At 47.0% G+C, this 58,301-nt stretch overlaps 1 protein-coding gene across 2 annotated transcripts; it reads left to right on the top strand.

Annotated features, from left to right (window-relative positions):
* The first annotated feature begins 4,177 nt into the window (after nucleotides 1-4,177).
* On the top strand, nucleotides 4,178-40,095 carry LOC122540526 (uncharacterized). 2 transcript variants are annotated; one of them, XM_043676391.2, is made up of 8 exons: nucleotides 4,179-4,708; nucleotides 7,276-7,319; nucleotides 11,569-11,704; nucleotides 14,578-14,834; nucleotides 22,707-22,869; nucleotides 32,216-32,299; nucleotides 34,281-34,388; nucleotides 39,280-40,095. In XM_043676391.2, the coding sequence occupies exons 1-8, from the start codon at nucleotides 4,502-4,504 to the stop codon at nucleotides 39,442-39,444; spliced, it is 1,164 nt and encodes a 387-aa protein (XP_043532326.2). In that variant the 5' UTR covers nucleotides 4,179-4,501; the 3' UTR covers nucleotides 39,445-40,095. The 2 variants fall into 2 exon arrangements, with proteins under 2 accessions (XP_043532327.2, XP_043532326.2); XM_043676392.2 differs by lacking the exon at nucleotides 34,281-34,388 and having other exon boundaries at nucleotides 4,178-4,708.
* The last annotated feature ends 18,206 nt before the right edge of the window (nucleotides 40,096-58,301 follow it).

Below are 58,301 nucleotides of genomic sequence, written 5' to 3' on the forward strand. Positions count from 1 at the left end.
TCTACTACCGTTGCAGGCAAAGCATTCCATACCCTTACTACTCTCTGAGTAAAGAAACTACCTCTGATGTCTGTCTTATACCCGTCTCCCCTCACTTTAAAGTTGTGTCCCCTTGTGTTTGCTATTCCCATACTTGGAAAAAGGCTCTCCCTGTCCACCCTATCTAACCCTCTGATTATCTTGTATGTCTCTTTAAGTCACCTCTCAACCTTCTTCTCTCTAACGAGAACAGCCTCAAGGCCCTCAGCCTTTCCTCGTAAGACCTTCCCTCCATACCAGGCAACATCCTAGTAAATCTCCTTTGCACCCTTCCAAAGCTTCCACATCCTTCTTATAATGCGGTGACCAGAACTGTACACAATACTCCAAGTGTGGCCGTACCAGAGCTTGGTACAGCTGCAGCATAACCTCCTGCTTCTGGAACGCAATCCCTCTATTAATAAAGGCCAAAACACTGTATGCCTTCTTAACAACCCTGTCAATCTGGGTGGCAACTATCATGGATCTGTGTACATGGACACCGAGACCTCTCTGCTCATCTGCACTCCCAAGAATCTTACCATTAGCCCAGTACTTTGCATTCCGATTACTCCATCCAAAGTGTCCTCACACTTGTCCACATTAAACTCCATTTGCCACCTCTCAGCCAGCCCTGCATCCTATCTATGTCTCTCTGAAACCTACTACGTCCTTCGTCACTATCCACAACTCCACCGACCTTAGTGTCATCCGCAAATTTACTAACCCACCCTTCTAAGCCCTCATCCAGGTCATTTATAAAAATGACGAACAGCAGTGGACCCAACACCGACCCTTGCGGTACGCCGCTAGTAACTGGACACCAAGATGAACATGTTCCATCAACTACAACCCTCTGTTTTCTTTCAGCAAGCCAATTACTGATCCAAACTGCTATGTCTCCCACAATCCCATTCCTCAGCATTTTGTATAATAGCCTACTGTGGGGAACCTTATCGAACGCCTTGCTGAAATCCATATACACCACATCAATCAGTTTACTCTCATCTACCTGTTTGGTCACTTTGTCAAAAAACTCAATGAGATTCATTAGGCACGACCTACCCTTCACAAAACCGTGCTGACTGTCCCTGATCAGATTATTCTTTTCTAGATGGTTATAAATCCTATCTCTTATACCCTTTTCCAACACTTTACCAACAATTGAAGTGAGACTCACTGGTCTGTAATTACCAGGGTTGTCTCTACTACACTTTTTGAACAAGGGAACCACATTTACTATCCTCCAGTCCTCAGGCACTATTCCTGTAGACAATTATGATTTGAAGATCAATGCCAAAGGCTTGGCAATCTCTTCCCTTGCTTCCCAGAGGATCCTAGGATAGATCCCATCCGACCCAGGGGACTTGTCTATTTTCACTTCACTTAATAAAATAACATCAGAGGGATTTTGTGCGTGAACATAAGAATAATATGACAACTGGTTGTTGCAAGTGTCTGAAATAAAAAAAATGTTTGGATCTGCCTGACTCAGTTTATAATGGGGTGGCGTCCATTACACAAAACCCACCCCATCGCTGGCACGAGCCTGCCGGTATGAGAGAGAAAGATAACGGAGACGGTAATCCTCTGTTATTATTGGGATAAATGTACTAATTATGATTGGAATGAAATTTGGGTGTGAGTATCCCATTGGTGCAAGTGAGGTGAAAGATTAAGCTGCATTCCCCTGTGCTAATACGTCAGGCACTCCACCCTGATTAACATCATACAAGGAGTGCTCCATGTTGACAGTCATTGAAAAACATTCCATTGCACAATACTAACATCACACATTTTCCAGAGAGGAAAGAAATAACCTTACCAAAAGAAGGTGTCCTTCCGATGGTTTTACTACACATCAAATATGCTGGTTAATCCAACAGTTCAGTCATTCAAGGGATTGCTTGTAACCTGTTTTTTAATCACTTCAGACTGACAAATGAACATAGAATCACTATGTTGTGGAAGCAGGTCATTGAGTCCACACAGACCCTCTGATGAGCCTCAGATCCAGAAACACACTCTTCCCTATTCCTGTAACCCCATGTTTCCCATGGCCAATCTACTGAGACTGCACATCCCTGGTCACCATGGCCAATCCACCTGACAACACCGTTATTTCATATAGTCACTTTGATGCATTGCTTTAAAAACTGCTAATGTCAAACACAATCATGGTCGCGGGTCTGTAAACATTCTGGACAAACACTTTGACATGATGTGATTTGTCACAACTAGGATGAAAAGCTTCGAGCAGGACTTCAGTTGGTTTAGACCTGGCCTTTGGTTTATCGCATAGAACTGAATTCACTTGAACAAAGTCCTTGTGAGGGGCTTGAGCACCACTTGTAGGTTGTAAGTTCTGCTGATGCACTTATTAATGCTGCCATTGATGTGGATACAAGTGACTGTTCATGGGTTTCATATGAAATAGTGCAATCCATAACCTCTCGCAGGATTAGAAAATGGTTCTCGCGTATTTCGAAATGTTGGTTTCAGTTTGGTTTGAGTGCGATCCTGGAAATTACAAATTTTACCAAATTTGAAAACTGGAGAATTGGATTTTGTCCATTAATGAAAGGGTCCCTGGTGCATCATGGTAATATTAACTGAAGACAGCTGAACACAATGTTGTCACTGCCCCTTTCTCTCTCTCTCTCTCTATCGATAGCTTTCTTTCTCACTTTATCTCTGTTGCTCTTTATTTCAATCTCTCTGGCAATTGTTTTGTCAACCAACCTTTTTAAATGCCGTGGTATTAGATGCAGTGTCCATTATCCTGAGGGACAGCTCCACAAGCTGGATGAGGACTCGACCATTTTTCAAGAGAGTTCAGAGGGACCTAATGTCATGGTGCAGGAGGGAAATAAATGGGCCCAATCACCTCAAGTAAGCAGCAGTTTGTGATTGGGAGAAAGTGAGGACTGCAGCTGCTGGAGATCAGAGTCGAAGAGTGTAGTGCTGGGAAAGCACAGCAGTCCAACAGCATCGGAGGAGCAGGAGAGTCAATGTGATGAAGGGTTTATGCTCGAAGCAGTTTGTGACTATCAAGCTCAGAATATTATCGACTCAACCTGTTCAAAGATGTTATTACTCACTTCTGGACTTGGACCTAAACGTCCTGGCTCAGAAGGTGGGACATTACCATTATAAGAGCCCTAATAGCAATAGAAACAAGGAATTGTTTGAGAAACTTGGCAGGTCTAGCAGCATCTATGGAGAGAAAGCAATGTTTCAAGTTCAGTGATCCAGCCGTTTTAACTTTTGCTCCGGATTTCCAGCATCCCAACTTCGTTATTTTATTTTAGCCCTAATAGCAAATTGATGTTGCCTTAAATTACAGCCCTTTAAAGATCTAGTGGGAGGAGGTGGGGCCACAGAGAGGTGAGCAGTTTGCAGCATGTGGTTCCTGTAAAAGAATGAGTTGAAAGGGAGCTCGGTAAAAGAGCTGATTTCAACATAGTGAGTGAGAGGCTGTGGCAGGAATGAGTCAAAGCTTAAAGGTGATGAAAGAAGGTGGATGTAGATCACTGTTCAGTCCAGCTCAATTACACTGGTCAAGAGGAGTGTAAACTAGGCTCAGTGGTTTGCACTGCTGCCTCATAGCGCCAGGGACCCGGGTTTGATTCCAGCCTTAGGCGTCTGTCCGTGTGGAGTTTGCATGTTCTCCCAGTGTCTGTATGGGTTGTCTCCAGGTGCTCTGGTTTCCTCCCACAGTCCAAAGATGTGCAGGTCAGGTGGATTGACCATGCTAAATTGTCCACAGTGTCCAGGGATGTGCAGGCTAGGTGGGTAAGCCATGGGAAATGTGGGGTTACAGGGATGGTTGGGTCTAGGTGGATGCTGTTTGGAGGGTTGTTTTGGACTAGATGGGCCGAATAGCTGCTTTCTGCTCTGTAGGGATTATATCACGCTATGAATGAGCAACAAAAACATTTAGGATTAATATTTTCAGTTTACAAATTTCAAGTTCAGCAGAGGTTTATAAATCCATTTCTGAAGTTAATTAAGATTCTAGATTGTAAATATGATTTAATTTGACCACTGGATCAGGTCACTTGTCTTCTGGGGTGGGAATGTTCTCAGACTCACTCCATTTCTGACATTCACATTTTTCAAAACCTGTCTCACAGGCTGAACCACTTCAGAGAGTGATTACTCTGGTGGTGTGCGGCAGCCTGGGAATGTACCCAGCATCACTGAAGGAAATCCCGGCAACAAGAAAGTAATTAGAGCCAGAACTGGACAGAAAGAATGAGCAGCCAGTGAGACAGAAAGGGACAGAGCATTGTAGCCTAAGAGTGAAACCGATAAGGAGAAACTGAGACAGAAAGAGAGACAGAGCGAGAGAGAGGGTGTGGGCATAAATAGACCTGGCAAAGATTTAAAAGTATAAACCGAAAAGGAACCTGTTCTGTTAAAGACACTTGGGCACAACGAGTTTGGGATTTTGAAGCATGGACCGCGTTCCCCAGCCTGAATGATTACTCTGTTCCCAGTCTCTGTTACCATGGATGTGCTGGAGTATCTGATCTCTAGGCAAGGCTTGTTTGGAATGGTAACCGACTTCTTTGTATCTACTATGACACTCACTCTGCTGTCTGTTATCAGCCTCCTGACCTACTTCGACATCCTTGAGAGTTTCCGTCCATTCCGTTGGCTCTGCAAGGTGACGATTCAGGATAAGGTGAGGAGAAATTGTGGCGTAAAACGAAATTGTTCTGAATGTTTTTTTAACTATGAATTATCACTGCTCTTCTTCCTCTCCTCCCACCAGTTCTCTGTGTCACTCGCCCCCTTACCCTGCTCCAAATGGTAGTGGCAAACTGACGTCCCTTTCATGAAAGTTCATTCTAGGGCAAAGTACATTGCTGGAAAGGTCAGGATGTATTGCCTGTCTTCAGTTACCCAACCAGGTGGATGAGCCAGGCTATTTCAGAGACTGGTTAAGAATCAATGGCTTTCGTGTGACACTGGAGACACCGAATTGGGGGTGTCCCACATCAATGTCTCACTCGTTGATCTCAAGCCATCTCAGATGGCCACGTTCTCAACAGACAGAGAGAAAATCAGCTCGTGTTCCTGCCCAGATCCATCTCGGGCAAGAATGGGTCTGCTGGAGCTTTTGATGTCCAGGTAATGCTTGCTCGCAACCGTTGCTGTCGAGTGCAAACGCAAGGAGCTGATGTTAAACTTACGCAAGACTTGTTAGACCTCAGCCGGAGGATTGCGTGGTGTTGTGGGTCTCCCGTTATTGGGAAGATGTGAACACTTTGGAGAGGATGCAGAAATGATTTACAAGAATGGTTCCGATGATGAGAAATATCAGTGATGAGGATGGAGTGAAGAAGTTGGGACAGTTCTCCTTGGCGCGACGAAGGCTCAGAGGAGACTTGATAGAAGTTTTCAAAATCATGAGCAGAGTAGGTAAGCAGAAACTATTCACAGGTAAAAGAAGCAAGAACAAAAGGGGACAGAGTTACAGTGATTTGGAAACCGAGCGTAGGAGATATGAGAAATAACTCTTTCTCATGGAGAGTACTGTAGTTAGGGTTCGGAATGGACTACCTGGAAATATGGAGGAGGCAGGTTCCATTGAGGAAATCAAGTGGGAACTTGATGATTATTTGGATAGAAGTGGTGAGCAGAGATATGAGGAAAGGCAGGAGACTGGCTGTAGGGGATAGAACCAGGGCAGGCACAATGGGCTGAATATCTTTTTTTATTTCAAAAATATACTTTATTCATAAAATAATTTTGATATCTATACAATTGGTCATGCCATACACATGTGTACATTGCATTCCTTTACATACAGTGATTGGAATTAATCATTCGTATGTAGACATCTGTACATTGACCATCCAGTTCTTCTGCTGAGGCGTCAGTGGAGCCCGATTACTGCGTGGGCCCCCTGTTCTTCTTAGGCAATCAGACGTTACACGATGGTCTTTCCCCACGTCCCTCAACACGTAGTCCTGGACCTTGGAATGTGCCAGTCTGCAGCACTCAGTCGGGGTCAACTCCTTCAGCTGGAAGATCAACAGGTTTCAGACCACCCAGAGAGCGTCCTTCACCGAGTTGATGATCCTCCAGGCACAGTTGATGTTCGTCTCGGTGTGCGTCCCGGGGAACAGGCCGTAGAGCACGGAGTCCCACGTCACAGCGCTGCTCAGGACAAACCTCGACAAACATCACTGCAATTCCTCTCCAGACTTCCTCTGCATAGGCACATTCCAGAAGGAGGTGTGTGACAGTCTCGTTCCCCCCGCACCACTTCGAGGGCAGCGTGCGGTGCGGCTGAGAGTCCGGGCGTGCATAAAGGATCTCACAGGCAGAGCCCTTCTCACCACCAGCCAAACCATGTCTTGGTGCTTGTTGGAAAGTTCTGGCGATGAAGCATTTTGCCAAATGGCTTTGACAGTCTGCTTAGGGAACCGCTCAATAGGATCCGCCCTCTCCTTTTCCCGAAGGGTCCCAAGGACACTACGTGCTGACCACTTCCTGATGGACTTGTGATCAAAGGTGTTTTTCTTCATAAACTTCTCCATGAAGGACAGGTGATATGGAACAGTCCAACTACTCGGAGCGTTCCGCGGCAGCGAGGCCAGGCCCATCCTTCGCAACACCGTGGACAGGTAGGACCTCAGTACATAGTGACACTTGGTGTTTGCGTACCGGGGATCCACGCACAGCTTGATGCAGCCACACACAAAGGTGGCCATCAGGGTGAGGGTGGCATTGGGTGTGTTTTTTCCCCCTTGCCCAGATCATTATACAGCGAGTCCCTTCAGACCCGGTCCATCTTTGATCTCCATATAAATTGGAAGATGGCCCGGGTGACTGCAGCGGTACAGGTTCTGGGAATAGGCCAGACCTGTGCCACGTATAATAGCAATGACAGTGCCTCACACCTGATGACCAGGTTTTTTCCCGCGATGGAGAATATCACCCTGCACCAACTTTGTGACTCTGTGAAAAATGCACATGAAGACTACAGATAAGGGCAAGTGGATTTGGTAGTGTGTGTCCCACTCACAGTCGAATTATTTGGCTATTCCTCATGTATGTGAGACCACTTGGATGAAGGTGTCTTGGGACAATGTTCCTTCAGGGTGAGTAAATGCTTTCAAGAGAGAGGCCGACAGAGAAAACTGTTCATGGGCAAGATGCTGGGGCCTGTGCTAGGGAAGGCTTTGATTGGGTCTTTGTAAAATATTTGCTTTAAATGAACTGTGTTTATTTTGTTAACAGCAATATACACAAGAGGGCGATAATGGGAGGACAGGAGTGCAGCTGTGAGTATTGAAGCTAAAATCATTGACAGAAACAGTTATTGAGATGAAAAATGCTGGAAATGTGGAATAAAAAACAAAGTGCATTGCAGTTCAGTCAGGAGTATTGGGAAGAGTTACCCTGCCAGGATGTGCCTTTCCTCTTGATGTTGACTGACCAGCATGACATTCCAAAGCTGAATCCTGGGATGTGGCTGTAATTACTTCTCCTTCCTCCTATCCCTTTCTTTCAGTCGCTGCCCGTTTTTATCCAGTTTCATTCCTGTCAATTGCTGTCAAACGTTTTCATTGCTCACACTAAAGGCGGTTGTGAGGAAGGGTCACTGGAACCAAATCACTAACACTGATTACTCTCCACAGACCTGCTGAGATTTTCCAGCAACTTATGTTTTTGACTTAGGTTTTCATTTAAGAAGAACGAAACTCATTGTTTAAACATAATCAGGTCTCACCAAAGACAGAACAATTTCAATGATGTGGAGAGACTGGGTTTGTCCTCTTCAGAACAGAAAAGACAGAGGGGAGACTTAACAGAGGCAGTTGGAATAAGGAGGACATTTTGTAGAATAAATTAAGAGGTTTGTTTTCTAACACAACAGAGTCAGTCAGCAAAGTCCACAGCTTTAAAATAAACAATTAAAGAAATCAGGGCAGCAACCAGTCCATTTTCTCATGTGATAATCTGGAATGCAGAGTAACTGGCAAGTTTTATAACACTTGAAACTCTTGAAAAAAGAAATACAATTAAGCACTAAGGACAAAGGACAGAATTAGAGTTCGGTTTTATTGTCACCTGTACATGTATTTGGGGATAAAAGAATACAGTGAAAACGTTACCGTGTCACATTCACATTACATTGCCATCTCAGGGACAAAGGTACCTAGGGACAAAATCACAGGTAAAAAGTAGAAAAATAACAAAATAAGATACGTTACAGCTTTTCTCAGTGTAAAGTTGTAAATAGAAAGAAAGTTTCAAGTTCCAAATACAGGCCTTTGTTAGCCATGGGTCTGCAGTCGTTCCACTCTGAGCTTTCCTCATGAGGGCTCGAACTCTCCCCCTGCATTGGGCTCGATCTCTCTCTCCTCACACTGGGCTCGATCTCTCTCCCCCCACACTGGGCTCGATCTCTCTCTCCCCCCACACTCGGTTCGATCTCTCTCTCCCCACGCACTGGGCTCTATCTCTCTCCCCCGTATTGAGCTCGATCTCTCTCTCCTCGCACTGGGCTCGATCTCTCTCTCTCCCTGCACTGAGCTCAATCTGTCTCCCTCCACATGGACTCAATCCCTCTCTCCCCTCACACTGGGCTCGATCTCTCCCCCTGCACTGGACTTGATCTGTCTCTCTCTCCCACTGCACTGGGCTCGATCTCCCTCTCTCCCCGCACTGGGCTCAATATCTCTCTCCCCCGCACTGAGCTCAGTCTCTCTCTCCCCCGCATGGGCTCGATCTCTCTCTCTCTCCCCCGGCACAGAGTTCGATCTCTCTCTGCCCCCACACTGGGCTCAATCTTTCTCTCCCCACGCACTGGACTCGATCTCTCTCTCTCCCTGCACTGGGCTCGATCTCTCTCTCTCCCCTCACACTGGGCTCAATCTCTCTCTCCCCCCACACTGGGCACGATCTCTCTCTCTCCCCACACTGGGCTCGATCTCTCTCTCTCTTCACACTCTGGGCTCGATCTCTCTCTCTCTCCGTACTGGGCTCGATCTCTCTCTCTCCCCACACTGGGCTCGATCTCTCTCTCTTTTCACACTCTGAGCTCGATCTTTCTCCCTCTGCACTGGGCTCGATCTCTCTATCCCCTGCACTGGGCTCGATCTCTCTCTCCCTCTGCACTGGACACTGGGCTCAATCTCTCTACTCCCCCCGCACTGGGCTTAATCTCTCCCCCTGCACTCGGCTCGATCTCTCTCCCCACACACTGGGCTCGATCTCTCTCTCCCCCTGCACTGAGCTCAATCTCTCTCTCCCCGCAATGGGCTCAGTCCCTCTCTCCCCACGCACTGGGCTTGATCACTCGCCCTGCATTGATCGAGTCCAGTGCGGGGAGAGAGAGAGAGATCGAGTCCAGTGTGGGGGGAGAGGGATCAAGCCCAGTGCGGGGAGAGAGAGAGATCGAGTCCAGTGTGCAGGGAGAGAGAGATCGAGCCCAGTGTTGGGGGAGAGAGAGATCGAGCCCAGTGTGGGGGGAGAGAGAGAGAGATTGAGCCCAGTGTGGGGGGAGAGAGAGAGATTGAGCCCAGTGTGGGGGGAGAGAGATCAAGCCCAGTGTGGGGGGAGAGAGAGATCGAGTCCAGTGTGCGGGGGAAGAGAGAGATCAAGTCCAGTGCGTGGGGAGAGAGAGAGAGATTGAGCCCAAAACCAAGCTGGTGAATTGTCGGTTGAGAAATCTGATCTAACATCAGCACAATGAAGAGAATGTCACACAGCGATGGGTCGATTGATCTAATTTGTTGTTGTTGGATATTAATGGAAATGGAGGGACAGGAAGGTTCAGAGGGTATGTAAACATGGAAGCTACTTGCCCAAAGACACTCTCTAAAGAATTCTCGGGGTCATCCTCAGCCAGTGTGGAGGTCAGTATCATAGAATCCCTACAGTGTGGGAACAGGCCATTTGGCCCAACAAGTCCACACTGACCCTTCAAATAGTAACTCACCCAGACCCATTCCCCTACCCCATTACTCTACATTTGCCCCTGACTAATGCATCTGACCTACACATCCCTGAACACTATGGGCAATTTAGCAAGTGAAACATTGTGTAAGATCTAACTGTTTGTCAGGATAGGTTAGGAAACCAGGAAAATGAATTAGATGTCCCACCTGTGATCACTGTTGCTGTGGATCTCATGCACCTGGAGATAACAGGGTCAAGAAGAAGAATGCTGAACTACGATGCCTCCCATGGTCAAATATGCTAATGCTATTTACTGTCAAGGGTCACACACCCAAATAATATTTGGAAAAGATATTAAAGGGTTTGTCTCAGTTCGATCTCTCAATCAACAAGCAGCACAAAAGTGACATTACAAAGCTAAGTGAAATGATTGAGCTGTAAGAATGCTGATATAAAAATCCACAGTGTGGGGGCATGGACTTGCTCTTGAGATGATGGTGCTTTTTCAACCTGCTGCAGTCAATGAGATGAAGGTATTCTGATTTAGGGAGGGAGGCCCAGTGATGGAGCATAGAACATAGGAAAGTACAGCACAGAACAGGCCCTTCGGCCTATGATGTTGTGCTGAGGGAAGTGGTGAAACAGTGATTCAGTTCTAAGTCAGGATGGTGTGTGCCTCAGAGGGATCTTGAAGGTGGTGATGCTTCTATGTGCCTGCTGTCGTTATCTTCCAGGTTTGGGATGTACCTCAGATTTTTCAGATCTGGAAGTCTACTATAGATAACAGAAAGGAAAGAGTATCTTTAGGGCGGCACGGTGGCTCAGTGGTTAGCACTGCTGCCTCACAGCGCCAGGAACCCATGGATCGATTCCAGCCTCAGGTGATAGTTTGTGTGGAGTTTGCACATTCTCCCTGTGTCTGTGTGGGTTTCATCCACGTGCTCTGGTTTCCTCCCACAGTCTAAAGATGTGCAAGTCAGGTGAATTGGCCATGCTAAGTTGCCCATAGTGTTAGGTGCATTAGTCAGAGGGAAATGGGCCTGGGTGGGTTATTCTTCAGGGGGTCGGTGTGGACTGGTTGGGCCGAAGGGTCTATTTCCACACTGTAGGGAATCTGATCTATTCAATTGTAGGTCGCCTGGATAAAATATGAATATTTTCACACTTGGCCTGACGTTGATTCGTGAGTTCTATGTAGGCACAGCTGACATTCAACATTACTGAGTATTAAGGCGAAACAGAAATAGGATTTGATCAGCATAAGTCTTGATTGCAATAGATGTAGTGTGTTGATAATAGTGACACAATGCATTATGACCACTTGAGGCTACCGTATACATATGTACCAGCAGAGGGAGTCTCCTAGGACCAAAATAATGATATAGGATTTATGTTTAACACTGTTTTAATGCTAAATATTTCTGCATGAATATAAAACTTGCTGACCCAAAGGCTTTGCAATATGGGGTGCAACCTGTATTCCTGTAACTCCAAAGAGCAGATCTAGTTTTCAGAGACAACTTAGTGAATGAAAATAAAAGGAGTGAATGGGGTATTTGACCATAAATCAAGAATGTATCACTTTGTAATAGGTTTCGTGATGTTAATTTTTCTCCTGTTTCCTAGTGACACTGATGCAAAAGGGCAGCCTCCTGTTCAAAGACTTTGGTCAGTAGCAGAGGGGGTGAAGCAGCTGGAGTTGGAGCTGTGCACGGATACCACTGATCAATGCTGCGCTCCCAAGTACAGAAGGACATTTGTGGTGAGCAGGAGGATTTGCTTCTGTTTATATCCCCCTGATATCCAAAACATTATTCCAGTGAAGGAGGGTGTTTCCTTTCTGAGGTTTTGAGTCTGCTCCTCCTCTGGTAATTGACTTTCCTGCACCTTGTGACTCATTGGGTAGTGCTCTTGCCTCTGAGTCAGATCATTCTCTGGTGAGAATCTTACATACAAAAACTAGGCGACCGTGCCAGTGTAGTAAGTGAGTGCCGCAGTACTGAAGGTGTGCACTGAATGAGAGATTCAGCTCACCTGCCATCTTCTCAATGTCCTCCCTGTGACTGCAGCCAGATGAGGCAGGTGAAGAATATGCCTTTGCCTATTCCATAGCTGTTTTTTCCTGGAACAGATCACTGTTGCCACATGCTATATATTTTGGGGTGTGGGGTTGTAACCCCAAATGGGCTCATGAACTCTGAGGAAACAATGGCTGCTCTGTAACTCAGACAGGGATACAACACCCAGACTCTCATTCTGACAATGATATAACACCCGTACTCTCATTATGACAATGATATAACACCCATGCTCAGTCAAACAATGACATAACATCCATACTCTTACTCAGACAACGATATAAAACCCATACTCTCACTCAGGGAGCAATACAACACCCATACTCTCACTCAGACAGTGATATAACACACACGCACTCACTCAGACAGTGATATAACACCCGTACACTCACTCAGACAGTGATATAACACCTGTACACTCACTCAGACATTGATATGACACACACACACTCACTCAGTGATATAACACCCATACCCTCGCTCAGACAGTGATAAAACACGCCGCTCGCACTCAGTGATATAACACGCCTACTCTCACTCAGACAGTGATATAATACCAATACGCTCACTCAGACAGTAATATAACACACACGCACTCACTCAGTGATATAACACCCATACTCTCACTCAGACAGTGATATAACACGCGTACTCTCACTCAGACAGTGATATAACACCTATACTCTCAGTCAGACAGTAATATAATACACACGCACTCACTCAGTGATATAACACCCATAATCTCACTCACTCAGTGATATAACACCCGTACTCTCACTCAGACAGTGATATAACACGCGTACTCTCACTCATACAGTGATATAACACCCGTACTCTCACTCAGACAGTAATATAACACACACGCACTCACTCAGTGATATAACACCCGTATTCTCACTCAGACAGTGATATAACACCCGTATTCTCACTCAGACATTGATATAACACACATGCACTCACTCAGTGATATAATATCCGTACTCTCAGTCAGACAGTGATATAACACACACGCTCTGACTCAGACAGTGATATAACACCTATACTCTCACTCAGACAGTGATATAACACACACACACTCACTCAGTGATATAATACACATACTCTCACTCACTCAGTGATATAACACCCGTACTCTCACTCAGACAGTGATATAACACCCATAATCTCACTCACTCAGTGATATAACACCCGTACTCTCACTCAGACAGTGATATAACACGCGTACTCTCACTCATACAGTGATATAACACCCGTACTCTCACTCAGACAGTAATATAACACACACGCACTCACTCAGTGATATAACACCCGTATTCTCACTCAGACAGTGATATAACACCCGTATTCTCACTCAGACATTGATATAACACACATGCACTCACTCAGTGATATAATATCCGTACTCTCAGTCAGACAGTGATATAACACACACGCTCTGACTCAGACAGTGATATAACACCTATACTCTCACTCAGACAGTGATATAACACACACACACTCACTCAGTGATATAATACACATACTCTCACTCACTCAGTGATATAACACCCGTACTCTCACTCAGACAGTGATATAACACCCGTACTCTCACTCAGACAGTGATATAACACGCTTACTCTCACTCAGATAGTGATATAACACCCGTACTCTCACTCTAAGTGATTTAACATCCACACTCTCACTCTAATGAGCCTACACAGCCAAATTAAAACAGAGGGCAGCAATTGAAAAATCAATATTTAAAGCTTGCAATTTCTGATCAGTGGAACTGAATAGGGATGAATAGATTTTTTTAATTGGGTAACTCAACATATGAAGTTAAGTGAGGTAAATGACATTCTGATACAGGGTAGAGAAATAGTCTGAGAATATGGGCTAGATATTTCAGGAGAGATGTTAGGAAGCACTTTTACACTGAAGGATGGAACTCTTTTATTTAATTCATCCACGGGATGAGGGCATCACTGACTCGGCCAGCATGTATTGAGTAGTCTGCCACACAGAGGCAGCCATATTGCTGTGGGTCTGGAGTCACATCGAGGATGGCAGCTTCCTTCCGCGAAAGGACATTAGTGAAGCAGATGGGGTTTCCCTGACAATCGTTGTATGGTCATCATTAGAATCTTAATTCCAGATTTTTATTGAATTCAAAGTCCACCATCTGCCATGGCAGGATTCGAACCTAGGCCCCCAGAACTTTCCCTGGATCTCTGATTTAACAGAGCAGTGACAATACCACTCTGCCATTGCCTTCCCTTCTTCTACAAATTGCAGTAGATGCTCGATGAATTGTTGATTTAAAATCAGCCTTGGATGTTTATGTTAAACAGAGGCATTAAGGGATGTGCCCCAATGGCAGGTATCTGGAGTTGGCCCACAGACCCACCGTGATCTCATTGAATGATGGAACAGTCTCGAGTGGCTGAATGGCCTCCACCTGTTCCTATGCTGCAGATCACCCATGATCCCAGTGATTTATTTTCTCTACCATGATGCCTGGTTAAGGAATGGTGGAGGATGGAGAAGTCAAACACATATCCATCATCTTTCATTTCAGAAGCAGCACCAGGAGATTTGCCGGCTCTCTCACCTGTTGCAGAGTCTTGGGGGTCAGTCTGCTGGAGCTGAGGGACAGTCGGAGACATTCCGAAACTATGAATTATCCAGGGGCACCTTTAGCCATCGCTTTTCACCAGAGGGCAGCACAGAGCAGAATAATGCGAAGGTGGACAACATGGTAACAGCCAGAGACAGAGGGAGGATTCAGGTCTTAAGCAGCAAACTCCAGTCACTGAAAATGTACACCAAGGAGAGGTGAGTCTCTTGATTACTGTCTGTGGGTCCCTGGCAATATGGCTGGAACAAACCGTTACCTATTAAACCCTCAGCCAGAATTTAATCGTCAACAAAACACGGAAAAACACATTGAGTGTCCATTCTTCTGATTGTTAATTGTTGGATCTTGCTGTGTACAGATTGGCTGTGCTCCCAACACAATGGTGACTAGACATTATTTTAACGGCTGTAAAGTACTTTGTGAAAGACGATATACAAATGCAAGTTTCCCTTTACTTTTCACTAAATGACCCACTTCACCCCATCATGAAATGGACCCCGTTGTAAATTGAAGGACATGGGTTTCATGGGTGAGGGTATGAGGTCTGTCCAGTGTCTTCCCTATCCCCTGTCTCTAGGTTTGGTGATTTGGAATTACTTTGTCACTAATTTCCCACAGGCTGTTTGCTTAATCCAGTAACCAGGCTCACTGGATAAATCCTGCAACATGCCCATCCCAAAGTAACTTCTCTTGTTCCTAGGCCTTTCAAATTTACCTGAAATATTCTTTGACAACAACTTTGTACTTTACTGTAGCAAGCAGCCCAAGGTGCTTTGACCAATTCCTGGGGTGAGGATCCCCAATTTGTTTCAGTCCTGCATGGGGCACCTCCCAAATCCATAATCCCTCTGATATAGGAGCGAGAAAATACTGCCCTTCTTTATTTGAACATCCGTGCCTTAGAATCGTAGAATCCCTGTGGTGTGGAAGCAGGCCATTCAGCCCATCATGTTCACACCAACCCTCTGAAGAACAGCCCACCCAGACACACACTCCCAACCCTAGCCCCGTAACCCAGCATTTCCCATATCTAACCCACCTAGCCTACACATCCCTGAACACTACAGGCAATTTAGCATGGTCAATTCACCTGACCTGCAGATCTTTGGACTGTGGGAGGAAACCGGAGCACCCGGAGGAAACCCACACAGACATCTGGGAGAATGTGCAAACTCCACACAGAGAGTCGCCTGAGGGGGGAATCGAACCCAGGTCCCTGACACTCCGAGGCAGCAGTGCTAACTGCTGAGCCACGTTGGGTTGGCTGCAGCAAAGTTAAGAATGGATCCAAAAAAACCAAAGAACTGGAAATCGGAACCGAAAACAGAAAATTGCTGGAAAAAACTCAGCAGGTGGGGCAGTATCTGTGGAGGGAAAGCAGAGTTAACGTTTTGCGTCCAGTGACTCTTCTTCAGAATTAATTTTTTTCTTTTTTTTATAGCTAGTGAAATGTTGGTACTGTATATATACTAAAGAAGTGTTGGAGGAGGGAAAAGAATTAAACAACATGTGGAGATGGAGATTGGAGATAGAGAGAAAGACAGTTGGTCAGACAAAGGACTGGGTAATGATTAATCTGGGAGAATGAGTAGCTGCTAATGGAGACCATTAGTGGCTGACAGCGTGTTGTGTGTGGTAGCAGCTCATGTGAAGACAAAGCCTGGTGTGTAGGATTGGGGGTAAGGACATGGGTGAAGGTGCTCAGATCCTGAAATTATTGAAGTTGATATTGAGTCTGTGAGGCTGCAAGGTCCCCAAGCAGTAAATGAGGTCCCGTTCTTCCTGCTTGTACTGAGCTGCGCTGGAACACTGCAGCAAGGCCGAGACAGGGATGTTGGCCAGGGGACAGGGTGGGGTGTTGAAGCGGCAGGCAGTTGGAAGCACAGGGTCATTTTTGGAAATGAATTAAGTGTTCTGCAAAGTGGTCGCCTCGTCTGTGTTTTGTCTCCCCAGTACAGAGGAATCCACACTGTGAACAGTGAATATCGTAGACTGAATTGAGTGAGGTGCAGGTAAAGTGCAGCGTCACCTGGAAGGTGTGTCTGGGGCCTTGGATAGTAAGGTGGAGGGTGATGGCATGGGGAGTGGGGAGATGTTGGGAGTGGAGGAGGAGTGGGCCAATGTGTCCTGGAGGGAATGATCGCTGCAGAAAACTGGCAAGGGAGTGCTGGCATCCAACTGGGTGGTGGTAGAAATGGTAGCTCATGATTCTTTCTATGTGGATGCTGGCTGGATTGTAGTTGAGCATGAGGGTGACCCTATCACTGTTGTGGATGAGAAGAGAGGGGTTCTGAAGAATGGTCACTGAATCTGAAACATTATATCTGTTTCTCATTCCACCCTGACCTTAAATTCACATGGACCATCTCTGACACCTCCCTCCTCTTCCTAGACCTCTCCATCTCCATTAATGATGACCGACTCAACACCGACATTTTTACAAACCCACCGACTCCCGCATCTACCTCGATTTCACCTCCTCCCACCCTACCCAATTCACTCTTTTGAAAACAAAATGCAAAAAACTGCTCCAGAGTTTATTTGCATCAATAAATAAACTTATTCCCAATTCCTCCGCCTCCGCCGTATCTGCTCCCAGGAGGACCAGTTTCACCACAGAACACACCAGATGGCCTCCTTCTTTAAAGGCCATAATTTCCTCTCCCACGTGGTTGAAGATGCCCTCCAACGCATCTCAACCCCACATCCTGCACCTCTGCCCTCAGACCCCACCCCTCCAACCGTAACAAGGACAGAACCCCCCTCATCCTCACCTTACACCCTACCTCCGCATAAACCGCATCATCTGCCGACATTTCAGCCATCCCCAAACAGACCCCACCACCAGGGATATATTTCCCTCCCCACCCCTTTCCGCTTTCCGCAAAGACTGTTCCCTCCATGACTACCTGGTCAGGTCCACGCCCCCCAACAACCCACCCTCCCCTCCTGGCATCCTCCCCTGACACCGCAGAAAGTGCTAAACATATGCCCACACCTCCTCCCTCACCTCCATCCGAGGCCCCAAAGGAGCCTTCCACATCCCTCTTACACCAATGTCATTTATTGTATCCATTGCTCCTGATGAAGTCTCCTCTACATTGGGAAGGCTGGACGCCTCCTCACAGATCACTTCAGAAACATCTCGGGGACACCTGCACCAATCAACCACACCGCCCCGTGGCCCAACATTTCAACTCCCCCTCCCACTCTGCTGAGGACATGCAGTTCCTGGGCCTCCTCCATCACCACTCCCTCACCACCTGACGTCTGGAGGAAGAACACCTCATTTTCCGCCTCGGAACACTTCAACCCCAGGGCATCAATGTGGACTTCACCAGTTTCCTCATTTCCACTCCCCCCACTTTACCCCAGCTCAGCACCATCCTCATGACCTGTCCCACCAGTCAATCTCCCTTCCCGCCTATCCGTTCCACTCTCCTCTTTGAACTATCACCTTTATCCCTTCCTCCATCCACCTTTTGCACTCTCATCTACCTTCTCCTGAGCCTCACCCCCCTCCCATTTATCTCACCACACCTGAGGCTTCCAGCCTCATTCCCGATGAAGGGCTCCTGCCCGAAACGTCGATTTTCCTGCTCCTCGGATGCTGCCTGACCTGCTGTGCATTTCCAGCACCACTCTGATCAGGACACTAGTTTCTGAGAGGCAGAGTATGGTGTCAGCAAGACTCAAGGGTTACCTGTAAGGCAGGAGAAAACATAGTCCCTGGAGCATAACGTTCTGTAGCAAGAAGATTTCTCATGAACTGGCACAGAACCTTCTAGAAACTCTTGTTGAATATGTGTACTGTCTGCTGTTGAATGCAACAATGATAGTGGTTCCCACAGCGTTTATTCCTGAAAGGGAAACTGGGATTTTTAGCAGCCAGTATGAACTGATGCAAATAATCTCTGGAGCAGTTTGTTTGCATTTTGGTTCCAAAAAGGTGAAAGGTAACTGACTGGTCCAGGTCTGTTCACCTGTAACTGAGTGCTGTAACCCCGTCTGCTCTGAACTACAGTCTTGTTGGCTCAATTCCCATGTAACCCCCCCGCCCCCCCCCCCAAGCCTGTTCCATAATTCAAAGTGTCTTATTCTGTGACTTAGCTCAATATACACACCCTTTCCCTATGTTGCTGAGAGTCCTTGACTGACAAAAATCTATCAATCTTAAATTTAAAATTAACAACTGGTTGAACATGTCATGACCACAGGGCGTGTCAACCTTTTAACTTCCAATGTGTCCTGTTCAAAAGACACTAACACAGCCGACATAACTGTGGATATAAATCCTGTGGCCATTTGGAGTTGAACTCTAGAAGGTCACACCTGCAGGTGTCAAAAGGAAGCTTTAAAGGGGGAGATACAACCTGAACTGTAATCCCCTCTGAGGATCTCAGCCTGTGAAATGATGATAGGAAAAATTGATAATCTGGCCAGGCAACATATTTGTGTTAAAAACAATGACTGCAGATGCTGGAAACCAGATTCTGGATCAGGGGTGCTGGAAGAGCACAGCAATTCAGGCAGCATCCAACGAGCAGTGAAATCGACGTTTCGGGCAAAAGCCCTTCATCAGGAATAAAGGCAGAGAACCTGAAGCGTGGAGAGATAAGCTAGAGGGGGGTAGGGGTGGGGAGAAAGTAGCATAGAGTACAATAGGTGAGTGGGGGAGGGGATGAAGGTGAGGGCGCATTATGAGGGTGAAAGGTTGGAGTGGGGGAGGGGGGTCGACAGGTTGAGGCGGTTAATGTCCCGCCGGCAGTTGGAAATGAAGAGGTCGAGGGCGGGTAATAGGCCAGCACGGGGTGTCCAGGTGGATGCAGTGTGTTGGAGGTGGGCGAAGGGGTCCTCGGAAGGTGGGCGGGAGTCTTCATTGTGAAAGTAAGCTCGGAGGCGGAGGCGGCGGAAAAAGTGTTCGACGTCATGGCGTGTATTAAATTAATTGATGCGTGGACGGAGGGGGATGAAGGTGAATCCTTTGCTGAGGACTGATCGTTCGTCCTCAGTGAGGGGGAGATCTGGGGGGATGGTGAAAACTCGGCAGGGCTGGGAGCTGGGATCTGGTGTGGGTCCAGAGCTGGGAGTGGGGTCGGAGCCAGTACCTGGAGTGGGTGTGGTGGTGGGGAGAATGGGGGTGGAGTCATGAGCAGGGGTAGTGTTCCCCTCGGGGTTCTGGGGGGTGGGGATAGTGACAGTGGGGTCTGTGGGGGGCGTGTCAGCAGAATGCAGGTGAGTGGCGCTGGTGGGGGCGGAAGTGATGGCAGACACGGCAGTAGGGGTGGCGGAAGTCACTGAGCGTGTGGCATCGGCGATGATGTGAGGGCCGGAAGTGGCTGTGGGAGTGGCCATGATGGGGGCGGAAGTGACATCATCAATCAGCGTGGGGGTGGTAGCTGCATCAGCCGCATGGCTAATGGCGTTTCTGAGGCCAAGGAACGACCGACTTGACACTGACCTTTTTTACAAACCCACCGACTCCCACAGCTACCTGGATTACACCTCTTCCAATCCTATCTCTTGCAAAAATGCCATCCCATATTCCCAATTCCTCCGCCTTCGCCATATCTGTTCCCAGGAGGACCTGTTCCACCACAGAACACACCAGATGGCCTCCTTCTTTAGAGACCGCAATTTCCCTTCCCACATGGTTAAAGATGCCCTCCAATGCATCTCATCCACATCCCGCATCTCCGCCCTCAGACCCCACCCCTCCAACCGTAACAAGGACAGAACGTCCCTGGTGCTCACCTTCCACCCTACAAACCTCCGCATAAACCAAATCATCCGCCGACATTTCCGCCACCTCCAAACAGACCCCACCACCAGGGACAAATTTCCCTCCCCACCCCTTTCCGCCTTCCGCAAAGACCGTTCCCTCCATGACTACCTGGTCAGGTCCACGCCCCCCTATGACCCACCCTCCCATCCTGGCACTTTCCCCTGCCACCGCAGGAACTGTAAAACCTGTGCCCACACCTCCTCCCTCACCCCCATCCAAGGCCCTAAAGGAGCCTTCCACATCCATCAAAGTTTTACCTGCGCATCCACCAATATCATTTATTGTATTCGTTGCTCCCGATGCAGTCTCCTCTACATTGGGGAGACTGGGCACCTCCTAGCAGAGCGCTTTAGGGAACATCTCCGAGACACCCGTACCAATCAACCAAACCGCCCCGTGGCTCAACATTTCAACTCCCCCTCCCACTCTGCCGAGGACATGGAGGTCCTGGGCCTCCTTCACCGCCGCTCCCTCACCACCAGACACCTGGAGGAAGAACGCCTCATCTTCCGCCTCGGAACACTTCAACCCCAGGGCATCAATGTGGACTTCAACAGCTTCCTCATTTCCCCTTCCCCCACCTCATCCTAGTTTCAAACTTCCAGCTCCACACTGTCCCCTTGACTTGTCCGGACTTGTCCGACCTGCCTAGCTTCTTTTCCACCTATCCACTCCACCCTCTCCTCCCTGACCTATCACCTTCATCTCCTCCCCCACTCCCCCATTGTACTCTATGCTACTCTCTCCCCACCCCCACCCTCCCCTAGCTTATCTCTCCACGCTTCAGGCTCTCTGCCTTTATTCCTGATGAAGGGCTTTTGCCTGAAACGTCGATTTTGCTGCTCATTGGATGCTGCCTGAATTGCTGTGCTCTTCCAGTACCACTGATCCAGAACATATTCGTGTTTCCCTCTTTCAAGAATACACAGGTAGAGGAGTTGATAGTGCGGATACACCCTGGTCTGTATGTGTTAGTGGCCTGATGTCTTAGTGACCTAGTGAGCTTTGAAAACAGCAATGAAAACAGCCCTGCATTGCAAGTATAGAAAGGGTAGATGTTCTCTCTCACACTGAATGCAGCTAGCCACTCACTATTAAAAGGAACCAGGGCGAAGGGATTTTAATCAACCTGTAAAACCAAACATCTTGAAATTTCCTGAAAGAGGGCTTATGCCCGAAACACCGATTCTCCTTCTCCTTTGATGCTGCCTGACCTGCTGCGCTTTTCCAGCAACACATTTTTAAGCGCTGATCCCCAGCATTTGCAGTCCTCACTTTCTCCATCTTGAAATTTCCTGCTTACCTCTCACTGTCAATGCTCCCATCAACTGTAACAGCCACAGCTTTTATTAACTAGACTTCACAAATGACTCAGAAATCGATCTTGATTCTTTCTTAATTATTATCTTTTTTCGGACTCAATTCCATTTATTCAGACTCACTTCTCATTCCTAGTTAAAAATCACACAACACCAGGTTATAGTCCAACAGGTTTAATTGGAAGCACTAGCTTTCAGAGCGCCACTCCTTCATCAGGTGATAGTCAGGTGGTACAGAGCGGTGCTCCGAAAGCTAGTGCTTCCAAATAAACTTGTTGGACTATAACCTGGTGTTGTGTGAATTTTAACTTTGTACACCCCAGTCCATAATCGGCTCCTCCAAATCATTCTCATTCCTAAACTGTTTGTGTTGCATTATTTATTCTGGAGTTTAGTAATGAATAAAACCACTTTTTTGTTAACTCAAGAAAGCGTGGTTGAATTGGCTCCTTGTTAAAATATAAATTCATTTGGGTCTGGGTAAAGGTATCTGCAAACGAAAGGGTCCTTTACAAATAAACTGTGTTGCAACCACTGACAGACGGGTGAATGACGATCCTTCCCTCCTATCCGGGAGGGGGGGGAGTTTGACAATTTGAGAACCACAATAATTTGGGAAGCCTGACCTGGAGTCATTTGCAGAATTTAGACAACTCCAAATATCTACCTCTGCAAGAAGAATGTTTTCTTAGTTTACTGATGAAAGATCTGGGTCCAGTTTTTAGACTAAGGCCCCTCACCTTAGACACTTCAAACAATCAAAATAATTTCTCTCTCTCCCCACCCCATCTGTCCCACTTCATGTGTTGAACACTGGAGTGAAATATTCCCTCACCTTCTCAATTCCACGGATTACAACCCTGGCTTTTATTCTCTGCCTTTAGTGTCCAGTAATCATTGTAGCGGATTTATGTTGCACTGTCTCTCTAGATCTTTGCAATCTAACTCATTGTTCTGAATTCCAGGCTGCAGTTACTGAACAGCTTTGCAGGTTGTTATGAATCTTATCGATTATCGTATGATGAGCTTCATCACTGGGTGATGCGGACCAGCAGGTTTGAGGAATGGGTTCATTCCCTTGCATGTGACAGTGAGTCTCTGATCATCACAAATCTCAATCACCAGAAGGTGAGGATTCTCTTTGTATGAGCAAAACCTGTCCAAGTGAGGGACAACTCTGGCTTAATTAAAGGAGTCCCCTTGTTACAGGACTGTTGCACGTATAGCGCAGTAATGTACCAAGAACCTCCCATCAACCAGGAACCTACTAACGTGTGGAATTAGTGAAACAATCACTGTCGTTTTTGGCTATTTCCACATTCGTATTATGATGGTCTCTAGGTGGTCTCCGTACTAGGCCAGAGAGATACATACAGCTGCACAGTAGCAACAGAGGTTTCTATCTGCAAGGTGCCTTCAACAACTCATCCAGTCTCCTCAAACAGCACCTTCCAAACCCACGACTACCTCTATCTTGAAGGATAAGGGCAGCAGATACATCGGGACACCACCACCTGCCACTCACCATCCTGACTATATCGCCTATCACTGAACCAACATCTTGGTATTCCCTCTCTCATGGCATTATGGGTCAGCCCCCAGCAGGTGGACTGCAGTGGTTCAAGAAGGTAGCTTACCACGGCCTTCTCAAGGGGCAACTAGGGATAGGCAAAAGAAAAATTGCTGGCCAGCCAGTGATGCCCATGTACCTAGGACAGAAAGAAACAAAATGACCTCAGTCTTGTGCTAGGCAGATAGACTCATATTGGTCCCAGTTGTGTACCAAGCCAGGCGTACTCGTCACAATTGTGTACCAGGCCAGGTGTACTGGTCCCAGTTGTGTACCAGACCAGGCGTACTGGTCTCAGTTGTGTACCAGACCAGGTGTACAGGTCCCTGTTGTGTACCAGGCCAGGAGTACTGGTCCCTGTTGTGTACCAGGCCAGGTGTACAGGTCCCAGTTGTGTACCAGACCAGGTGTACAGGTCCCAGTTGTGTACCAGGCCAGGAGTACTGGTCCCAGTTGTGTACCAGGCCAGGAGTACTGGTCCCAGTTGTGTACCAGGCCAGGAGTACTGGTCCCAGTTGTGTTCCAGACCAGGTGTACAGGTCCCTGTTGTGTATCAGGCCAGGTATACAGGTACCAGTTGTGTACCAGACCAGGTGTACAGGTCCCAGTTGTGTACCAGGCCAGGTGTACAGGTCCCAGTTGTGTACCAGACCAGGTGTACTGGTCCCAGTTGTGTACCAGACCAGGTGTACAGGTCCCAGTTGTGTACCAGGCCAGGTGTACAGGTCCCAGTTGTGTACCAGGCCAGGTGTACAGGTCCCTGTTGTGTATCAGGCCAGGTGTACAGGTCCCAGTTGTGTACCAGGCCAGGTGTACAGGTACCAGTTGTGTACCAGACCAGGTGTACAGGTCCCTGTTGTGTATCAGGCCAGGTATACAGGTCCCAGTTGTGTACCAGGCCAGGTATACAGGTACCAGTTGTGTACCAGACCAGGTGTACAGGTCCCTGTTGTGTATCAGGCCAGGTATACAGGTACCAGTTGTGTTCCAGACCAGGTGTACAGGTCCCTGTTGTGTATCAGGCCAGGTATACAGGTACCAGTTGTGTACCAGACCAGGTGTACAGGTCCCTGTTGTGTATCAGGCCAGGTGTACAGGTCCCAGTTGTGTACCAGGCCAGGTATACAGGTACCAGTTGTGTACCAGACCAGGTGTACAGGTCCCTGTTGTGTATCAGGCCAGGTATACAGGTACCAGTTGTGTACCAGACCAGGTGTACAGGTCCCAGTTGTGTACCAGGCCAGGTGTACAGGTCCCAGTTGTGTACCAGACCAGGTGTACAGGTCCCAGTTGTGTACCAGGCCAGGTGTACTGGTCCCAGTTGTGTACCAGGCCAGGTGGCCTGGTCCCAGTTGTGTACCAGGCCAGGTGTACAGGTCCCAGTTGTGTACCAGGCCAGGAGTACTGGTCCCAGTTGTGTACCAGACCAGGTGTACAGGTCCCAGTTGTGTACCAGACCAGGTGTACAGGTCCCAGTTGTGTACCAGGCCAGGTGTACAGGTCCCAGTTGTGTACCAGGCCAGGAGTACTGGTCCCAGTTGTGTACCAGGCCAGGTGTACTGGTCCCAGTTGTGTACCAGGCCAGGTGGCCTGGTCCCAGTTGTGTACCAGGCCAGGTGTACAGGTCCCAGTTGTGTACCAGGCCAGGAGTACTGGTCCCAGTTGTGTACCAGACCAGGTGTACTGGTCCCAGTTGTGTACCAGGCCAGGAGTCCTGGTCCCAGTTGTGTACCAGGCCAGGAGTAGTGGTCCCAGTTGTGTACCAGGCCAGGTGTACTGGTCCCAGTTGTGTACCAGGCCAGGAGTACTGGTCCCAGTTGTGTACCAGACCAGGTGTACTGGTCCCAGGTGTGTACCAGACCAGGTGTACTGGTCCCAGGTGTGTACCAGACCAGGTGTACTGGTCCCAGGTGTGTACCAGACCAGGTGTACTGGTCCCAGTTGTGTACCAGACCAGGTGTACAGGTCCCAGTTGTGTACCAGGCCAGGTGTACTGGTTGGAAATGTGTTGCTGGAAAAGCGCAGCAGGTCAGGCAGCATCCAGGGAACAGGAGAATCGACGTTTCGGGCATAAGCCCTTCTTCAGGAATGGGGAAAGTTTGTCCAGCAGGCTAAGATAAAAGGTAGGGAGGAGGGACTTGGGAGAGGGGCGTCGGAAATGTGATAGGTGGAAAGAGGTCAAGGTGAGGGTGATAGGTCCGACTGGGGTGGGGGCGGAGAGGTCGGGAAGAAGATCTCAGGTTAGGAAGGCGGTGCTGAATTTGATGGATTTGACTGAGACAGGGTAGGGGGAGGGGAAATGAGGAAACTGGTGAAATCCGAGTTCATCCCTTGTGGTTGGAGGGTTCCTAGCCGGAAGATGAGGCGTTCTTCCTCCAACCGTCGTTTTGTTGTGGTCTGACGATGGAGGAGTCCAAAGACCTGCATATCCCTGGTGGAGTGGGAGGGGGAATTGAAATGTTGAGCTACAGGGTGGTTGGGTTGGTTGGTCCGGGTGTCCCAGAGGTGTTCTCTGAAACGCTCCGCAAGTAGCCGGCCTGTCTCCCCAATATAGAGGAGGCCACATCGGGTGCAGAGGATGCAATAGATGATATGTGTGGAGGTGCAGGTGAATCTGTGGCGGATATGGAAGTTTCCTTTGGGGCCTTGGAGGGAGGTGAGGGGGGAGGTGTGGGCGCAAGTCTTGCACCTCCTGCGGTTGCAGGGGAAGGTGCCGGGAGTGGAGGTTGGGTTGGTGGGGGGTGTGGATCTGACGAGGGAGTCACGGAGGGAGTGGTCTCTACGGAATGCTGATAGGGGAGGGGAGGGAAATATATCCTTGGTGGTGGGGTCCGTTTGGAGGTAGCGGAAATGACGGCGGATGATGCGCTGTACATGGAGATTGGTGGGGTGGTAGGTGAGGACCAGTGGGGTTCTGTCCTGGTGGCGGTTGGAGGGGCGGGGCTCAAGGGCGGAGGAGCGGGAAGTGGAAGAGATGCGGTGGAGGGCATCGTCGACCACGTCGGGGGGGAAATTGCGGTCCTTGAAGAAGGAGGCCATCTGGGTTGTGCGTTTTTGGAACTGGTCCTCCTGGGAGAGGATGCGGCGGAGTCGAAGGAATTGGGAGAATGGGATGGCGTTTTTACAGGTGGCAGGATGGGAGGAGGTGTAGTCCAGGAAGCTGTGGGAGTCGGTCGGTTTGTAGTAGATGTCCGTGTTGATTCGGTCGCCTGAGATGGAAATAGAAAGGTCGAGGAAGGGGAGGGAGGAATCTGAGACTGTCCAGGTGAATTTGAGGTCGGGGTGGAAGGTGTTGGTGAAGTGGATGAACTGTTCAACTTCCTCGTGGGAGCACGAGACGGCGCCGATACAGTCATCGATGTAGCAGAGGAAAAGGTGGGGGGTGGGGCCAGTGTAATTGCGGAAGATGGATCGCCTGAGATGGAAATAGAAAGGTCGAGGAAGGGGAGGGAGGAATCTGAGACTGACCAGGTGTACTGGTCCCAGTTGTGTACTAGGCCAGGTGGACTGGTCCCAGTTGTGTACCAGGCCAGGTGTACAGGTCCCAGTTGTGTACCAGGCCAGGTGTACTGGTCCCAGTTGTGTACTAGACCAGGTGTACTGGTCCCAGTTGTGTACCAGACCAGGTGTACAGGTCCCAGTTGTGTACCAGGCCAGGTGTACAGGTCCTAGTTGTGTACCAGGCCAGGTGTACAGGTCCTAGTTGTGTACCAGGCCAGGTGAACAGGTCCCAGTTGTGTACCAGGCCGAGTATACGCTCATTGGCTCCACTGGTGGGAAGAACAGAAAAACAGAGTATCTTTCAAATTGTGAGAAATTGTTAAATGCCTATTTTTCGGCTATGGGCACATGGTCTATGTACCCTTTCTCTTATATATCTATTGTCAATCCTGCTCTGTGTCTGGTACCTACACCACACTCTACATTTAAGAGTTTAGAAGAATGAGAGGGAACCTAAATGAAATGCACAAAGTTCTGAAGGATAGGGATGGGCTATGCTGTTCTTTTTGATGTAACATACAAGCATTGGTGTAACAATAAAGATAAATCAATGTACAGGAGTACCTGACCATTATCGCTGCTGCTGCTGCAGCAGACCAACTAACAATCCTGGGCCTACTATATCCTAACCTGTGCTGAGACAGACCTGATTGAGAGCAGTTTGAGAAGTGCCCTCACATTGGGACAGAGTGCGTGCTGAGAGACTGTGTCCACTGGTTGGGAATCTAAAGCTCTCTCAGAAGGAGTCAATCGCTTGTGACTGAGATGAGGAGGAATTGCTGCACTCAAAGGGTTGTAAATTTTGGGAGCGTTGCATTCCAGAGGGTCATGGCTGCTTAGTCATTGACTATTTTCAAGACTGAGATTTTTGGTTTCAAAAGGATCGAGGGGATAAGCTGAAAAAGTGAGTTTGGTGTAAAGCTCAATCAGGAATATAGCGAAGAACAGAGCAGATTCCATGGATTGTATGTCTTTCTCTATCCCAAGTGTTGTGGAGGTTCAGTTATTCAGTATATTCCAGACAAAGATCACTCGATAATAAAGGTATCGGGGCATCAGGAGATCACATGGGAAAATAGTGTCAAGGTTGAAATCTGCCATGATCTAGTTGGGAGGTGGAATATGCTCAGGGGATGAACAGCTTACTCCTGGTCATGCTCCCTATATTTCTTCTCCTGTTCCTGTTTCTAATAGTATGACATAAAACCCTGCAGCAGTACAGCTGTACAGCTACCAGCCTCACATTATAACCAAGCTGACTGAGAGCTCATCGCTCCTGAGCAGGGTGGAGTGGCTGCAGGTTGGGATTCCAGTGATCTGCACACTTGGTGGACCTGCAAGGCAGGCTGGAGCTGGAGACGGTTTAGATAGGAGTTATCGGGATGTTGCTGGGAATGGAGGGTCTGAGTTCGAAGGAGAGGCTGGATAGGCTGGGACCTTTTTTTTACTGGAGCGTAGGAGGTTGAGGAGTGACCTTATAGAGATTTATAAAAGCATGCGGGATATGGATAAGATGAATGGTGTCTTTTCCCTAGGGTGGGGAATATGAAGACATGGGGGTGAACGATTTAAAAAGGACATGGGGGCAATTTGTTTTAACACCCAGAGTTGTTTGTGTGTGGAATGAATTTCCTGAGGAAGTGGTAGATGTGGGTACAGTTACAACATTTAAAAGACATTTGGACAAGTACATGAATAAGGAATATTTGGAGGGATATGGGCCACGTGCAGGCAGGTGGGGCTAGTTTAGTTTGGGATTGTGGTTGGCATGGACTGGTTGGACTGAAGGGTCTGTTTCTGTGCTGTAAGACTCTGTGACAAGTGAAGCTATCAACAGCCTACCTAGGAGATAACCAGCTTGTGATTGGAAGAGGCAGCACCTCACATTTTCTGGTTTCTGATTGGTCATTGCCATGAACCAAGAATTCTGTTGGAGTTGGGGAGGTTGGGGGCAAATTTGTCTGCGCTCCCCTTGTATTTAGAGCACGAGGAGTGGGACTAATTGGATAGCTCTTTCAAAAAGCTGGTAAGACATGATGGGTGGAATGGCCTCATCCTGTGCTGTTTGATTCCACAAAACAAGTTGTTCAAGAAGTAGTGCTGGGAAACCCACTCAGTAATGACCTGTTGCTAGATTCTATGTTATCAATATTCTGGTGTATTACTTATAAAGATGATACTGCTGGAAGGAGACCTCCCCACAAATACACCTTAGGAGTGGATCAATGGAAACAGGAATGGCAGTGGGCCATTCTGCCCCTTGAATCTGCTCTATCATTCAATTAGATCTTGGCTGATCTATCTCAGCACCGCCCTCCCCACTATCCCCATATCTCTTAATGTCTTTTGTATCGATCCAGTTCTGTCTTGATTATACTCAATGATTGTCCTCTGAGATATAGAATTCCAAAGACTTACCTCCCTTGGTGTGAAGACATTCCTGTTTATCTCAGTCCTAATGGAGTATAATGTGGGAAAATGCAAAGTCGCTCATTTTGGAAGCGAGAACAAAAGAACAGAGAATTAGAAAAATTGCAACATAAAAAGAAAAGAGTCTTACTGCAACTTATATCGTACAATGTGTCTGTAAAACATGGAGAAAGTGAGGACTGCAGCTGCTGGAGATCAGAGTTGAAGAGTGTGGTGCTGGAAAAGCGCAGCATGTCAGGCAGCACTTGGGAGCAGGACAGTCGACGTTTCAGGTATAAGTTCTTCATCAGGAATGTCATTTATCTCTCAGCCACCGCCATCCTTCCACCACATGGTTCACTATGATTTGTGATTGGATCTTCAGCCTAATCGATCATGCCATTTGGCGCTGTCTTTGACCATTAAGTCCTGGAGTGGGACTTGCACCTGGAACTTTACACTTGGAGGCAGTGACATTCCCTACGATACACATGACCTCCTACACTGCTGTTCCTATCCTCCAATGGGCTTCATATCTGCTAAAAGTCATGGTATTTTGTCAAATACCTTTTGGAACACATTTTGGAAATCCAGATATACAGCATCAAGTGTATCATCCTAACAACCCAATCTATTTTACTGATCTTGGGCCATCAATTTCATTTACTCTACACAGGATAAAAAAGAATCTCATTCTCCCTCGTGGAAGTGAGAAACATTCCCTTTGCATTTGGATCAATATTTTCCATACGATGAGAAATTGGGAATTGTGGAGGAGCAGAGAGAATTTGGGGTTCAAATGTAAACTGAAAATGTATTGTTGGAAAAGCGCAGCAGGTCAGGCAGCATCCAAGGAGCAGGAGAATCGACGTTTCGGGCATGAGGCCTTCTTCAGGATCAACAAAAGCTACTGTCCAGTTAGAAAAATGAATTAAATAGTTGGTGGCTTTTGTCTTAAGAGGGCTGTGACAGAAATGGGCAGAAGTTATGTTACAGCAGTACACAGCGAGGTAGACCCCGTCTGAGGGAAGTGCTTTCAGTTCAATACATCCCACTGCAGGAAGAAGAAATTGCCTTGGATGGGGTTCAGTGCAGATTCACGAGAATGATGCTAGGGTTTAAAGAGTTAAGTTTGTGTCAACCAAGCTTGGATTGTATTCAGTGTAAAAGAGTAAGGGGTGGTCTATCTGAAATCGCTGAAGAATTTGATAGAGTAGTTAGAGTTAATCTAATTCCATTCACTGAGGGGTGGGGGCATCCAGGCCAAGGGAAGGAAGCCTTTAGATTGATGTAATGGTGAGGTCGGAAAATATTTCTATATAAAGGTTATGGAAATCCAGAACTCTCTTTCCTATCATCTGTTGAACCTGTGGTAAAGGAGAAAATGGATTAATAGCTTCTCATTAGGCAGAGGGAGATGAAGGATCTTGGAACCAAGGTATGTTGATGGAGTGAAGGTTCAGGCCAACAATGATGTAATGGAATTGCAGAACAGGCTTTAGGGCTGAATGGCCTCATCTTGTTCTGGTAGACTGAATGGTAGACTGCATTCAGAAACAAGAAATGAGATGTCAGCGTGCTGTTCATAAAATTATTCCAGGACAGTGTCCTGCCATTCTGTGTGTTGGCCTGTTCTATATGAGGGTGACATTGCATGGTGTAAAAGGTGAACATAGGTCAGCATAATGCAGCAGTGGAACAAACTGTTCTAGATCGCCATGGTACTGCAGTGGGTGCTGTCTATTCTATCCAAATAATGCAGCCTAAATACATTGGGTTCTTGATAAATATGGCACTGCATCTTGCACTTTGCTGATCCAGATCAGTTTGATGCTGTTTAGTGTCGCACTGTTCTAGATCATTATCTTGCTGTACAATGCAATTTGTTATTCTGTCCTGTGTGATAAAGTCCATGTTGAAGGTAGAAGGGTGCCAGCGCCCGACCCTGTCATGGCATTGTGACCCTTTCCAAAGAAAAACACGCATCCAGCCCAGTGAGGGTGGGAGCCGTGGGGAGAAACCACTCAGCCTGAAGCACCTGCCCCTAATAGGAAAGCCGGCCCACCAAGGGACCTCCCACCTCAGACACAGGCTGTGTCTGCTTGGGTTTCCTCCGAGCGCTCCAGTTTCCATCCTCAGTCCAAAGATGTACAGGTTACGGTGAATTGGCCATGCTAAATTGCCCATAGTCTTCAGGGATGTGTAGGTTAGGTGTATTCATCAAGGGTAAATATAGGATAATAGGGTAAGGGAATGGGTCTGGGTGGGTTACTCTTCAGAGGATCGGTGTGGACTTGTTGGGCCGAAGGGCCTGTTTCCACAATATAGGAATCTAAGTTCGATCTAAGGAGTGAGGCTGAACATTGGGTCCCCCTTAGAGTCTCTGTCACAATCTCTATCACATCAACGTAACCTGTAACTAGTTGTTAACAGGCAATAAACTTTACCTTGTTAACTACAAGATTCTCTTCTAGTTAGACCAGGAAGTAGTTTTTCTCTCCCATAGTGACCAAGCAGGCTCTGGTGTTTCCTGCATTTAAAGGGGATGATGGTACAAGTTTTTACAAATACATTAAGGACAAAAGGGTAACTAGGGAGAGAATAGGGCCCCTCAAAGATCAGCAAGGCGGCCTTTGTGTGGAGCCGCAGAAAATAGGGGAGATACTAAATGAGTATTTTGCATCAGTATTTACTGTGGAAAAGGATATGGAAGATATAGACTGTCGGGAAATAGATGATCCTTCAGATCAAATGCAATTCCAGGTTAGTGCAGTGATAGTGTTGTCTCTGGATCAGTAATAATATGGGCTTGGGAGAGTTATTGCTGACCACTGGAAGAGGAAAGGTTTGGAGGGATATAGGCCAAGCACAGGCAGCTGGAACTAGTTGAGTTTGGGAACATGGTCAGTGTAGGCTGGTTGGACGAAAGGGTCTGTTTCCCTGTTTTATGACTCGCTGAATAATCAATGACCCTTCTTCTCTCCCTAACTTTAGAGGATCGTGGATGAAGTTGAACAGAGAGCCCCCCAACTGAGCAGCTGTCAGGAGAACCTCAGGGAGTGTGTCCGAGTCTTCAAGGTAAGGCGTCAGGGGGAGGGGTGCATGGGGGCATGGGGGCGACCTGAGACTCATCTGTCCCAATGGAGCTGGTTTAAACTTACAGACATCAGGGCAAGGGTTGTCAGCAGTACCCCTTGACAATAATGATGTCAGATGGGCTTCTGGGCAAATAGTTTAGGATTTGGAAGGAGTGAGACACGCCAGAACCGATGGGTCAGACGGAGCATCAGCCTTGCGGGGAAGGGTGAGCACACACAGTGTGTGCGAGCACAGAGAGAGTGTGGGAGCCACCTTCCCAGCTCCTCTCCCCACTCCTGTCTGCCACAGTGCTGAGAGAAATGGACGCCGAGGGGCGAGACACAAGGAAAACGGAGAGGTGGCAAGAACCTCTGCACCCGCTTTACTCGAGAAGCAAGGACAGGATGCAGGGAACACGTTACCGAGACCCGCTCCCAAAACGCTCGATTTCAGACCACTGGCTCTGCAAACTGCAGCTTCTCAGCCTCACCCTCGCATGTGTGAGAAAGTCCGTGTCGGGGGCAGAGGGGTGCCAGTGCCCGACAAAAACATGCATCCAGCCCAGTGAGGGTGGGAGCCGTGGGGAGAAACCGCTCAGCCTGAAGCACCGGCCCCTAATAGGAAAGCCGGCCCACCTATGGACCTCCCACCTCAGACACAGGCCATTTCTGCTTGGGTTTCCTCCGAGTGCTCCAGTTTCCTTCCTCAGTCCATAGATGTACAGGTTAGGGTGAATTGGCCATGCTAAATTGCCCATAGTGTTCAGGGATGTGTAGGTTAGGTGCATTCATCAGGGGTAAATATAAGATAATAGGGTAAGGGAATGGGTCTGGGTGGGTTACTCTTCAGAGGATCGGTGTGGACTTGTTGGGCCGAAGGGCCTGTTTCCACAATATAGGGAATCTAAGTTCGATCTAAGGAGTGAGGCTGAACATTGGGTCCCCCTTAGAGTCTCTGTCACAATCTCTATCACATCAATGTAACCTGTAACTAGTTGTTAACAGGCAATAAACTTTACCTCGTTAACTACAAGAGACTCTTCTAGTTAGACCAGGAAGTAGTTTTTCTCTCCCATAGTGACCAAGTAGGCTCTGGTGTTTCTTGCACTTAAAGGGGATGATGGTACAAGTCAGGAGTGGGATGGAATCCTCCCCTCTTCCCTGGATGGGTGCAGCTCCAACAACACTCAGGAAGCTTGACACCATCCAGGACACCATCTTGATATTTGAAGAACGCCTCCAGTTCTGAAGAAGGATCACTGGACGCAAGACATTATTTCTGCTTTTTCTCTCCACAGATGCTACCAGATCTGCTGAGTTTTTCCAGCAATTCCTGTTTTTACGATTGAAAAAATAATAGCATGTTGGTGAAGGAGCCCGCCTAGCAGCACAGTGGCTCAGTGGTTAGCACTGCTGCCTCACAGCACGAGGGACCCGGGTTTGATTCCACACTGTCTGTGTGGAGTTTACATGTTCTCCCCGTGTCTGCATGGGTTTCCTCCCACAATCCAAAGATGTGCAGGATAGGTGAATTGGCTGTGCTAAATTGCCCATAGTGTTAGGTGCATTAGCCAAGGGTAAATATAGGATAGGGGAATGGGTCTGGGTGGGTTACTCTTCAGAGAGGTGATGTGGGATTGTTGGGCCGAAGGGCCTGTTTCCATACTGTAGAGAATCTAATCTAAAGAAAAGCTCGAACACTGGTGAGAGGGTCACACAAACTCAGTCAGCACATTGTAGAAAGGGAGGACTAGGGGAAGGATTATAGTTGCGCCCAGCTGATATTTTTGAATTAATGTTTGAATAACTTCAGTTTAATGACATAACTAATTCAACTCCCTCTGTTCCCTTCCCCTGGTTTAATGACAGACCCAATCCAGTCTCTCATCCTGCCCTCTGCTCCCTCCCCCATGTAAGCCCAATGGTCCAATCCAGGGCAGGTTTCCCTCCATCTGACCTCTCTTCTGACTCTCTCATTGCAGCAGTTGGAGCTCCAGGCCGCTTTGTTTAACGCAAGCTTCGAACCGAAGCGTGTTCTCCACATGAAGGCACCCCAGGTCGCTACCTTCCCCTGCTCTGTTCATGAAGAGGTAACTTCCATCACCATGATTCCCTTCTTCCGTTCTTTCCCAGGCTCCAGTTTTTGTGTGTCATTAGGGAGCGAGGGGTCAACTCTGGCAATTGGGTCATTCCCCTTCAATGCTCAACCCAGAATCAACACCAAGCAGTTAGAGAGTCAGAGAATCATACAGCACGGAAACAGGCCATTCGGCTCAACTCATCCATGCTGACAAGGTTTCCTTCACTGAACCACTACCATAGGCTCATTTGGGGCCCATATCTTTCCAAACCTTTCCAACCTGTGTATCTGTCTAAATGCCTTTTAAATGCTGTAATTGTACCAGCCTCCACCACTTCCTCTGGCAGCTTGTTCCACACACGTATCACCCTCTGTGTGAAAAAGCTGCCCCTTAGGTCCCTTTTAATCTTTCCCGTCTCACCTTCAACCTATTGCCTCTAGTTGTGGACTCCTGCACAAAGGGGAAAAGACCTTGGCTATTCACCCTATCCATGCCCCTCATGATTTCTTTAACCTCTATAACGTCACCCCTCAGCCTCTGATGCTCCAGGGAAAACAGCCCCAGCTTCAGGTATGGTGGAAGGGGAAGGCATTGGGAATAATGTCCAAGAATGTGGGCAGGGGAGCTATAACTCTTGCCTTGTGTTATATAGCTATCCCTTTCCATCACTAAAGTAAACGTAACCAAGTTGTGGTCACTGTCAACAAAGTGCTCACCCAACTCCAAATCTAACACCTGGCCTGGTTCATTGCCCAGTATCAATTCCAATGTGGCCTTGCCCCTTGCTGTCCTATCTGTATACTGTGTCATGAAACACTCCTACACACATTGGACAAAAACTGACCTGTCTAAAGTACTTAAACTATAGTGTTTCCAGTCAATAATTGGAAGTTAAAGACCCCAATACAACTACCCTATCATTCTCATTCCTATCCAGAATCATCTTTGCTATCCTTTCCTCTACATCTCTGGAACTATTCGGAGGCCTATAGATAACTCCCAACAGGGTGACCTCTCCTTTCCTGTTTCCATACTACCTCAGTAGAGGGTGGCAGTATTACTTTCTGCCACGGTAATACTGTTCTTGACTAACAATGCCACACCTTCCCCTTTTACCACTTTTCTTGTTCTTACTGAAAGATATAAACCCTGGAATCTGCAACAACCATTCCTGTCCCTGCTCTATCCACATCCCTGAAATGGCCACAACATCAAAGTCCCAGGTACCAACCCATGCTGCAAGTTCAGCCACCTTATTCCAGCTGCTCCTGGCATTGAAGTAGACACACTTCAAACCACCTTCCTGCCTGCCACTACCCTCCTGCGACCTTGAAACCATATTTCTGACCTCACTACTCTCAATCTCCAGGACACTGGAACTACAATTTACGTTCCTATCCCCCGGCTGAATTAGTTTAAACTCTCCCAAAGAGCATTGGGAAATCTTTCTCCCCCCACCCGGATACCGGTACCCCTCTGGTTCAGATGAAGACCATCCTGTTTGTAAAGGTCCCACCTTCCCCAGAATGAGCCCCAATTATCCATGTACCTGAAACCCTCCCTCCTGCACCATCCCTGTCGCTACATGTTCAACCCCTCTCTCTCCCTATTCCTTGCCTCGCCAGTACGTGGCACGGGTAACAAACCAGAGATAACAACTCAGTTGTTCTAGCTCTAAGCTTCCACCCTAGCTCCCTGAATTTCTGCCTTAAATCCCCATCTCTCTTCCTACCTATGTCATTAGTGCTGATGTGGACCACGAGTTGGGGCTGCTCCCCTCCCCCTCAAGGATCCCGAAAACATGATCCGAGACATCATGAACCCTGGCACCTGGGAGGCAACACACCAACCATGAACCTCTCTCCTTCTCACAGAACCTCCTATCTGTCCCCCTGACTATGGAGTCCCCAGTGACTAATGCTCTGCTCCTCTTCCTCCTTCCCCTCTGAGCAAAAGGGACAGACTCTGCACCAGACTCCTGTGCCTCCTGGCTTACCCTTGGTAAGTCCCCACCGCCCCCCCCTTCCCAGCAGTATCCAAAATGGTATACTTGTTATTGAGGGGAATGGTCACAGGGGATCCCTGCAATGACTGATTCTTACCCCTTCCGGCAGTCACCCAATGATGCTGAGTTCATTCAGTTCCAGCTCCAATTCCCTAACGCGGTCTTTGAGGAGCTGGAGTTGGGTGCACTTCCTGCAGGAGCTGCTGTCCCTCACATCAAACACCCCACAGGAGGAACAGTGCTCAGCCTTCGCTGCCAGCCCTATTAACCTCCTTGACTAAGAAACGAGAGAGGAAACAAGAAAGCTGACCTGATTTCTCCCCAGTGGTGTACAGTTAGAGGTGAGTGGGTGGGAGGTCCTACAGATGTAGGGCCTCGGGTTTAACAAACAGCCAACTAGTGGAAAACAAAAAGAACAAGCCCAGAAGCTTCTGCACTCTGGCAAGTTTTTAAATGGAGAATTTACTTTCCTGACAGCCCCCTGGTTTCCACTCTCACTGCTCCAAAAAGCCTCAGTCAGAGACTCCCGACAGTGTGGAAGCAGGCCATTCAGCCCATCGATCCCCACCAACCCTCCAAACATCACCTCAATAACCTGCATTTGCCACGGCTAACACACCTAACCTGCATATCTTTGGATTGTGGAAAGAAACCCAGGCAGACACAGGGAGAATGTGCAAACTCCACACAGACAGTTGCCCGAGGCTGGAATCGAAGCTGGGTCCCCAGCACTGTGAGACAGCGGTGCTGTCATCACTGAGCCATCGTGCCACTCTATTATGGCCACCTAATATTTCACAATGTAGACGAGTGCCCATTTTTGCTTTGTAGGTCTCCGGTACTTCATTATGCTAAAAGCGCTATGCCAATATAGGTTGTTGTTGTTGGTGGAATGTTAGATGAACCAGAAGGGGCCATTCAGCCCAGCGTGCTGGTCCTGGTTGTTTGAAAGAGTGATCCAATCAATGCCACTCCTCTGCTGCCTTCCCCATCACCCTGTCTTCCGCTCTCTGTAAGTATCCAGCCCTTTTCATACGTTCCCATTGAAACTGCTTCCTTTAAGGCAGTGAATTCCAGATCTCAACATGTCCAACTACCCTCCAACCCTAGTAGCCTTTTGGTCAATTAAAGTTTACCTCTGCCTGATGGCTCTCTGCCCATCACATAGCCACTCCTTTCCTCCTTTCTGTCAAACACTTCACAGAGTTGAATATCATGGTTGAATTCCCCCTTTAACATCTCGGCTCTAAGAACAACCCCAACCTCTCCATGGGATTAAGGTTTCCCATCCCTATACCTGTCTCGGGAATCTCTTCCATACCTTATCTAAGGTGTGTAACGCCTTCCTAGAGTGTAGTGCCTAGAACTGCCAGCCTATCTGTGGGTCTAACGAATGTTTTACAACACATCTTCCATGAGCCCAATGAATCAGAGTCAACCAACATTCTTGTATTACTCTCCCCTGCCCCCAGGTGGATAACACCTCCCTGTGCTGAGGAGGCACACCATTTGGTCTCACCCCGTCTGGTCTAACCCCGTCTGGTCTCCCCCCGTCTGGTCTCCCCCCGTCTGGTCTCCCCCCGTCTAGTCTCCCCGGATCTGGTCTCACGCCATCTGGTCTCCCCCCGTCTAGTCTCCCCGGATCTGGTCTCACCCCATCTGGTCTTCCCCCCCCCCCCCCCCCCCCCCACCCTGTTTAGTCTTCCCCCATCTAGTGTCCCCCCATCCGGTCTCACCCCGTCTGGTCTCACCCCGTCTGGTCTCACCCCATCTGGTCTCCCCCCCGTCTGGTCTCCCCCCGTCTGGTCTCCTCCCATCTGGTCTCCCCCCGTCTGGTCTCCCCCCGTCTGGTCTAACCCTGTCTAGTCTCACCCATTCTTGTCTCACCCCATCTGGTCTCCCCCCACCCTCTGTCTAGTCTCTCCCTGCCTGGTCTCACCCTGTCTGGTATTCCCCCCGTCTGGTCTCCCCCGTCTGGTCTCACCCCGTCTGGTCTCCCCCCATCTGGTCTCCCCCCGTCTGGTCTCCCCCGTCTGGTCTCACCCCATCTGGTCTCACTTCATCTGGCCTCCCCCCGTCTAGTCTCCCCCCATCTAGTCTCCCCCCATCTGGTCTCCCCCCGTCTGGTCTAACCCTGTCTAGTCTCACCCCGTCTGGTCTCACCCCATCTGGTCTTCCCTCATCTAGTCTCACCCTGTCTGGTCCCACCCTGTCTGGTCCCACGCTGTCTGGTCTCTCACCCCCCAGCTGGTCTCCCCCCGTCTGGTCTGCCCCCGTCTTGTCTCTCCCCATCTGGTCTCAGCCTGTCTGGTATCCCCCCAGTCTGGCCTCACCCTGTGTCGTCTCACCTTGTCTGGTCTCATCCCATCAGAGTGTGGTTTACTGCATTATAACACTAGGTACAAATAACATTAACTAGTTAGGCCCCGTTACAGCCGGGCCTGTCTCCAGCAGACTCAGGCAGGACTAACTGTCCCTGCAGTGAGGATACCACCAAGGTGGGTATTTTGAGAGCAGCTTCGACATTAACTCTTTCAGAGCCATCACCTTCTCAACATTTACTCCATTCGAGAAACAACATTAAGGCTGACACTGCAGTGCAGTATTGAGGGAGTGCTATTGTGTCAGAGGTGCTGTCTCTCTGATAAAATGTAAATGGAGTCCTGAGTGAGTGGGTGTGAAGGATCCCACAACCACTCTTCAAAGAGGAAGCAGGAAGCAGTATCCTGACCAATATTTATCCCTCATCCCTAATTCGTATCCATGGGAGCTTGCTGTGCACCGTCCCTTAGATTTTGAACACAGATTCCGGGTCAGAGTTGTTTCACTGGCTGTATAACACTGTGGGATGGACCTGCCCTTTCCCAGTTTGAACTGTTGTTCTCCTGCTTGCAGTTTGATGGCTTGAAGCAGCAGTTCATCACCATCCTGAGGCTAACACGATGCTATGTGATCCACCTGCGGGATCTACTGAGGATTAGACACCAAAAGAATCTGTTCCCACTGAGCGCCAGGGACAGTGTGGGACTGATCGCTCCCCTTCGTGACACACCCCTGTAACGGGAGATTCCGGTTGGATTAGAGACTTGATTCTGCACCTCACACCCTTGGCTGTGGAATACATGAGGCAAGGTTTGATTTATATGTTATCCAGAAATTCACAAACATCAGAGACAATACTGCACCCTGAGACAACATGGAGCAAGCTGTGCTCTACTTCAGAAGGACATGTTAATCGGGGAGAGAGAGGATTTCTGCAATTGGGTCTGAGCACTTGGAGAGAGTCACGGAGTTTGTTTAGTACTTCCCCCTCCCTCGGGACCTCTCCTTCAGGAGATGACAAGTGGAGCATGAAAATACCGTTAAAGCCAGCCCACTCCCCAGTCACTGCATTCCTTCCCGTTTTCAATATGAATGCTATTCCAAGGTGCTCCTTCAGTGGGTTCAGAGAGGGGTCACACATCCCATAATACCCTTCAAAGACAAACCAGGGAACTGAGGTCTCCAGGCGGGCTCCCCTCACCTCCACGTCACAGAAATAGCTCGATTGGTTTGGCATCTGCCTTTGCTGGGGACTGACATACGGCTGGGCTTTGTCAGGAGGTGATGGCCTTGTGGTATTATTGCTGGCCTGTTCGTTCAGAGACCCGGGTTCGAATCCTATCACGGCAGATGGTGAATTTGAATTCAATAAACGCAATTTGAAATTAAGAGTCTAATGATGATCATGATTGTCGGAAGAATCCATCTGGGTCACTGCTGTCCTTGAGGGAAGGAAACTGCCATCCTTGCCTAGTCTGGCCTACACGTGACTCCAGACCCACAGCAATGTGGTTGACCCTTAACTGCCCTCTGGGTAATTACGGATGGGTAATAAGTTCTGGCCCAGCCAGTGACCTCCTCTGAATGAATATAAGAAAAGGAAAATGGGTTGGAGAATTGTGCGCTGTGAGATTTCCAGACAGGACTTACTTTGAGCCAATTAGTTTGAGGGTTGTTGAGCAGGAGAGCTGGGACCCTGGGTGAAGGAACCCCCTAGTAGTTTAGTATCATCAACTGCCAACAGTACAGATGTCACTACATTACTGTGAACACAGGAACATCCCTTGACCTTTAAAATTGCTTGATTTTTTTTAATAGCCCAGCTTACTGCTGTGTTGATGTTTCTGCCCAGTGTTCCAGCAGAACCCAGCACAAGCTGAGGGACAGTATCTCAGTCTCAACACTGAGGTCACAAACTTCAGTATGTCTTCCATGTTGTTCCTCCTGCTCCTCCCCTCCCCTGGCTGTAAGGGAGCCTGTGTGCACATGTGTGTATGTGTGGGCATGTAGATGTCATATGCGTGTTTGTACATGAGTTTGTGAGGGATTGAATGAGGATTGAGCTCTCACACCGGCTCACAATGACCTGCTCATTGATGCCCAGTTTGGGTTCCCACAGGGCCACTCAGTGGCTGACCTCATTACAGCCTTGGTTCAAACATAGACACAGAGCTGAATTCCAGAGGGGAGGGGAGAATGGCAGTCCTTAACATCAAGGCTGCGTTCGACCAAATATGACATCAAGGAGCCCTAGCAAAACTGGAAACAATGGGAATTGGGGGCAAACTCTCTGCTGTTGGAACCATACTGGCATATAGGAAGGTGGTTGTGGTTGTTGGAGGTCAGTCAGCTCAGCTCCAGGACACCTCTGTCGGAGTTCCTCAGGGTAGTGTCCCAGACCAACCACCATCAACTGCTTCATCAATGACCACCCGCCCTCCCCACCCCCCCACCCCATCATAAAGTCAGAACTGGGGATGTTCACCAATAATTGCACAATGTTCAGCACCATTGACAACTCCTCAGATACTGAAGCAGTCCATGTTCAAATGATTTGGAGATGCCGGTGTTGGACTGGGGTGTACAAAGTTAAAAATCACACAACACCAGGTTATAGTCCAACAGGTTTAATTGGAAGCACACCAGCTTTCGGAGCGACGCTCCTTCATCAGGTGATTGGGGAGGGCTTGATCGTAACACAGAATTTATAGCAAAAATTTACAGTGTGATGTAACTGAAATTATACATTGAAAAATTGATTGTCTGTTAAGCCTTTCATCTGTTAGAATACAGTGATAGTTTCACTTCTTTCATGAACAGCTAACCCGAGAATGCAACTTTAAAAAAAAAGGGTTTTGTGATTTACACATGAAAGAAGTGAAACTATAACCTGGTGTTGTGTGATTTTTAACCATGTTCAAATGCAACAAGATCTGGACAATATCCAGGTTTAGGCTGACAAGTGTTAAGTAACATTCACATCACAAATGCCAAGCTATGACCATCACAAATATAACACCAGCTCATGGAACATTCCAGAACGCAGGTACCAAACAATCCCACCGCCCCGTGGCCGACCAGCTCCCACTTCACCCAAGGATATGCAAGTCCTGGGCCTCCTCCACTGCTAAATCCATGTCACCCAAAGCCTGCAGGGAGAACAACTCATCTTCGTCTTACCACATGACATCAACGTCGACTTCACCAGTTTCCTCATCTCCCCTCCCCCTACCTCATCTAAGATCTAACCATCCAACTCAGCACTGCCCGCTCCTGCATCTACCTATCACCTTTCCGGCTACCTTCCCAGCCAGACACCCCCATTCCTGATGAAGGGCTTCTGCTCCTTGGATGCTGCCTGACCGGATGTGCTCTTCCAGCACCACACTTTTCAACTCTGATCTCCTGCCTCTGCAGTCCCCACTTTCTCCTTACAAATCTAATCAGCACTGCTTGGCATTCAGTGGTGTTACCATCACTGAATCCCCCACTATCAACATTCTGGGGGTTATCATTGACCAAAAACTTAACTGGACTCACCACATAAGCACAGCGGCTACAAGAGCAGGTCAGAGGCTAGAGATACTGTGGTAAGCACTTCACCTCCTGACTCCTCAAAGCCTGTCCGCCATCTGCAAGGCACAAGTCAGGAGTGTGATGGAATACTCCCCACTTGCCTGGATGGGCAGCTCCAACAACACTCAAGAAACTTGTCACCATCCAAGACAAAAGCAGCCCACTTGATTGGCACCATATCCACAAACATCCACTTCCTCCACCACTGACACTCGGTCGCAGCAGTGTGTATTATCTTCAAGATGCCCTGCAGAAATTCACCAAAGATCCTTAGACAGCACCTTCCAAACCCACGACCACTTCCATCTAGAAGGACAAGGACAGCAGATACATGGGAACACCACCACCTTCAAGTTCCCCTCCAAGTCACTCACCATCTTGGCTTGGAAATATATCACCGTTTCTTCACTGTTGCTAGATCAAAATCCTGGAATTCCCTCCCTCAGGGCATTGTGGGTCAACCCACAGCGGATGGACTGCAGGAATTTAAGAAGGCAGCTCAGCACCACCTTCTCAATGGACAACTAGGGATGGGCAATAAATGCTGGGCCCAGCCAGTGGCACCCACATCCCACAAAAAAAATGAATTAACAAAAAGACACAGACGTAAATTAGGAACAGAGTAGGCCATTTAGCCCCTCAAACCTGCCCTGATATTAATTAAGATTACGGTTGAATTGACTATTCTCTAAATTCCACATCCATATTTATTCCTGATCACCTTCAGCTCTCCTGCCTGACATCTATCTGCTTTTGCCTTTCAATACAATAAGCTTTAATCTGCAGTTTGAAAGGGAGAGGGTACAATCGGAAGTGACAGTACTTCAGTTGAATAAGGGGAACTATGGAGCTATGAGGGAGGAGCTGGCCAAAGTTCACCAGTGCAATATCTTAGCAGGGATGGCAGTGGAGCAACAATGGCAGGTATTTTTGGGTACAATGCAGAAGATGCAGGATCAGTTCGTTCCAAAAAGGAAGAAAGATCCTAACAGGAGGCAGGGGTGGCCGTAGATGACGAGGGAAGTTAAGGACCATATAAAGAAAAAAGGGAAAAAGTATAACATAGCAAAGATGAGTGGGAAATTGGAGGACTGGGAAGCTTTTAAAGAACAACAGAGGATAACTAAAAAGGAAATACGCAGAGAAAAAATAAGGTACGAAGGTAAACTGGCCAAAAATATAAAGGAGGATAGTAAAGGCTTTTTTAGGATGTGAAAAGAAAAAAAATGGTTAAGACTAAAATTGGGCCCTTGAAGACAGAAATGGGTGAATTTATTACGGGGAACAAAGAAATGGCAGAAGAGTTGAATTGGTACTTTAGATCTGTCTTCACTGGGGAAGACACGAGCAATCTCCCAGATGTAACAGTGGCTGAAGGACCTGAACTGAAGGGAATTTATATTCGGCAGGAAATTGTGTTGGAGAGACTGTTAGTTTGAAGGCTGATGAGTCCCCGGGGCCTGATGGCCTACATCCCAGGGTACTGAAGGAGGTGGCTCTAGAAATCACGGATGCATTGGTGATCATTTTCCAATGTTCTATAGATTCAGGATCAGTTCCTGCGGATTGGAGGGTGGCTAATGTTGTCCTACTTTTTAAGAAAGGAGGGAGAGAGAAAACAGAATTATAGACCAGTTAGTCTGACCTCAGTGGTGGGGAAAATGCTGGAGTCAATTATAAAGGACGAAATTACGACACATCTGGATAGCAGTAACAGGATAGGTCAGAATCAGCATGGATTTATGAAGGGGAAATCATGCTTGACTAATCTTCTGGAATTTTTTGAGGATGTAACTCTGAAGATGGACAAAGGAGATCCAGTGGATGTAGTATACCTGGGCTTTCAGAAAGCCTTTGATAAAGTCCTACATAGGAGGTTAGTGAGCAAAATTAGGGCACATGGTATTAGGGGCAAAATACTGACATGGATTGAAAATTGGTTGGCTGACAGGAAACGGAGAGTTGTGATAAACTGCTCCCTTTTGGAATGGCAGGCGGTGACCAGTGGTGTGCCGCAGGGATCAGTGCTGGGACCGCAGCTTTGTACAATGTACATTAATGATATAGATGAAGGTATTAAAAGTAATATTAGCAAATTTGCTGATGACACAAAGCTGGGTGGCAGGGTGAAATGTGAGGAGGATGTTAGGAGAATACAGGGTGACCTGGACAGGCTAGGTGAGTGGACGGATGCATGGCAGATGCAGTTTAATGTGGATAAATGTGTGGTTATCCACTTTGGTGGCAAGAACAGGAAGGCAGATTACTACCTAAATGGAGTCAAGTTAGGTAAAGGGGCAGTACAACGAGATCTAGGAGTTCTTGTACATCAGTCAATGAAAGCAAGCATGCAGGTACAGCAGGCAGTGAAGAAAGCTAATAGCATGCTGGCCTTCATAACAAGAGGAATTGAGTATAGAAGCAAAGAGGTTCTTCTGCAGCTGTACAGGGCCCTGGTGAGATCACACCTGGAGTACAGTGTGCAGTTTTGGTCTCCAAATTTGAGGAAAGACATTCTGGCTATTGACGGAGTGCAGCGTAGGTTCACGAGGTCAATTTCCGAAATGGCGGAACTATCTTACGTTGAAAGCTGAAGCGACTGGGCTTGTATGCGCTTGAGCTTAGAAGACTGAGAGGGGATCTGATTGAGACGTATAAGATTATTAAAGGATTGGACACTCTGGAGGCAGGAAACATGTTTCCGCTGATGGGTGAGTCCTGAACCAGAGGACACAGTTTATAAATAAGGGGTAGGCCACTTAGAACAGAGTTGAGGAGAAACTTCTTCACCCAGAGAGTGGTGGGTGTATGGAATGCTCTGCCCCAGAAGGCTGTGGAGGGCAAGTCTCTGGATACTTTCAAGAAAGAGTTGGATAGAGCTCTTAGGGATAGTGGAATCGAGGTTTATCAGGATAAGGCAGGAACAGGATACTGACTGAGGATGATCAGCCATGATCATAATGAATGGTAGTACTGGCTCGAAGGGCAGAATGGCCTACTCCTGCACCTATTGTCTATTGTCTATTGAGATCCCACTTCCAGGTCTGAGACAGACGGTCCCAAAGTCACACAACTCTTTGAGAGAAAAGAATTCTTACCCTTCTTGGTCCACATTTAAAACCACATCACTCTCGTTCCTCAACATCCCCCCCCCCCCCAAAATTCTGCACCTCCTTCTCTATTTAGATAAAGGTAAAGTCACCATAGTCCCTACTGTCACAAGGGAGGGTCACCATGGCTCAGGGAGGGAGCTCAGCCAGTGTGGGAATTGAAGTCACACTGTTAAGCATTGCAGCATTACATCCAGCTAACCTTATTTAAGTCATTGATATCAATTGTAAAAAGCCCCAGCACAGAGCCCCAGCACAGAGCTCCAGCACAGAGCCCCAGCATAGAGCCCCAGCACAGAGCTCCAGCACAGAGCCCCAGCACAGAGCCCCAGCACAGAGCTCCAGCACAGAGCCCCAGCACAGAGCTCCAGCACAGAGCCCCAGCACAGAGCCCCAGCACACACCACTCCTCACATTCTGTTCTTCAGAAAAAGGTCCATTAATACACACCCTCTGTTTTCTGCTGGCCAGCCTGTCTTCAGTCCAGGTTCCTCCTCCAACCTGTATGTTTTTGTGCAGCGGGGTCTCATGTGATACTTTGTCAAATACCTTCTGGAAATTCAAGTACATCCACAGGCTTCCCTTTATCCATATTGCACTTTATCCCGTCAAATAAAACTCCAATAAATTGATGAAACATAACTTCTCTTTCACAGAACCATGCTGACCCTTTCTGATTAACTTGAGTTTTTCCAAGTTCCCTTAATGCTTAATACTAGCAGATGTGAAGTTAACTGGTCTATAATGTCCTGGTTTCTGATTCCCAGCCTTCTTGAACAGAGGCATTATATTTGCAACTTTCCAACTGAATGGAACTTTTCCAGAATGTATCAAACTCTTCAATATTAGCACCAATGCATCTATTACTTTATCATCCTGGAGGTGGTTAAAGTCCATCAGCAGGCTGTTAAATGGTGTACTGGCATTGATAGTGGATTGGCTGACTGTCAGAATGCAGAGAGTTGGGATAAAGGGGTCTTTTTCAGAATGGCAGCCGGTGACTGGTTGCGCAGGGGTCACTGGTGGGACAACACCTAATCACGATCTGGGTGAAAGACCTGAGGGTATTGGTGCTAAGTTTGCAGATGACACAAAGATGAAGGGACAGGTATGTTGAAGAAACAGGGAGGCTGCAGAAAGACATGGACAGGCTAGGAGAGCGGGCAAACGAGGGCAGTTGGAATACAACGTGGGAAAGTGTGAGATTATACACTTTGGCAAGATGAATAGAGAAATAGGCTATTTTCTAGATGGCAAAAGGCTTTAGAGATCTGAAGCACCAAGGAACTTGGGAATCCTAGTTCAGGATTATCTTAAAGTTAACATGCAGGTTCAGCTGGCTGTTAGGAAGGCAAATACAATGTTAGCATTCATTTCAAAAGGGCTAGAATACAAGAGCAGAGATGTACTGCTGAGGCTGTATAAGGTTTTGGTCAGACCGTATTTGAAATATTGTGAGTTGTTTTGAGCCCCTTATCTAAGGAAGGATGTGTGGCAAGGTGTCTGGGGGAGGTTTATAAAAGGACTTGTCATATGAGGAGTGGTTGAGGACTCTGGGTCTTTTTACAAGGATCAGGGGGATCTCACTGAAACTTGCCGAATACTGAATGACCTGGATAGAGTGGACATAGAGAAGATGTTTGCAACAGTAGGACAGACCAGGACCCAAGGGCACAGCCTCAGAGTGAAGGGGCGACCCTTCAGAACTGAGATGAGGAGGAATCTCTTCAGCCAGAAGGGAGTGAATCTGTGGAACTCATTACTGCAGGAGGCTGTGGAAGCCAGGTCATTGAGTGTATTTAAGACAATTATAGGTAAGTTCGTGATTATTAAGGGGATGAAGAGTTATAGGAAGAAGGCAGGAGAACGGGTTCAGAAATATAGCAGCCAGGGCAGAGCAGATTCGATGGACTGAATGGCATAATTATGCTCTTATTTCTTTTGGTTTTATCCAGTGACTTGTCAGCTAACAGCTCTATTAGGCTTAGTTGTGGCAATCCTCCCCCCAGGGGCAAATCACTGATCACTGGTCACTGTCTAGCCTGTACGTGAAGGATGAGCAAGGTTCATGAATTTACTGGTGCCTAGCAGCTTGAGTTCTCATTCAGAGAATCAGAGATTAACTTGGAGAAAGGAGTTAAAAATCACACGACACCAGGTTATAGTCCAACAGATTTATTTTGTAGCCACAACCCCCTGATGAAGGAGCAGTGCTCCAAAAGCTAGTGCTTCCGAACAAACCCGTTGGACTATAACCTAGTGTTGTGTGATTTTTAACTTTGTCCCACCCCAGTCTAACCCCAGTCCAAATGGAGAAAGGACAATTAGAGCACAGGAGGCTGTGAATCACAGATTGAGCAGCAGAGGGCAGCAACAGTCTACAAAACAAATCTCAGTCAACTAGTTCAGGTTCCTGTTGCATCTCATTACTTCGATGTAAAGTATGTTGGAAAAAGCACTTAAACCAAATAACACAATATAAATACCTTTGAAAAAATATATAAATACCTTTAACCTGCAATGGAAGGCCTATAGCTGTTTATTTCAGCTGATTATATATGATAACGCTAATTTCACTGTTGGAATCACGCTGTTTATTTATATTTTTAAAATCAGATTTTAGATTTCTTTTCCTTCCACTGTTGAGGGTTACTTCCTTAAAACAGGGAAAACATTTACCAACCACAACCTGAGCAGGTAGCTCGGATTGGCCAGATAGCACTGAGTTGACTGCAGGGTTCAGGATGGGGATGTGGGGAAGGGGAAGTGATTGCAATGTGGGACTGGGATGCGGGGGTAGGATGTGGTTTGTTTTTCACTGCTGTCCCTGAATTAGCAGCTCTACACCAGCCTTCACACTCTCCCAGCTGAGTACAGCTTGGGTTAGAACTAACAAATCTCTGCCAGTACGGTTACAACCATGAGGCACAAGTCAGGAGTGTGAGGAATACTGAAACCAAAAGAGAAAATGCTGGAAAGTCTCAGTAGGTCTGGCAGCATCTGTAAGGAGAGAAAAGAGCTGACGTTTCGAGTCTAACTGACCCTTTGTGAGGAATACTCCCCACTTGCCTGGATAGGTGCAGCTCCAACAACACTCAAGAAGTTTGACACCATCCAGGACAAAACAGCCATTTGATTGACACCACAACCACAAAACTCCACTCTCTCCACCACCGACGCTCAGTAGCAGCAGTGTGTACTCTATGTAAGATGTACTGCAGAAATTCACCAAAGATCCTCAGACAGCATCTTCCAAACCCACAACCATTTCCATCTAGTAGGGCAAGGGTAGCAGTTACATGGGGAAATCACCACCTTCAAGTTCCCCTCAAAGCCATTCACCAACCTGACTTGGAAATCTATCACCATTCCTTCACTGGGTCAAAATCCTGCAATTCCTCCCCTCAGGGCATTGTGGGACAACCCACAGCAGGTGGACTGCAGTAAATTAAGAAAGCAGCTCACCCCCACCTTCTCAAGGGGCAACTAGGGACGGGGCAATAAATGCCGGGCCCAGCCAGGGACACCCACATCCCACAAATGAATTTTGAAAATGTCACTATTTCCCATGTGGGGCCGTCTGGGAAGGTCTGAAGATTTGCTTCGGCATGACAACTTTCCAAAGGGCTGCTCACGTAGACACTCAACAGCTGGAAGAGTTAAACATTCAAGACAATGATAGTTTAAGAACTCAACGGCAAGGTTGAGTGTGAAACAGGGATGGTGGGTAAAGCATTGCCCATCTGGTCAAATGGGGATGATGGCGAGAGATTACAACAGTGAGTGTGAGCCCAGATCTCCATGGGGCTGGAGTGTGAGTCACACTGAGGCAGTTAGACATTGCAGTGGGTAAGAGCAATCTGTAGGAGCAACCCTGAGCCCAGCTTGAACCAGAGAACAAATAGTTATCACAGGTTCTGTGTAAACTTCTTAGGTAGGCAAAGGGATTGTTGGAAAATGGTGCAGTTTACAGGCTGGGAAAACGAGCCACAAGTGAAGTATTCAGAGCTCAGACCTGCTACAATGATGGGGCACAACTACAGTAAAGGAATTCAAGGGATATAGAAGCAACTTCAAATGAGGTTGCAGACCTGGGAGTGTGTGGAACTAGAATTAAAGTGACCAAGGGAAAATTAGAAGTCTGAGCAGTTCAACGGAAAAAGAAAGTTCCGAGATTATTGAGGTTGTAGAAAAAGCAAGAGCTCTCTTACTGAAAGTATGTTTAAGGTGGAAAACTCTCTTTGTTAAAACTGTGCAAAGGGAGGTGCATACAGGAAATAAATCCCCAACATCAAAATAATTAACATTTCGAGTTGCAATTCGTGGGAGTCATTTAGGAAAAATGAGTAAAGGAATAGCAAAAGATTGCAGAGTCCAGGATTCAAATCAGTAAATCCATTAAGGAAATGGGAATCATTTAGTGGGGTTTAGCCAGCAAAGCTGTAAAATCTGGGAGAATCTTGCACTTTATTCACAAAACCATGGGGAAAAGCTTCTACTGCATTCTGTATTCTGGAATTAAACCCCTTTAATGAAAAGAAAATACGCGATGAAGACATGGTATCAGAAATAATGTAGAAAGATTAAATATTAGTGATTCATCAAATAGAACACAATCGGAACTCTATTAACAAACATATCGAGTTAGACGCCATCTACCCCCCTGAGAAAAAGAACAGGAAATGACATCACCACAGGAAATGACATCACCAACCCAAAGAAACCCAAATATATAAATAGAAAGCAGTAATTATCAACAGTGCTTTGCCCGGAGGCTCACTAAGATGTTACCTAGTAGGGTGACGAAACGTTTGGAAATGAACCTTCCAGCTCAGCGAGCAAACCTAGATCCAGAACCTCAACCTAAGCTACAAATCTTCTCAAAACTCGATAGAACACAAAGTTGGGCACTGTTGAGAAAACAATTCTTAAGAAATAGAACTGCTTCCAAATTATGTACGAAATCAGCTGCCGTTGATAGTTTGGCTGACAGTATCATGGCTTTCAAAAGTGGCTTTAAAAAGCAACAGATACTTTTGCTGAATTTCTAAAAGCCTTTAACATTTACTTTAACCTCTGAACAAATCAAAATACTGGAACAGCAAGAATTAAGAGAAGAATGTGGCATCTGGGGAATCTATAAATAACTTCATTAATGGTTTCTGCAGATTAGTGGAGATATAAGACCATAAGACCATAAGACCATAAGAAATAGGAGTGGGAGTAAGGCCATTTGGCCCATCGAGTCCACTCCACCATTCAATCATGGCTGATGGGCATTTCAACTACACCTACCCGCATCCCTTAATTCCTTGCGAGATCAAGAATTTATCAATCTCTGCCTTGAAGACATTTAACATCCCGGCCTCCACTGCGCTCCGTGGCAATGAATTCCACAGGCCCACCACTCTCTGGCTGAAGAAATGTCTCCTCGTTTCTGTTCTAAATTGTCCCCCTCTAATTCTAAGGCTGTGCCCACGGGTCCTAGTGTCCCTGCCTAATGGAAATAACTTTCCAGCACCCACCCTTTCTAAGCCATGCATTATCTTGTATGTTTCTACAAGATCTCCCCTGTAACTTCTAAACTCTAATGAATACAGTCTGACTATGAAGATTTAAGGTCACAATTCATAACAGACGCAATTGTTATAGAAATTACTGATGAGCCTTTGTCAGATTTATTACAATACAAAGAAGATTTGACTTTAGAGAAATCCATTTAGATAGGGAGTGAAAAAGAAGTCTGGAAGCAACATAGATCAATCCTAAAAGTACAAGATTGACCTTATGACAGAAAACCAGAATCTATTTAGTTCTTAAGGTATAAAATCAGAAAGAAGACATGGGCAATTAGTACAGTGAGCAAGACAGATACTAGATGCTAAGAGCATCAGTGCTGTGGGGCAAAGAAATCTTACAGCCATCAGCAGTGCCCAGTTTTTAAAAAGAATGCATTTTTCTTTTAGACAATGAGTCCTTCAGAAAATGTGCTGAGTAAGAACATAACCACAGAACAGCACAAAATGAAATAACTATTCACACAGAGCGGTAGAACAAGCTGCAATAGATAAAAAGAGCCACAGATATTTCTCAGAGAAATAGTTGGTTCCGTCCTAACCTTTTGTCAAGCAGATGTTTAGTTCAATGCCAAAAGTTCCCTAATGCTTGATACAGGGGCACTATGTTATCAGACAGTGTACACTGGTTGAAGAAACACTGCTTACAGCCTACATGGTCAAGAGGTATAGTTCTAAAGGTATGCAACCAGCAACTCTGCAATGTAAGGAGTTTTGGATACGAGGGAACTTGTAAACACCTTATCATCAAGAACTCTCACTCTTGAGCAGGCACACACGTTTCCTCCTACAAAGCAGTGAAGAGGTCAAACAGAGAATTACAAGGAATAGGGATCCCCTTAAATATTTAATGGATTTGGGAATTTGAAGAAAGATGCAAAAACATTGTGCCTTGAAGCATCCAGGAAGACTCCTCATTCTTTCATGAGACAAGTTGAGAAACAATTTGAGGGAATTACCAGAATGGGTGTCATTTCCCTGGCAATGAAACTAACCCAAAACCAATGAGTCTGTCTGACGTTTAGCTCAGCACGTTGGTGGTAAGAGAAGTCCACCTTATGCCTATGGTGGATGACAGTTTCACCAAAATGTCCAAAAGTAGAGTTCAAGCAAAGTTCAACACCAACACTGGGTTCTGGCAGGTGGCTTTGAATGTGTGATTATGATTGGTTGCCACCTTAAGAGCTCTATTTGGGTGCTTTTGCTGGAAAAGGTTGTCATTTGGTCATCTTTTGTTCCCAGAGACTTCCACCATGTCATATGCAACATCCTGAAAGATCTACAGGACATTGTGTTCCAAGTGGCTGGCCTATTGACACAAAGTGAACCAGCTGATCAGAGAGTGCGTACCATTTTAAGTATCCACTGGCTGAAGGGCCAAACCTAAATGAGAAATATGAATTATCCAGGAAAATAGCCCCAGTCTATTCAACCTCTCCCAATAGCTCAAACCCTCCAAACCTGGCAATACCCTCGCACATTTTTTCTGAACCTTCCCAAGTATAACAACATGTTTCATATAGAAGGGCGACCAGATTTAATATCGATTCCAACTCAGGTTTATCTATGAAGTGTCTAAGTGCAGAGTAACTACAGAAGCTGGAAGCACAGAAGACTGTCCAGAATGACAGTCACCAGCCTTACTGGGTTACTTATTGAGTCTGTCTATAAAACTGAATCACATATTCAATCCACAGCGACCTCAACTAAATACAGCTGGAGCAGAAGAGGGGCCTAGAATGGGTCACCATCCATTGGAGTAGGTGGCCAGATCAAAGACGTAGCGCGTGAAGGTGCATTTTGAGCACTGACAATAATTCTTGAATCTGGATGAACCAGAGTGATAAGACAAATGGCTGGTCATTCCTGCTTGACTTCCAGACACAAGACATGAAATGCAGAGCCAGATTTCAGTCAGTCCTGTGATGACTGGGGACCTGAAAAGCGATTGAGGCTCCTGCACTAAATGAACGACATGGTGGCTCAGTAGTTAGCACTGCTGCCTCACAGCGCCAGGGACTCAGGTTCGATTCCAGCCTCGGGTGACTGTCTGGGTGGAGTTTGCACATCCTCCCCGTGGGTCTCTTCTGCGTGTTCTGGTTTCCTCCCACAGTCCAAAGATGTGCAGGTTAGGTGAATTGGCCATGCTAAATTGCCCATAGTGTTCAGAGATGTGTAGGTTAGGTGCATTAGCTGAAAATGTGTTGCTGGAAAAGAGCAGCAGGTCAGGCAGCATCCAGGGAACAGGAGAATCGACGTTTCGGGCATAAGCCCTTCTTCATTAGTCAGGGGTAAACATAGGGTAATAGGTGAGGGAAATGGGTCGGGGGTGGTTACTCTTTGGATGGCCGGTGTTGGGCTGAAGGGCCTGTTTCCACACTGCAGGGGTTCTAGTGTTTATTCACAGCCCAGATCAAGGAGAGCACTTGGTGGTCACCATGTCCCTCACCAGATCATTGGCATAGACCAATTCAATTCTGGCAGAAGACAGAGGGTGGTGGTGGAGGCCTGTGACCAGTGGAGTGCCACAAGGATCGGTGCTGGGTCCACTACTTTTTGTCATTTACATAAATGATTTGGATGCGAGCATAAGAGGTACAGTTAGTAAGTTTGCAGATGACACCAAAATTGGAGGTGTAGTGGACAGTGAAGAGGGTTACCTCAGATTTCAACAGGATCTGGATCAGATGGGCCAATGGGCTGAGAAGTGGCAGATGGAGTTTAATTCAGATAAATGCGAGGAGCTGCATTTTGGGAAAGCAAATCTTAGCAGGATTTATATACTTAATGGTAAGGTCCTAGGGAGTGTTGCTGAACAAAGAGACCTTGGAGTGCAGGTTCATAGCTCCTTGAAAGTGGAGTCACAGGTAGATAGGATAGTGAAGAAGGCATTTAGTATGCTTTCCTTTATTGGTCAGAGTATTGAGTACAGGAGTTGGGAGGTCATGTTGCAGCTGTACAGGACATTGGTTAGGCCACTGTTGGAATATTGTGTGCAATTATGGTCTCCTTCCTATCGGAAAGATGTTGTGAAACTTGAAAGGGTTCAGAAAAGATTTACAAGGATGTTGCGAGGGTTGGCGGATTTGAGCTACAGGGAGAGGCTGAACAGGCTGGAGCTGTTTTCCCTGGAGCGTCGGAGGCTGAGGGGTGACCTTATAGAGGTTTACAAAATTATGAGGGACATAGATAGGGTAAATAGTCAAAGTCTTTTCCTAGAGGGCATAGGTTTAGGGTCAGAGGGGAAAGATATAAAAGAAACCTAAGGGGCAACTTTTTCACACAGAGGGTGCTACGTGTTTGGAATGAGCTGCCAGAGGAAGTGGTGGAGGCTGGTACAATTTCAACATTTAAGAGGCATTTGGATAGGTATATGAATAGGAAGGGTTTGGAGGGATATGGGCCAGGTGCTGTCAGGTGGGACTAGATTGGGTTGGGATATCTGGTCAGCATGGACGGGTTGGACCGAAGGGTCTGTTTCCATGCTGTACATCTCTATGACTCTATGACTCTATGACTCTATAACTTACTACCATCGATTACTTTTCATGGTGTGTGGAGGTGAAGGCATTAAATCCCCCTGTATGTGATTAGCAGGTTTTTGCATGAAATGTTTGCGACACACAACATGCCTGATTCAAATGCTGGAACATTTTGGAGAGTTTGCTAAGGAGTGTTTCAGCTGATTTGCCCCCAGTTCTGAATGCGAATATTTCATAAACTCGCCCACAATCAAATGGAGAAGCTGAGCATGAGGACCAGACAGCCATGTCACCTTTGAAAGAAATGCTGATTTTTTACAGGATTATTAGTTCCAGTTTGGTCAAGTACCATCAGAGGGTGTTGATAGGCAGGAAGCTAAAGACTCAGTTGCTCATGTGACTATGACACCAACGGGACTATGAAGCTGTAAATGAGAAGGAGCTGCCCTGTAACATGCAGCAGGCCAGGCAAGATGGCTGACACGTCTGGGCTATGAGCAATAGAGATGGAGGCTGGATCCTAACAGGAAGGACATGGTCATGCAAGGAACTGCTGTCCAGCAGGGACAGTCCAACAAATTCCTTTAAGCCTGAGAAAAGTGGTCCAACTGTGGCTACCGCAAAGAGTGGAAATCGTGTTGGATCAAAGGGAGGGGTTAAAACCTTCCCAAAAATAAACCTAAGGGTTAGGAGGATTTTACAATTGAGCCAAGAAGGACCAAAGATTTCGAAGGAAAAATAAAAAAAAATCATTTTGGGGGAGTAGACTAGCAAGAGACATTTTAAAAAAACCATAAACATTGCAGGAAGTAACTTCTCCGGATTGAGATGAGGAGAAATGTTTTCACCCAGAGTGTGGGGGGCCCGTGGAATTCTCCGCCAGAAAGGAGTTACGGCCTAAACATCAAATGTTTTAAGGAAGGAATTAAATTTTGTTCTCAGGGCTAAATGGATCAAAGGATGGGGGAGGAAGAGGGGACAGGGAACTGAGCTGGAAGATCAGCCATGATCATATCGAATGATGGAGTGGGCTTGAAGGGCTGAATGGCCTGCTCCTCCTCCTTCTTTTACATTTCTATGTTCCTATCAGTAACTAGAACGAGATGATGAAACTAAACATGGGGCCATTAGAAGCCGAGGCAGCTGGGATTATAATGGAGAATGAGGAAGTTACAGAGATACCGAACACAGGCTTGGTATCTGGCTTCACTGCTGAAGACACAAAAAAGTATTCCCGATCTAATGGGAAACTAAGAGTCTAGAGGGAATTGAAATACTTAAAGAAATCAATATGCTAAAGAAACAGTATCCGAGGAATCAATGAGAATCAATGATGACAAATCCCTGGATCTGGAGTCCTTCATTCAAGAGTTTCCAAGAAAGCTGCTGCAGAGAGGGCAGTGGCCTTGGCTTTGATCTTCCAGAATTCCTTAGATTAGAGAACAGTTCCTAAAGGATAAGTTCCCAAAAGGAGGAAGAGAGAAAGTGTGGGACTGTAAGCCTCAGATCAGCAGCAGGCCAAACATTAGAACCAGGAATTATTGTCATGGTGGCAGAGAGCTCTTCAAAAATCTTCATACGATTAAGCAAAGTCACCGTGGAGGGCTGAAAGGAAAATTGTGTTTTATAAATTTGTTCAAACGTTTTGAGGGTGTTTCTGAGATGGACAAAGCTGGAACCAAACGATATGGTGCATTTGGATTTTCAAAGAAGCTTTTGATGCCTTACTATATCAGGGACATTAGCAAGGAATAAAAGCTAATTAATGGACAGTGAGAATAAAAAGGTTAATTTTCATGTTGGCAGACTGTCACTAGTGGAACACCACACAGATCTGTACATCCAGTGTTCAGTGATGTGTGGGTTAGGTGCATTAATCAGGGGTAAATGTAGGGGAAGGGGTCTGGGTCGGCTACTCTTCAGAGGGCCAGTGTGGACTTGTTGGGACAAAACGCTTGTTTCCATACTGCTGGGAATCTAGAAGAAGCGAGCGTCCTGTAGTGACTGACAGAAAATTAAAATACATAATTGCATAAACCCGGCAGCAGAGTGGCTCAGTGGTTAGCACTGCTACCTCACAGCGCCAGGGACCTGGGTTCGATTCCACCCTCGGGCGACTGTCTGTGTGGAGTTTGCACATTCTCCCCGTGTCTGTGCAGGTTTCCTCCAGGTGCTCTGGTTTCCTCCCACAGTCCAAAGGTGTGCAGGTCAGGTTGATTGGCCATGCTAAATGTGGAGTAGTGGGGAGATGGTAGGAGACTGGGTGTGGGTGGGATGCTCTTTGAAGGATCAGTGTGAACTCAGTGGGCCAAACGGTCTCTTTCTGCACTGTAAGAATTCGATAATGACTCTCTATGTGAGAATTTTCAGCCATGCTGATAGTTTGAAGAAGTTAGGATCGTTGTTCCTGGAGAGAAAGCTAAGAAGGGATTTGATTGGGTATTTCAAAATCATGAGCGAACTGGACAGAGTAGATGGGGGAACCTGTTCCTGCTTGTAACAAGACCGAGAGGGGCATAGATGTAAAGGGATGGGCCAAGCAAGGGTGACACGAGTCAAACCTTTTTCACACAGCAAGAGGTTTCGATCTGAGCTTCACTTCCTGGAGCTGTGGAGACAGAACCAATTGAGGCATTCAAGAGGATATTGGATGTTGTTTGGGGAGTAATGGTACGTAGGGATATGGGGAAAAGGCGGGAGATTATCACTGGACAATAGAGCTGGTGCAGGCACGATGGGCCAAATGGCCTTTATCTGCAGTAATAATTGTGTAATAGTTCTTTGATTCTGATCTATGACAGGAAGACAAATGACTTTATTAAATGTAACGTCTGAAGTATAAGCCTTACGACAATGATAGAGACATTGATGAAACCACAAGGAGGGATAATGTCGGCAGTTTTGACTTCTAATCGAACAAGGGACAAATGCCCTGGATGTATAACATTCTTAATCTCATTATGTTGTTAAAACAAAACATATATGGAGTCTGCTGTGGTAAGGAAAGTACTAATTTTAATAAAGAACCATCTTACTGCAGCTTCATCTTATCACAAGGCTGCTAGACAGTGAGGTTATACAACATCACATCAGTCCCTGTGATAACTTTCACCATCTCATTGTCACATCACACAGGCAGACTGAAGCTACAAGAGTGAATATAATGAAGGTTCACTAAACCGTTCCTGTGATGAAGAGAGATTGTGTCGACTAAATCTGTATTCTCGGAGTCTAGAAAGATGAACAGTGACCTATTTGAAAGGTGTAACACTCTTCCGAGATTTGACTGAAGAGGTGCTAGAGGCTTTTCCCCCCCCCAAGAACAGCAAAAAGAGGTTAGCCATTTAGATCAGAGGTGAAAAGCTTTTTTTAAAAAAAAAATTATTGAATGTGGCCTTCATTATCTGGGTCAGTGTTTATCGCCCACGCAGCAGTGAAGAGGCAAACATGTTACTGTGGGACTGGAGTCACATCAAGGCCAGTCAAGATAAAGATGCCAGACTTCCTTTTATAAAGGGCGTTATTTATTTTGATTTGATTTTGATTTTGTTGTCACGTACACTCAAGGAGCACAATGAGAGGTGTGTAATGTCACCACACAAAACACCATCCAAGGTACAAGTACCTAGGTACAGAATCTCAAGATCAAAGTAGAAAGACAGACCACAGTTAAAAGTTAAACATTGCCATAATTATAATAATATAACATAAAACATTTGAAATCAGATTAAAAGTTACACATTGCAGATCTTGTAATGTGTAAGTAGAAAATAAAAAAGTTGGAAGTTCAACCATTACAGTCTTTCTTAAGTGCTGAGCCACGATGGGCTCGCACTTAGAGGCATCACCAA

This window comes from Chiloscyllium plagiosum, unplaced genomic scaffold (assembly GCF_037043375.1).
Source record: "Chiloscyllium plagiosum isolate Xiang-an unplaced genomic scaffold, Cpla_swu_hap1 HiC_scaffold_29, whole genome shotgun sequence".
In the NCBI taxonomy this organism is placed as follows: Eukaryota; Metazoa; Chordata; class Chondrichthyes; order Orectolobiformes; family Hemiscylliidae; genus Chiloscyllium; species Chiloscyllium plagiosum.

What these genes read in the sequence shown, in the direction of transcription:
- LOC122540526 (XM_043676391.2), top strand. Translation starts at nt 4,502, where the DNA reads ATGATTACTCTGTTCCCAGTCTCTGTTACCATGGATGTGCTGGAGTAT. An exon ending in AGTACAGAAGGACATTTGTG is followed by an intron (nt 11,705 to 14,577) that starts GTGAGCAGGAGG and finishes CTTTCATTTCAG; the next exon opens with AAGCAGCACCAGGAGATTTG. An exon ending in CCTGCTCTGTTCATGAAGAG is followed by an intron (nt 34,389 to 39,279) that starts GTAACTTCCATC and finishes TCCTGCTTGCAG; the next exon opens with TTTGATGGCTTGAAGCAGCA.